This window comes from Choristoneura fumiferana, chromosome 3 (assembly GCF_025370935.1).
Source record: "Choristoneura fumiferana chromosome 3, NRCan_CFum_1, whole genome shotgun sequence".
Taxonomy (NCBI): Eukaryota; Metazoa; Arthropoda; class Insecta; order Lepidoptera; family Tortricidae; genus Choristoneura; species Choristoneura fumiferana.
Genome location: NC_133474.1, coordinates 19,425,699 through 19,497,787, shown reverse-complemented (window position 1 = coordinate 19,497,787; position 72,089 = coordinate 19,425,699). Strand labels below are relative to the sequence as shown.

The 72,089-nt window shown below is 35.3% G+C and overlaps 3 protein-coding genes across 3 annotated transcripts; all 3 read right to left on the bottom strand.

The window, feature by feature from the left end:
* Window positions 1-17,560: 17,560 nt before the first annotated feature.
* LOC141426269 (uncharacterized) lies at window positions 17,561-20,803 on the bottom strand. The gene is made up of 2 exons (XM_074085119.1): window positions 20,718-20,803; window positions 17,561-18,757 (listed from the first exon to the last, which is right to left on the bottom strand). The coding sequence occupies exons 1-2, from the start codon at window positions 20,741-20,743 to the stop codon at window positions 17,848-17,850; spliced, it is 936 nt and encodes a 311-aa protein (XP_073941220.1). The 5' UTR covers window positions 20,744-20,803; the 3' UTR covers window positions 17,561-17,847.
* Window positions 20,804-33,049: 12,246 nt separating this feature from the next.
* LOC141426268 (uncharacterized) lies at window positions 33,050-38,151 on the bottom strand. Its single transcript, XM_074085118.1, has 2 exons — window positions 38,082-38,151; window positions 33,050-36,206 (listed from the first exon to the last, which is right to left on the bottom strand). Exon 2 carries the CDS (start codon window positions 36,193-36,195, stop codon window positions 35,254-35,256), a length of 942 nt encoding a protein of 313 aa, XP_073941219.1. The 5' UTR covers window positions 36,196-36,206; window positions 38,082-38,151; the 3' UTR covers window positions 33,050-35,253.
* Window positions 38,152-41,531: 3,380 nt separating this feature from the next.
* Window positions 41,532-45,145, bottom strand: LOC141426267 (uncharacterized). The gene is made up of 2 exons (XM_074085117.1): window positions 45,082-45,145; window positions 41,532-43,150 (listed from the first exon to the last, which is right to left on the bottom strand). The coding sequence occupies exon 2, from the start codon at window positions 43,135-43,137 to the stop codon at window positions 42,238-42,240; it is 900 nt and encodes a 299-aa protein (XP_073941218.1). The 5' UTR covers window positions 43,138-43,150; window positions 45,082-45,145; the 3' UTR covers window positions 41,532-42,237.
* Window positions 45,146-72,089: the final 26,944 nt, after the last annotated feature.

The following is a 72,089-nucleotide window of genomic DNA, read 5'->3' as shown; positions in this document are numbered from 1 at the left end:
GGCGTTTTAGATGAGCGTCAGAAAAAAGATAAACACCAGATTTTCGAAAAACACATTAAATTCAACGTGATTCTCTTTCCCTTTTATCATTTAGAAAACGGCGACCATTTCTGAGAATTGCCGAAACTTTTCAACAATGATTCCTTAGCTTTGTGAAGTTGAAACTTTGTTGATGACGAAATTAAAAACAAATTCCGGAGGAGATTGGGACTCGGATTAGAGGATTAAATCTCTGGGAGCTTCGTTCATTTCCGCTTCCTTGGGCATTCATTTTTCTTTGCTAATTATTTTAAAATTCGAATGTTCGTGGGACAGAACTTGTGGAAGCGTTATCTTATCTAAAGGCTAGTTAAAGAAGAGTAAATTTTTTATTAACAAATCAAAATAACTAAACAACCCAAAATTTTACAAAACTAAAAATTACAAATAAATATACCCTGGCGATCTCCCACTTGGGGCATCGTCCCCAGGACGGAGGCCGCATTGCCCCTCTGCACCGTCAAACTTAGGAACTGGGCAAAGAAAGTACCAGCCCTATGGTCGCCTGAGACGCCGAAGAGCTTGTCCGACACTTCTTTTACAAACTTTTTTGTGTCGGACGACCATGAGCCCAAAGTTAATACTTAAAGTAAATACCTTCATAGACTGCTAAAATCATTAGTCTAATAACTTTGGCTTTGCCGTAGGTAGTCGAGTAAAAATATTGGCTTAAGGTACACTCTAAGAAAGTTAAAAGGAGAGCGAAGAGTTGATGTCAATTTTGTAATTTGAAGCCAGTCCTTCAAAATGATGAGATGTGAAGCAAGGAATCGGAATTTGGCAGTTAGTCGGGAAACCAAAAAAACCTTTTTGGAGTGGGGGATTTAGATTTGAATGAAATTGGATCAGTTTAAAGTTCTAAAGTTAAAAATACATACTAAATTAATAACTATACATGAGCGGCAAAAAATCTTGCCCTCGAATGTATGCAGTGATAGGAAATTTTGTATGTAGAGTGGGTCAAATTTAGTGCCGCTGAGCATACTTAAAGTAGATGCTCACGACATAAATTAGAACTGGTAAAGCACTTTCATCTACTTGACTCATCATCATCATATCACACAGGACGTCCACTGCTGGACTACTTGCTAGACTACGAAATAAAATAACCTAACCTAACCAACAAAACGTCAATATCTCAAAAACGGCTGAACCGATTTTTATAAAACATATCTAAGAATCTTCGCTAGATAACCTGCTTTCAAATAAAAAAACGCATACAAATCGGTCCACATGTTTAAGAGCTACAGCTAGACAGACAGACAGACATACACACAATAGCGGTCAAACTTATAAAATCCCTCTTTTTGCGTCGGGGGTTAAAAATACGCTGCTCTCACTCTCCGGGTTGCCTATCGAAAATGTTTACACCACGCCATTGGTCCCTAGTCAATGAAACAATTAAGCTACCGATCGATTAAAGCATAAAAAAAAACCGGCCAAGAGCGTGTCAGACGCGCCCAAAATAGAGTTCCGTAGCCATTACGAAAAAAAAGCAATATTTTCACGGGACGATGACGACGCTCGATTTTAATGAAAGTTGAATATTTTGCAAACAAATCACTGAATCAAAAATCGTTTTAGCAACCCCCTAACGATTTTAATCTTGTTTGAAATTTTTATTGTACCATTTTGTCGGCATAGTTTTCTAGCATTGATTGGACAGACAGACAGACAGACATCGCGAAACTATAAGGGTTCCGTTTTTGCCATTTTGGCTCCGGGTCCCTAAAAAGCTCTAAAGAAGAAAGAAAGAAAGAAAAATGATTTATTAACGGCCCCAACAGTACCACCACCAAACACAAAAAAAACAATAATATATTGCTATACAAGCATAATTTACAACTGACACCAATTGTCACCGAAAAAGGGTCTTCACTCAGCATGTGTTGCTAAACAGTGGGTGCAGCAACGCTGATTTTCTGCAGAACCCAATCTATATGTTTGCAAACACACATTTCTCTATTAATGAAAAGGTTCTAAGTTTTGGGTCAAATTCTCGACTAATTCCGCGAAAGGTGTTTCCACTTAATATTCCGGCGGAGTACCGGTATGATGGCTCATTTGCCAGAGCCTCACCGTTTCATGATATTGCCTTTTTTCCGACCTACCTGCCACTAATGCACCAGCCAAGAGCTCGGTAAACACCAATGGGGGACATGGTAACGAAATCTTTCGTTGATATTCCGTAGTGGGTGGGGGTTAGTGGAAATACAAGCCACTATACGCAAAATCGCGGAAAAACAGACTTCGATATGAGGGTAAGATGGTGAAGGTATTGACTGAAGTTACGAATTGGAAATTGACAGTAAACCTTATACAAAAGGTTTTCGTATGTTGTAGTTTTATAGGGCTGGGAAAGTAATAAGTAGGTACAATATTTGCGCAACAAAACAACTGAACATCAGATTGCTGTGTGTGTGATGTGGATTTAAAATAAGAACTAAACTTTCAACGATAATAAGAAGGCTTTTCACTTATCATGCTCTTAAAATGTTACTTTAGTCTCTGCATATCGGGACAGACAGACATGGCGAAACTATAAGGGTTCCGTTTTTCCATTTTGGCTACGGAAACCTAAAAACCACGATTTAGTTTCGTGAAACATAATTAATGATTACGAATATGAATCTATTCAATTATATTAAGGATTAATCCATTTTATTACATAGTCCAATAGTTTTAAATCTTTAAACTGTTGGCTATATATACAAGCAACGTCACTTCATAAACAATAAAAGAAAATAAAAAACCGGGCCACAATTTTTTATCATATTTGAATTTTGAACAGACTCGCTCTGCTCGAGTGGCTAAACATCTGTCATTATGGCTTGTTTTAGTCCCTTGCTGAAAAATCTGCTATTAAGCCTTTGACACACACTTTAGTAATTAGGATTGTCTAAAATAAATACCAATGTTTTTAATTATTATTTTGCACTGAAAAGTCAATTATTTGAAACAAATCTCGATATTTTTTCGTATTCAGCTATTAAAATAAAACTATTGTTATTATAATATTATTTCATAAATCTGATCTATATGCGTATGTTGACCACCCGCGTTTTTTTATATCTGTGGTGAAATCGTAAACTGTCAACAATAACACTTACTGCCACTGTCAGAGTGACATAAGTCAGATTGAGGATCCAAATCGAATTTCGTAGTGTAATCCACGTGTACATTGTGAAGAATTCTAACAACTTGGACCATCTACGACGTAGAAACTGTGACGTAGATTCCACGTCACAGTTTTCAAAGTTAAATGGAAGTCATTCAATACATTATAATATTAAATTAAATAGCTACCTACAGGAAACGATTTAAAAAGTATTTATCTCGAAATTATTTTCGATTTACTAAACATTGTATAAAAATAGACAGTTTCTTAGGTTAAGTAATGAAAAAACCTTTTTTTTAAAGAAATAACAGATAAAGCTAAAAGCGGGGATTAAAATTACAGCCAATTAAAACTTTGAACTGAACTTATGACATTTGACGTGGAAAAATTTCGGCTATTCTAATGATACGCCAACTTTCATCGAAACTGCCATTAATTTTGCTTTTTTTGCTTGATAAAAATAATTATATCTGTTCAAAGTAAGATTTTAATTGTAAGGGGTATGTTAAAATTAATTCAAAATGTCGCGTTGGGTTGGATTGACTTTAAATTTGGTATTCATAATGTAACTTGAATGACAGTGAATGTAAAATCAATAAAAAAATTCAGTCTTCATAAAGCTTGTATTAAAATATATTTTTTTTACCGGAAACTTATTTTAATTGCGATTGTCAATTTGTTCCAAAATATATTCTTTCGAATTGTAACGCGTCGAAGGTATGACCATATTTTGAATCGATAATTTGATAAAAAACATATTTATACATGAGTGTCTTCAACGAAGCAAAACCATTTGCTGTAAAAAATTGGTTAATTTTACCTATAGCTATAAATAATAAAATTGGGTCATAGTATCCATACTTAATTATAATAATAATAATATTAATAAATGCGAAAGTAACTCTGTCTGTCTGTTACGCTTTCACGCCTAAACCGCTAAACCGATTTTGATGAAATTTGGTACATAGATAGAATAAACCTTGAGAAAGAACATAAGCTATCTTTTGTTGCGAAAAAGAGGCTTTAAGGAGTTGAAATAGGGGATGAAAGTTTATATGGTGGAAGATCGTCGCCGTCGAAGATAAAACCATGAAACTTGGCATTTAGGCACTTAATAAGAAATAAATCGCTATTTGTTTGAGCTTTTTTGAAAATTCGATCTGTGAGGGCTTTGTGAGGGAATGAAATAGGGGATGAAAGTTTATATGGAAGGTCGTCATTATCGAAGATATATTGATGAATCTTTACTAAACTTGCCATTTCGGCACGTGATAAGAGATAAATAAATAGATAAATATCTAATGTTCGCGCATTTTTTTTAATTCTTCCTATATTTAAAATCTATTTATTTCTTATCACGTGCCCAAATGCCAACTTTCATAAAGAACCATCAATTTATCTTCGACAATGATGTTCTTCCATATAAATTTTCATCCCCTATTTCACCCCCTCACAGGAAGAATTTAAACAAACGCACTAACAAATATCTATTTATCTCTTATCACGTGCCGAAATGGCAAGTTTAGTAGTTAAATAGATATTTTATATCTATTTATTTCTTTTGAGTGCCCAAATGCCAACTTTCATAAAGAACCATCGATTTATCTTGTTCTATCTATGTTCAAGCGTTTTTGAAAAATGTACCTTTTTTTTTTTTTTATTCGACTGGATGGCAAACGAGCAAGTGGGAGATGAAATAGGGGCAGATGCGTTGCAAAGAGGGCTGAGATGGATATTGAAGGCTCGTGCATGCTATCGAAAGATAGCAATCGATGCACAAGGTCTTGTGTTTGAGGTATTTGAAGGTCGATTATCGAGCTAAAATTCGATAAGAGCCGGTTATATTGGACTCAGACTCGCGCATCAAGGGTTCCATATAAATTTTTACTTGTAGGTATTTATAAATATCCAGTGTAAGCAGAGCCTTCTAAGCTCATAAGCAAAATGTACGCAATGTGGGGTCATTTTAGATGGCCATTTTAAATAAATAAATAAAATAAATAAATAAATATCATGGGACACTTGACACCAATTGACCTAGTCCCAAACTCAGCAAAGCTTGTACTATGGACACTAGGCAACGGATAAACATACTTATATAGATAAATAGATACTTAAATACATATTAAACATCCAAGACCCGAGAACAAACATTTTACATAGACAGTCAGACATGAAAAATTATGATTTTCAGATTCTTCTTATTTATTGTGCTATATACCTAAGAGCTACCTTTATGAAAAAAAACAAGTTTCTAGGACAGCCGGAAGTACTCTAATTTTTTCTATTAAGGCGATTTGTATGGAAATGCCTGTTTAATGACTGTAGCTTTTGATTGCCTTGACTTAGAACTTCGATTTTTTCGCAGCTTTCGGGACTATTGTCCTGGGTTTAGGGTTTTAATTTCAACTCGATACCGATACTCCGCGCGTTTACGAGATAAAAGGATAGACAGACGGACGAATGGACAGCAAAGTGATCCTTTAAGGGTTGCATTTTTTCCTTATGAGGTACGGAACCCTAAAAACATTTGTTCCGGCGCTTTTCAAATTTCGACCTACATATTTACTTGAAAATGTGGGATGAAAGTTCGTAAGGAATTCCAATCAAATTTACTGTAAGTATATTTATCGGAAATATGTGTAGCGCTATGCTTAGTAAAATTTCCGTCTTAATTATAATCCTACCCTCCTTACTTACAAAAAAGGACGTAAGGTGTCAAGAGTTCACTACGAAGAATTAGTCTTTTTGTGTTGGCAGGGTAGAATTGGTACACGTCGTGTTGCTAAAATGTGCGCTACCCGCAAAATATGTTTTACCAAAGAATGGACGAACAAAAAAAAATTTGATTATATTTATAGCAACGTATTAAAATACATTATTTTCAGTAAACCGTATAAGTTTCTATGTGCTATTACTGGCAGAATAGGATATCCTAAATAAATTAAATACTTCCCAAAGTTACTATTCCACGCGGACAAATTTGTGGGCAAAAGCTAGTGTGCCTATAATAATGTAATAATACTCTGTAAAGTTTGCTTGCTTTCAAAAAACGTTAAACAGGAAAAATTCGTTATGATTTTTCGCAATTTTATTCGCTTTTATATTTATTAAGTGCTTTAGTTTGGATAGTTACTTCTGCGATAGTAACCGAAACAATAAAGTTTCTAAGGCCACATTTACCAGTCTTCACTTGATATTGATCTCGAACCAATAATAGAATGTCTTTGAGCTCCAAATATAGTTGCCCGAATTTATGTATCTAGACGATATTATAATTTTACCAGTATTGACCTGCAAAAGAGGGAAAAGTACATTAATTTTTAAAGAATAGTACATTTTAATTTTAATGGTTGGGGCACGCATCTGCACTGGTTTTTGGTCCGTCCATCCGATGGATCTGAATTTATGACCTATGCCTCGAGTGCATATAGTTGTGGCCCGTGTAAGACATAATGATTCTAGATCTAAGCCAGCCCAATACGACAATTAGGGTTTTACTAAATTCAAATTTACCTGCAAAATATGTTAGCTGTTAAAGAAGGTAATGCATTAAAAAAAATTAAAAATAAGCATTAGGTACCTACACCAAACCAACCAGGTGGTAGGACCTTGTGCAAGGTCCGCCCGGATTGCTACCACCATCTTGCTCGCGAATCCTGCCGTGAAGCAGCAGTGGTGGCACTGTTGTGTTTCGGCGTGGAGAGTAAGACAGCCGGTGAAATTACTGGCACTTGAGGTATCCCATCTTAGGCCTCTAGGTTGGCAACGCATCTGCAATACCCTTGGTGTTGCAGATGTTTATGGGCAGTGGTGATCTCTTACCATCAGGATACCCACTTGCTCATTTACCATCCAGTCGAATAAAAAAAACTCATATGAGTATAGAAAAGTAGTAAATAACAATTAAATTGAAATTAAAGTATCAAAACGCTGCTTAAATAATTATTTGTTTTAGTTCTATTTTTGTTTTATGTAAGCTTGTTGAGTTTAAGATGGTTTTATTTTAATTTGAATGATGCATAAACTCAATAATATAACGTTCAGTCTGGAATTTACTTTTAATGATCTCGTATTTTTTAATAATAATTAATTTTATAAAAAGGTAGAGCAGTTTTGAGTCTGGTTTTCGTCACACTTGCTCACTAACTTGATTGTAACTTGTTTTTTCAAAGAACTTTGAATTCGGTTTAAATTGTTTTTAAAATCAAAATATTTGAGATAATTTCACTCCGTGTGGCATAGCCTTGGGACACCATGCATATAATATTATACATCTACTCACAAATATGGTGACAGTCCAATAGTGAGCCGTGACATGCAATGTGATAATAATAGTAATAGGTACTTAATAATTACAAAAATGTTTTATTTATTTTATTTTTTTATTCGACTGGATGGCAAACGAGCAAGTGGGTCTCCTGATGGTAACAGATCACCACCGCCCATAAGCATCTGCAACACCAGGGGTATTGCAGATGCGTTGCCAACCTAGAGGCCTAAGATGGGATACCTCAAGTGCCAGTAATTTCACCGGCTGTCTTACTCTCCATGCCGAAACACAACAGTGCAAGCACTGCTGCTTCACGGCAGGATTAGCGAACAAGATGGTGGTAGCAATTCGGATCCGGATCCGGATGTGTAACAATATAGTTAAGCATAATTCCTTTTGACCGAAATACCCTAAGTTACCCCGAAGTACCCTAGTGTTAAACACCCTAAGCATTATTACGCAAGAAATTCGAAGGCATGATACATTGAAAAACATAATGCCTTGAAAATTCCAATCCAAGAGCATAAATATAAAAGTACATAATTATAAATTTGCATCATTACAAAAAATTAACTACCGCGTGAAAATATCTAGCATCGGGCAGTTACAAAAAATGCCTAACATCGAAGGCTAAGGTGGGAGGGAAGCCCTCTGAAATTAATCTAACTGAATCGGTTATTCTCTGACCTATCTATTTAATTCGCTCGCTTGATAAAATTATGCGAATTGATTGTGTGACAATTAAAGTTATAGTCAATAATGCTACACATTATTCATAATTCATTATTCAATATTTATTGCGTTTCATGTTGTACATATATAAGATTTTACATTATTTTATAAGACCAGGAACATGAACCCTGCAAGGGCACAGCAATCTTATAGATATACAGTACAATTAAATTATTAGGTATAATAGGTTAAGACTAAAATTATCAAATTTAATATGTATAGTTTATATGTCAAATTTACATAAAAATAACTTTCTAAAATAATACAGTCAGCGATAATTATTTCTATTGATACATTAATTTATATAAAATTATTGAGGTAGAATTACAGGATAACAAAATTTACAATTTATGCATACAATAATCAGAATACATATTTAATAAGAGGTGTTTAGGTTTCAGATAGAAATTCTTGTGTGGTGTAGTAACATTTCCGAACCAGGAGGGCCCTCAAGTCCTGTTTGAATTTTTGGAAATTAAGTTCGAGCTCAATGGATTCTGGCAGTTTATTGAAAATTTTCACACATATCGCAAATGGGCCAGAGTGCACCATTTGTAATTTTGACACAGGTCTTTTCAGTTTATCATGAGTTCTCAAGTTTTCTGCTCGCGTATATCTAGGAAATAAGTTAATGTGTTTTTTTACAAAAACGCTAACCTCCATGATATATATTGAAGGTAGGGTGAGAATGTCTTGTATCTATTTATGTATGTATATCCGTTGTCTAGCACCCATAGCACAAAACACAGATAGTTCAGAAGTCAATCTCCTGTTTGTTTCACTTTTCATACCTACGCTCGGCGGTCGCTCTAAGGTTGTCAACTATGTACCAAAAAACTATCGTGGTAGTGGCACTCGTATCTAGTTGCTTGATTTATTGTTGAGAATGAAACGGGAAGAATGGAAATATTAAGTTAGTAACTAAAATATTTTAATTTTAATGTCATTGTCATATTATAAATTTGTCGCAGAAAATATCTTGCTTCGATTTCGTTATTGGCGAAATTCACGATTCTTTAATTTAAACAACCGTCCACTGAACAGTTATGTATAAAACCTTTATTTTTGTTGCTCCATTAGTGCACAAAAAAGTTCACAGACGCGTGTCTCAAGCGGATGACACTCGCGCTCGCACTGGTCCCAACCGGCCCGAGATATCGTGTACGTGAGCAGTGTCTATGTGTGCGTTGCTCGAGCGCAGTCGTATGGAGATTAATTTCTGAACTATCTGTGTTTTGTGCCCATAGCTTTTCTTGGTTTGGGGTTAGGTCAGTTGGTGTTATTTGTCCCAATATTATTACTTATTACATGTGTATTTCTACTTAGACTACATACGTGGCCTTATTGCCGTTAGTACTTACTCAGATATTCTAGCTAGGTTATGAAGAAGAGGTCAGAGACTTGCATAGAGTACAAGCCTGATATAGGATCCCTGCATATGTTACTGACACAAGGGCGAGGGGTCAGAGTGCAATAAATTATATCCGCTGAAGTGATGCATGTGCAGTATTGTGCATTGTGCAGCGAGATCTTTTTTTAAACGCTTGTTAAGCTTGTTAACTTAATATTTGTCTGTCTACATCTGTCACTTTATACAAAAAAAGTCGTTTTTACTAAAAATTTCATTTTTATTAAAAGTTTTTTTCCTGTCTGTATTTTTTGTTAACAGTACAGTAGTTAGTCATCCAATGATCCAACCCACACATGTACATTAAACTTCAAGTTGATCCGACCACACGAAATGGATCAAAATGAACTTGCAAGATTTGAAACAAACAGGCAGAAGTTAAAAAACGCTTGTAAAGATTAAAAAAATAGGAAAGCTACTACTACCTTATTTTTAAAATTAGGTAAACTAAAAAAAATCGAATGTACTTAGTATAGAACTATGTAACAAAAACTTTAATAGTCCCCTTCAAAACCGTAACCAACTTCAAAATTCCCAGTAATTGAGTCCCGGCTGTTGAAGTTTTAAGTTACCACAGTTTTTTTAGTACTAGACTTGACAGTTACTAGACTTGTTTTTCCTTTTTTAGTTTTTATTTAGAGTTTTTTTCCAGCAGTCAGTATTTTGTTTTTTTTATACATTTTTTAATTCATACATTTTTGGCGTTCCTGTGAAAATGACAGCTTAAAAGTATTATAAAAATAGACAGGGCCGGATTCAGGGGAGGGCAGCCGGGGCTACAGATATGATACGAAATCCTTAGAAAAAATTAGGTACTTGATTTTTTCGTAATGGCTACGAAACCCTATCTTGGGCGTGTTCGACACGCTCTTGGCCGGTTTTTTATTTTAATTTATTTAAATGCATATTATGTACCTACTAACTAGTACCATAATTATTTCAAACAATACCGTAAACTGCTTCAACTTTGCCCTCTGGCCCCAACATTGCCTGATTCGATTTAGAGTCGATAAATAAGCACCTTTTAGGTTTTTAAACTTTAATCCCCCCGTAATAATAATTCCCGTGTCGATAAAAGTATAAAACCTATAAGAGTGCCAAGTTATCGACTCTAAATCAAATCAGGCAATGTTGGGGCCAAAGGGCTAAGTTAAAGCAGTTTACGGTACATGGAATTCTACCTGGCTTAAAGTGTTATTTAACCTCCCTTCGATTCTGAACAAATTACTTTCAGTTTTTTAGTTTTGTATACTTTAATATTTTATGTACCTACCTAAAATTTGAACGTGCCTCAACAGTTTTCTAAAACGTTTATTCGTGTCACTGAAGTAAATAAAGTTAGATGTACGACTCAAATTTGTCTTTATAAACTTAGTACGTGACTTGAAATCGGAACGCTGTTCGTACAAAATTATTTTCGCTTATTCCTTGATTCGGTTTATCAGTGAACAAAATGTTTGTTCAGTTCTTCTTTGAATCGTTTTTGATTTAAATTATTTTGAAATTTTTGTTATCATTTGCTGATTTAAGATTATTCTACATCAATTTACGGTTGATAGTAAATTTGCATCATGGGAAAAACTTGTATTATAGGTACTAAGCGATGTACTGTAAGGTCGGGATAATTTGACCCAATGCGGGTTTAACTTTGGCGCATATGGAATCCACACATAGACATACCATATTACATTAAGGTTTAATTAAAACACTAAATCGTTGATAATCAGCTAAAATTAACCATATCAATAATAGTCATAATTTCAATACAGTAATAACCTAATCAAAATCTAAATTAATAAAAATCGTATCGTATGGTCATCCTTATTCTACATGACAGTTTTGTAGATTAAAGTACTCCAATTTGACATTGTAAATGTAATCTTTATGAGCTTAAAGGGTCGTACCTACTGAAAATCAGAGCTGCGGCTTGCCGTGGCAATACGCTTAGTATGGACCTTTTTGCTTCTTTTGGTACAATATTTATTTTGTTTTTCCTGTTTACTATAAGGTTACGTACCTAAGGTTGTCTTGTTTTTTAAGTTTATTTTATTTTTCTTGTTGTGCCAAATTTTGATAAATAAAATGAATTATTGCTTTCTTTCTTTTTTTAATGTAAATACAAATATTTAAATAGGTTGATTAAAATCGTGCTGTGTCTATGACCGTTTAACGAAAAACCAGGGTAATCACGAGATCAGGTAAATTTAAAACTAATTCACAAATTACTTATAACAAGAATGTTTACAGATTTTTGCATATTCTTACGCACAAGTGCTTAAGCCAGAGGTACCTAAGATAAAAACATATCTGTCCAGCACTTAGGAATAACTTTTTAAGAACATTGCGATATATCTATGTATATGACATCTTTTATCAAAAATGACAAGGCTTTTAAGACCTTGAATAGGTCTGGTATCCGTTACCGCCTCCTGGTGAAGATGTCAAACAAATAAAATATCAAATTTCCTAAAGTACTCGCGTAAGTGCTGGGTGAAGGAAATACCGGGCAAGTGCGTAATGAATCGCGCTAAACAAAGGGCTTCGTCTTCGTCTAGATGATTTTAAATTTAGAGTTGACCGCCCAAAAGGCATTATGGCTTTTTAGGATTTCGGAGCCAAAATGGCAAAACCGGAACCCTCATAGTTTCGCCATGTCTGTTTGTGTCTGTCTGTCTGTCCGTCCGCGGCTTTGCTCAGGGAGCTAATCTGAAGATTGTATAATTTAATTAATTAAATTACTTTACTTTGACATTCTGAGACTCTATACATCTCTGAATTATTTAGATTAGGAATTTTATTTATTAACTCAGGGACTTTATACATCCCCTTGCTATATTTAAGGCTGTATATTGTTAAGCTTATGGATTTTAAACTTGTATATTTTTAGTTTAATTTCTAGTCACAGGCTCGTGACGTCGAAGTTCCCAAGACGATCCCATGGAGCTTATGGGAACGGAAGCAATACCATGCCCTTGGTACCGCTCTGCTTTCAGAGCATGACATGAGTTCGTGTGAGCTAACTTTGGGGGCGGCAGATGTGAGCTTGCCTTCGGAATCCAAAAGCTTAATGATTAGGTACTTGACCTGAAATGTAAATTTCAGAATTTAATTGTTATTTTTTTTTAATTTGTGACGGTGGAAGCAGTCTACACTTCCACTGAACGTGGATAATATTTAGTGTTTAGTTTTGTAACTAAGGGACCCCATACATCCCTGTATTATTATTATTATTTTTGTGTTTTTTTTTTTTTATTTAATTGTATACTGTAGTTTTTAAGTATTTTATTTGTAATTATTTTGTTGAAAAAATGACTTTCTGCCACTTTCTGCCAAGTTTCTTGCGGCGCATTCTTCTTGGCAATGATGGTATTTCCGAAAGCGCTGGTAGTTTAAAAAAAAACGTGTAAAATTGCCCATTAAGGCCTATTTACTGAATAAATGATTTGAATTTTGAATTTTTACTAAAGTCAATAAAAACCACTAGCACATGCTTTCTATCATTCAGAGGTCCATTGATTTCATTCGAAAAATGACAGAGAAGTTGTTATGTATTTTTTTACATACATACATATTTAATAATAATAATACTATCGAATAATCTAACCCTCTTTAGGCAGTTGGGTAATAAATAGTTACAGTCACCATCACGCCCTAGGTGACCAAAAATATGGAAACACGAACTCTTATAAATCTAACCTTAATAATAGAGTGCATGTACCGATATTTTTGACCACCTTGGCCGCTCCGAAATATTTGATGGCGACTGTACGTACGCGTAAGGTCTCTAATACCTTAAGTTCACCTAAAGGTCGAAGTTATTAGGGAAAAAGTAAAACAACTTGCGAAAAATATTGCGAATCGAAAAGGGTACCTTCTTATGACGGAGTCGTAAAGCCTTTTGACATGCTTTATTTGATATGGAAAAGGGATTTTTATAATTTTTTAGCATATGGGTTTTACATTATTTACAGGATAATTTGATTTTACGGGGTAAAACCGGCCAAGAGCGTGTCAGACAAGCCCAAGATAGGGTTCCGTAGCCATTACGAAAAAAATAATTAATATTTTCTAAGGATTTCGTATTTTATACGGAATCTTCCAAGTTTAGGTATATTTTATACCATAGACTGCTATTTACTCTTAAACTACTAATGATTCTCAAGCAAACTTAGCTGTTATAGTTTTTCTTGAGTTTGATATACTTGCTACCATCCTGAATTTTTTCAAATTTTTCCACCCACCGGCTTAGATTTTAGAAGGGGGGGACGCTCGATTTTCACGAAAGTTTGCACTTTAAAGTTGAATATTTCGCAAACATAATCACTGAATCGAAAAATTGTCTTAGCAATTCGGATAGTTGATTATGGGGTAATAAGTTAAGATTGTAGCTTACGCACAACGGATGCGCTTTTATAATAATGATAAATCCGTTTATTACCACAGAACACGATTACTTACCTTCACTAAAGAGCCAATAAGGTAAATGTATTGTACGAGTGCTTGTCACTATCCTAATATTAGTTACCATCTCTAATTTTATGTTATTAGGAATAGAGATGATAACAGGTGTCATCTATCGGACGTTTACCTTGCAGAAATAATTATATGCTGTACCTACATAACACAACATACCAAAGTGCATACATACACATAATTATAAACATATGGTGCAATGGGCTCAGGCTCAGTACAAGCTGTAGGCCAACCATTATGTTTTCCCAGAACAATCATGTCCTATCATGTGTCAAGCCATCTGTGTGTGTGTATTTTTGGAGTACCTGCTCTGGGACGTCTTGAGATTATGAAGCGTCCTGTGTTTTGAAAACACTCTGTCCTTTAATTGTATTTTTAAATTAGCGCGCCATTTATTTTATCTATAATCATCATCATCTGAACCTATATAAGGTCTCAATGCTGGGATCAGGCCTCCTCTCATAATGAGAAGGCTTGGAACGTAGTTCCCACGCGGGTCCAGTGCGGATTACTTCGCAGGTTTCCTCACGATGTTGTCCTTCACAGCTATAGCTGGTGGTAAATTTCATATGTGATTTCGCAAAGTGCCTTTAAAAAGTGTCTTTTGTGAAAGTTGTCTTTAAATCGGTTCTTCAGTTCTGAAGATTACCTCCTAGGCTCCAAACCAACAAAGTTTGCCTCATTATGCATTTAATAGTTTTTTTGTTATTTAAAATTATAATTCTTAGACTTATTAATTGTTTAGAAACTATCTCACTTATATCATAATTGCGAAAGAATGTAAGTCTGTTTGTTTGTATGTTACTTTATCACGTCCAAACCACTACACCGATTCAGATTAAATTCGGTATACAGATAGTTTAGATTGAAAATACAAACTGAAATATAGATGCACAGAGAAACCAGAAAAAAAAGACCATCACTGGGAATCGAACCCAGGTCCTCGGTATTCCGTACCGCGTGCTATTGTACACCACTGATGGTGGATAGTTTAGGTCCCGGAAAAGGGCATAGGATAGTTTTTATCCCGAAAAATTGCATAGCTCCCGCGGGATAGCCATAAACAAATTCTGCATGGATGTAGCCGCGAGTAACGGCTAGTAATTAAATAAAGCAGACATATCTTATGCAATAAAGTAGCCAAGACATGAAACAAACTACCTGAACATGTAGGGGCTGTTTCACCATCCATTGATTAGTGGTAACTGACGATTAAGTGTGATGCCGTCTCTATTTGTTTTGTTCGAATAGACGGAGACGGCATCACATTTAACCGTCAGTTAACACTAATCAATGGATGGTGAAACAGCCCCGTAGTCTCAGCACTGAATGTGAATCAATTTAAGAACCGGCTGGACCAACACATTAACAGCACAAAGAATACTTGACCAAGGAACAGCTAGATACAGACACGTATCAGTTGCTTGCAACTGCCAGTCTGATAATTAAAATAATAATAATAATAAATGTTTAAAAAAACCATAGTAACAGTAAATAAAGATCGGAAGGCGTGGTGGCCGAGTGGTTTGACCTATGGCCTCTCAGATGGCCTCTCAAGCAGAGAATCGTGGGTTCAAACCCCGGCTCGCACGTCTGAGTTTTTCGAAATTCATGTGCGGAATTACATTTGAAATTTACCACGAGCTTTACGGTAAAGGAAAACATAGTGAGGAAACCTGCACAAACCTGCGAAGCAATTCAATGGTGTGTGTGAAGTTCCCAATCTGCGCTGGGCCCGCGTGGGAACTACTGCCCAAGCCCTCTCATTCTGAGGGGAGGCCTGTGCCCTGCAGTGGGACGTATATAGGCTGGGATGATGATGATGATGATGAAATAAAGATCGATATTTTCGATGTTGATAGATCAACCGATTATTATAAAAGAAATGTGGGAGATATTTTGAGTTCTCTGTTGAAAAATAAATCATTGAAGTTGATTCACAGACCACAATGGTATCGACAAACGCTATGTCTAAGGTGTCATCTACATACATACAAAAATAAAAACATGTAGTCAAATTAAGAATGTCCTTACTTTGAAGTCCGTGGAAACTGAAATTAATATGTCCAAAGAGGAATGCGAGGGTTGCTTTGTAAAAAAAATATGTTAAGTACTTACTTCATTGGTATTCCTGGACAAAAGCCCATTTTGCTGGTACTGCGCAACTGGCTTTTAACCGATAGCTTATGCTCTATTTATAGAGCTCGGTTATAATTCTAGGGATCCCCAACTTTGTAAACCATTAGGGTACGTGATAATTGTTTTATGTGTTAGTACGATAACTTTATAACATAATTTATTTAAATAATTAATTAGTTTCCTACTCCACAACTAGAGTCAGCTTAGTACCTACTGAATTTCAGAAAATGAAAATATTTATCAGGTATTCATTTATTTATTTATAAACCAACTTTACTACTAAACTAACTTAGCTACTTAACTTAACTCATTACATACTTACTTAACTTAACTTTATTACTTTTAAGTGATTTTACTTCGCTACCTACGTATTTTTTTGTACTTATTTTTTAATTATTATTATTTTTGTCGTGATTTGTGGTATGCAATAAAGAATTGCATTTTTAGGTAGGTACAAATCTTTCTACTGCTATGTACCATCAGCCAAATATGTGGTCTACCACCCTAAAGTTGATAATCGTTTGTATGTTATAAAACAATAATGCCAATGGACGTGCCTGTCAACTTGAAAGTTCGACTTTCGCGACATATTTATTCGACAGGAATTTGTTTAAAAATTGATAGACCACTTATTTGGTTGATGGTACAATTTAATTGCCATCTTATTACGAAATGCCTCAATGGTCTTCTTGCTATTAACTAACGAGCGGTTTACTCGAAGAATCTAAGATTCGTGTGTGTTAACGTGATAAGTCCTGTGCGTGGTATTTTGAGTTTGAATCTAAGATTGCTTAAAAACGAAAAAAAATATTTTGGTGCGCCGGACCACGAAACGCTGAAACTGGAGAATCTGCGGAAATGCAGCCCAAGTCCGTTTTATGGTAAGTATTTGATAAGTTTGTATTTAATCGCTCTCTCAATTAGCTTCAGTATAGGTAGTCCACAAGAGTTGAAGTCAATGATTGATTACACACACAGCTACAAAATCCTCTGAATGCGCAAAAGGAGAATGAATGAACTGCATGACTAAAGGCCAATATCCTGCTGTATTACACGACATGTTGTAGCTGTGTGTGTAATTATTCACTTCAACTCTCGTGATACTATCTTTACCCATCGTAAAGCCATACATAGATTTTTTTTTCAGATTTGACACAAAATAAATGTTCCATCCAATTGATATGAAAATGTCACTATATGATGAGATAATTCGTATGTAGACGAAAAGAAAAACAAACAGGCCGCCAGCGTGCAACAAAGTAGGTACCTACTTATCACTCTGTTTTTCATTTCGAGGTACGGAATCCTAAATAATAATAATAATAATAATAATCCCGTAATTGCAATAACTGTTCAGCTAATACCTAGTATAGTTCACGCAAACGAAGCCGCGCCTTAAGGCTAGTTTGAAATAAAATAAAGATTCGTTATTGTCGTTTCCAGAAAATGATGATCATTGAGATCATTCTCATTTTCTTTCCGTCCATATAAAATCCTAAATATAAATACCAATTTTAGCACAGACAACTATTTACTTCATACTTCACAAATTAACAATTATTATCATTATAATTTTCTATCTACAATGACACAATATGCAAGGTTATAATACATTGTACACTACGAGTAAGATAGACAAACGGTACTTTATTTACAATATATAGGCTAGCGGATAAAGCCATTTTGCTCAAGAACAGATTTGTTGATTCTGTATTTAGAGTGAGGCGCTTCTATAGTACAGGCAGCACTATCAAACAAATCCGGTTTCCAAAGACTGAAACTACCATCACTGGAGTCGTAGAAAACTATGTTATTGTTATTGTCAAATACGAATTTGTCCACTGAGCCGGACTCGTAGGCTGCATATTCTAATAATTGATTCGTTTCGTTGTCCATCTTATAGATAACATTTACTGTTGCGTCTCCAAAATACACATTATTATATTTATCTGCAGACAGCACAAAGCTCTTTGTGGCCAAAACATTAGTAACAATTTTATCACCGTTGTAGGTGTATGTCGTGTCATTAGCCACAAAATAAACTTTGGCTGGGTCACATCCAACCTGAACTACGAAATCGGAAATCTTGTATTTTTTTAAACTATTGTATTGCCGTACTTCATCCTTTATAATAGAATATAGACCAGTGTTAGATTTTTCAGTGTACATTAAGCAATCTTTGTAAAATAACAAATTTGGTAAGTAATATTTATCTTGGTTAGAAAATGATAATTTGGTAGAGATGTTCGTATTATCTTGTGAATATTTATGTACATTTTTGCTATCACCTGTGTACAAAATCTGTGTATCCTGGTCAACTGTGAGTCCGGAAAAATTTTGTCTACGGACTAGCTGTATCGTCAGATCTTCGTGAAAGAAGGCAGTGTTCATTTCTGAGTCGGTGTGGACGTAGAGAATACTGTTTTTCCTGTCGATGGCCATTTGGTCGGGGATGTACAGTTCTCGGGCCAGCGTCTTCCTTGTGTAGCAGCGGCCCTCGACGCAGGCGTCGCAGTCCGCTCTGATGGCGGCCATCACCGATGCCAGAACTAATAGCAGCATGACTGATCGATTACTGGAAATTTAAGACATGAAAGGGTAGTATTTAAAGCATTATTCAATATATTGTAAAATCTAGTACCTTAATAGTACCTACAGTGTGTCTTAAGCGCGGTAAATGAGGAACTAAGATGAGGACTTCAATAAGTTGATGTTCATAATTCTACTACCGCCCGTGACATACATTTCCGTCACATTTGTAAATAAATATTAAATTATTTAATAATAGGTTTTTCACCTCACGGCAGCGAGAACAATGTTAGATGAAAAAAAACCGACCAAGAGCGTGTCGTACACGCCCAGGATAGGGTTCCGTAGCCATTACGAAAAATCAAATAATATTTTTCTAAGGATTTCGTATTGTGTACTGAATCTTCCAAGTTTAGGTATATTTTATACCTTAGGCTGCTATTTACTCTTAAACTACTAATAATTCTCAAGGAATTTTAGCCGCTATTATTTTCCTTGTAAATTTGATATATTTACTACCATAAACACCCCCACTTTACGTCTATGGGAGGTAACCTAAAATTTTTTTTTACTTTTTTCATTGACATCTTTGTCGGCGTGACTGATATGTATATTCATGTCAAATTACATATTATATCGTTGAAATTGTGCAACACAGTTATAAACAATTTCAACGATATAATATATGCACTCATCCAAAGTGCCTAAGGATATTTTTTTCCACAAGACAGTTTTTAACATTTAAATAATACGCATTATTACTATTGCTTACAAATTTTGAAACCACGGTGACTCACAAACCTATAAACGTTGCAAACTCTTGTGAAAAGCGTTGACTCTTTACAAAAATTACGCATATCAAAGCCAGTCTAATTATTGAATACGCATTCTTTAGTTCAAAATATTGTAATATCTAAATGGTAATTTAAGAAACGAATTTTTGATGAAATGAGTAATCTATTGCTATTGGTGGCCTAGTGGTTTGACCTATCGCCTCTCAAGCAGAGGGTCGTGGGTTCGAACCCCGGCTAGCACCTCTGAGTTTTTCGAAATTCATACGAGCTTTGCGGTGAAGGAAAACATCGTGAGGAAACCTGCACAAATCTGCGAAGCGATTCAATGGTGCGTGCGAAGTTCCCAATCCGCACTGGGCCCGCGTGGGAACTATGGCCCAAGCCCTCTTGTTCTGAGAGGAGGCCTGTGCCCAGCAGTGGGACGTATATAGGCTGGGAGGAAGTAATCTATTTGGTATAATTGCAAAGTCATAATATAACGACTGACCTTCATAACACAGGTTATCCTAGCATGAAGGGCAGAGGTCTTGTCTTACCCGATGGCTCCTGACATGCCTATTTAACTTACTTTTACATATTGTAAAATAGTAATAAGTGGCTTATTAAATAAATATTATTATTATTAACGATAAGCATAAAATTAATAGAACTATCTGTTCACGGAATATTTAGTTTATTTAAAATCCGATAGATGTCACTGGGATCGAATTAGATGGCGCTATCGTTTGGTTGCCTCAGATCCTATAAAAGGAAGAAGTTGTTTTTTGTTCAATATACTTTGCTACGAATGTAAGCTGTGTGGAGTTTCATTTCATGAACCCTATAGTGGACCTCTTCTTTTTGGATTGTACGGGCATTGTACACTATCCTACACTTAAAATCCTAGTTAATATTATAAATGTGAAAGTTTGTGAAGTTGTTTGGATGTTTGTTACTCAATCACGCAATAACAGCTGAACCGATTTAAATGAAATTTGGTGTACAGATAGTTTTATTTAATTAATCGTATGGCGTAAAAAATTAAACAATTACACTAAAGAAAGAAACTTTAAACAGATAGTTTGAATTTCGGGGAAGGACATAGGATAGTTTTTATCCCGGAAAATTGCAAAGTTCCTCCGGGATATATAAACGATTTCTACGCGGACGGAGTCGCGGGCAACAGCTAGTGCTTGGGTACATAAAATAAAAACTAAAATAACAAATACTCACTTCAGTGCGACTGGACAGAGCCCCATTGTATCGATGAAGCAAGGAAGCGATACTGGCTTCCTGTGGATAACTTACACACCATTTATAGTCCATGATTATAAGTTTAGGGATCCTCTACTATAATAATCGTATATAAAGAGTTTCAAACTGTTTTGTATGTTAACAAAAAGCATTTTTAAAAAATCCGGCCATGTGCGAGTCGGATTTGCGCACGAAAGGTTCCGTACCATTATCTATACAACATTTGACATTAGCAAAAACGGCTAATAATCACGTTTGTTGTATAGGAACCCCCTTAAATTTTAATTTTAATTTAATTGTTTATTTTTAAAGTCAATATCAATTTAATATTCTCTGAATATTTCAAGCGTGCACCTGTTGCCGTTATTAATAACGAGCCCCCCTTAAATATTTTATTTTATTCTGTTTTTAGTATTTGTTGTTATAGCAGCATTAGAAATAGGTACATCATCTGTGAAAATTTCAACTGTCTAGCTATCACGGTTCGTGAGATACAGTCTGGTGATAGACAGACAGACGCACAGTGGAGTCTTAGTAATAACCTCCCATTTTTATTCTTTGGGTACGGAACCCTCAAAATAAAATATGAAATGAAGTTCTGCCAAATAAACTAGAAATTAAAAATCGTTCATTTAAAAATACTTATTTTAATCATTCAAAATAGGAAACATTGACTCTTAACTGATATTCGACTAAAAGTTTGTCGACATTTCAAAGGCAAACTCACAGTTAACTAGATTGACTGCAAGTATTATGGTGTAAATATAAAAAAAAATTTGAAGAACCTGTCATCTTTGTGTTAAGTTTACATGAACAAAAATACAAGCCGACCATTTCTTTTCGGCTTTTTATTAATTGTTTGCATTTATAGTTTCGCTTCGCTTATAGTTTCGCAATGTCTGTCCGTCTGTCTGTCTGTCTGTCCGCGGCTATGCTCAGGGACCGTTGGTACTACAAAGTTGTAATTTGGCATGAATATGCATATCAGTCACGCCGACGAAGGAGTAAAAAAACAAAAATAATTTTTTTCGGTGCCTCCCATAGACGTAAAGTAGGGGTGTTTTTTTTCTATAGTGTGGGTATCGTTGGATTGGTCTTTTAAAACCATTGGGGGTTGCCTTAACGATTTTTCGATACAGTTATCTTTTTGCAAAATATTCAACTTTAAATTGCGAATTTTCATTAAAGTCGAGCGTCCCCCTCCTCTAAAATCTAAACTGTTGAGTGAAAATTTTTGAAAAAATTCAGTTTGGTAGTAAGTCAAATCAAATTTACAAGGAAAATTATAACGGCTAAGATTGCTTGAAACTTAGTAGTAGTTTAAGAGTAAATAGCATCTAGACATAAGTTTTAAATATTCTTGATGAAAAACCTCTCGGTATAACTATCTCGTTCTTGGTATCGCACATTTTCTTTAGGTCATTTTATTTAACCTTAGTTTTAGAGAGAGATGTTTTATACTTTGCATTATTAAGCAATTTCGGTTTAGAAATAATAGGGATAAATTCTTCTACATTATTTCCTGTCATTGTGTATTTAACCGTCATGACATGAAGTTAGGGTAAGTGAAGTTAAGTTTTATGCTTTAACCTACACAACGTATTTTTATCCATATTGATTTGTATAGGTTTAAATAACTTTAGTAAAATATTTCAACGCTTGCAATGACTAGCTAGGATTAAAAATGTCGGATATAAAATGCTGAAGCAACATCGTTTTCTAAATTTGACATCGTTAAAAAATGGTTCAAGCGATATGTGGTATAAAAATTAGGTGAGAACAAAATGGTTCAAGTGACATGCTTTATTTGTTTTAGATGCAGGCTAAATGTATTAAGCGACATGTTGGTTGATTTTTTGTGGAAAGCTAAATGCTTTAACCGACGTTGTTAGTAAACTTTAAATATAGGAAAAATGTTTTAAGCTACTTTGCGTATTAGATTAAGGAAGATAAGAACAGTTTAAGCGGAAAACCATCACAGCCTCATATAGCTTAAATCAAATGTTACTTGAAACTGGCAAATTTAATGGCACTTCATACTTCGATGTTCTGAATTAGTCCCCAAATTATGACCGGTTTAAGCGCCAAAAAAGGGCTCAGATCTTTACCAAACCCAGCTCAATCGACGCAGAAAAATCTGCTGATTGCAATGATATATATAACTTAATATCGCCCAAAGTGTCGCTTGATACAAATAGCCTTTCACCCGCCGATATACATAAAAAACGTGATTTTTTTATCTAAATTTTAATGTAATCAAAATTTTTGTGAGTCAATTTATGCCTAAGATACAGGTGTTTTAAATTTTGAAAAGTTTTTGCCGTTTTTCTCGAAAGTTACTTTTGTCACTTTGCCGCCTTCTTCGGTAGGACGGCAGCCACTACACTGACGCGTTTCGAACTCAACCAGAGCTCATCTTCAGAGTGACACAACCGTACACCATGCTACCAGTTGTTAGACTTTTTAACTTGTCACTGTAACTCCCCAAGTACCTACCCACATACGTTTTATGAACTGTCCTTCAAAACTACCTTGATTTATATTTATTTACTGTCAAGGCATGTTTCTACCATTAAATACCAAGGTATGAAACTAAATTTACCTGATTAATAATAGCCGTAGCAACTATCTCATTTAAAATCTAGACAATTACAATAAAACATCGAATCGAGCCGATAAAGAATGATTGAACAACAAAATACTTACTTGCTCATTCTATATGCCGAAACATGCTCTTTAAATCTAGCATTAAAACTGCGACCTGTCTGACCAACATATACTTTACTGCAGTCACTACAAGTGAGCTTGTATCTACCTTCTCTTTGTGGTTACAAAGTTTAGAGTACAAAGAGTTGTTAGTCTTAAAGGCTACCTTAACATTGTTTGATTTTAAAATACCACAAATTCTATCAGACAAACGACCAACGTATGAAATGCTACACCTATATTTGTTAGAAGACTGCGATGGTAACACGGCATAAAGCATGCTATTCACTATCCGTGCCTGCTTCTTCTGAACCAAACTATTGACCATTGATTTAGTATAACCATTCGACAACGCTATCTGATAAATAGTATTTAACTCTAAATCAAAATCTTCCCTAGAAAGAGGTACAGTTAACAATCTATGTACATAACAATGAAAAGCTGCTAATTTATGCTGCCACGGGTGATTAGATGATGCTGGTATCACGGCATCTGTGTACGTGGGCTTTCGGTAAATTTTGAATTGGTGTTTATTATTAAATCTATTAATTGTCAAATCCAAAAAGTTTAACGAAAAATTTATTAATAATTTTTGGGTAGTTTTGTTTTGTTTCATAAAACGTATGTGGGTACTTGGGGAGTTACAGTCGGGTTTCATAACGGCTATGGGACCCTATTTTAGGCGTGTCCGATACTTTTTTGACTGGTTTTGTTCTTGGTGGGATTTAAAACTACTCGGTACGGAACCTTGGATAAATGAGACCTGACTCGGGCTTGGACCGTGGCATATTATTTTATACCTACCTAACCGTTACAGGGAAAAACCCCTAAAAGTTATACTAAGTTTAAGGATAACATTATCTATGTACCTACTCAGGAGAAATCTGTTGTGGTTATTTTATGAAATTGATCTCGTGCAAATAAAAACTCGTAGCCAAAATGGCAGAAACGGAACCCTTAATAATTTGCCATGTCTGTCTATCGGTCTGTCCGTCCGTCTTCTGCTTAACTCAGAGGATAATTATTAGTGCTAGAACGCTGTAATTTTGCGTAGACATGTGTGACAATTATGCCGATAAAGTGCTAAAATAAAATATTATTTAGAGTACCTCCCATAGATGTAAAGCGGGGATGATTTTTTTCTCGTCTAACATTAAGTTAAAAGCGAATGTCAATTTTGAACATGAAACTACCGTGAGACTCACTCATATTAAATATAATGACCCGGATAACTCACGTCTTAAATCGAGTTTAGCTCGACATGTTTCGGGCTAATCCGTAGCCCTTCGTCTTCGGAGCAACGCGACTCAGCGGCTGCTGCAACCGCGCGCAAACTCGATTTAAGACGTGAGTTATCCGGGTCATTATATTTAATACGAATGTCAATTCATTATGAGAGTACAAATATCAAATTAACAAGGAAAACTATTACGGCTGAGTTTGCTTGAGATGAGATCTCAATACTCAATAAATTATATTAGTAATAGCAGACTTAACTTATGAAATATACCTACCTACCTATTTGGCAAACTCCATGCAAAATACAAAATCCTTAAAAAAACCGGGCAAGTGCGAGTCGGACTCGCGCACCGAGGGTTCCGTACACATTTATAGGTATGTAAGTGAACGGGAATCGTGTCTTGAAGATATTTCTCGCTTTTTCCGAGTGATTTAAGACACCCAGTGTATGCAGAGCCCTACTCTTTAGCAAAATGTACGCAGTGTGGGGTCAGATTATATTGGTCATTGATATTTACAGACAGACATAAAAAATCAAGATTTTTCAGACTTTCTAGTTGGTTGTGTTATAATAGCTACCTTCATACCAAATTTTAAGATTCTGAGTTCACGGAAAGTACCTGGTAGGGTTTGATTCCCTTGCGTGTTTCGAAAATTTGCGGAAATTTGCAGCATAAACAGCTGCATCTTTTGATTGCGTTGGCTTAGAAGTTTGATATTTTCACAGCAGACCAGTAGACCTGAGTATTTGATATAAATTTCAGCTTGATACCTCAACGCATTCCCGAGAAAAAGGGTCTTGACAGACAGACAGAAAGTCAGACAGACACAGAGGTACCGCTTTGCTTTCAGAGCATGACATGAGTGCGTGTGAGCTAACTTTGGGGGCGGCAGACGTGAGCTTGCCTTCGGAATCCAAAGCTTAATACCCATGGCCCATACATCCCTGTATTTTTTTTTTATTTGTATACTGTAGTTTTTAAGTATTTTATTTGTAATTATTTTATTTTTATTTTGAAAAAATGACTTTCTGCCATTATTCTTGCGGCGCATTCTTCTTGGCAATGATGGTCTTTCCGAAAGCGCTGGTAGTTTAAAAAATGACGTGTAAAAGTGACGTGTAAAAGTGCCCATTGCGGCCTATTTACTGAATAAATGATTAGAATTAGAATTTAAATTTGACAGTCAGACAGACGTCTGTCAAAAAATGATCATATAAGGGTTCCATTTTTTCCTTTTGAGGCACGGAACCCTAAAAACTAAGTTAGGTACAGTCAACGTCATAAATAAGTGAGCGCTTTGGTACCTTGTCACTTTAACGTCATGTTTGAAAAGCCATATGTGTAACGACTGAATGCGACAAAGTACAGAAATGATCACTTATTTATATCTCTCGAGATAAATTATAGGGATCCTCAAATTGGCGATTAAGTTCCTTAAAGTCGCTAAAAATCTAAAAATGGTATAATTAAAGCAAAACGCCTCTGTTTATGCGTTCGAAAAAGAATATTAAGTATTTTAATCTTCAAGTCTACGTACCTATTTTGGAAGATTGAACAAACTTTTTTTTACTGTATAGAAATTCCAGAAATTTTATTTACAAGAATATGCATCATTCTAAAATCAATTAATATAACAATTTCTTATTTCTTGATATTATCACAATGTTAGATAGGTACTTATTGTATATACTTGTCTATTGACCAAGTTATAAAAAGACACAGATAGCAACGACCACAATGTTAAAATAAGGCATGCAAGATTTTTTTTCATAACTACTACGGGACCCTACCTTAGGCACGTCAGACACGTTTCTGACCGGTTTTGTTTTTGGTGGGATTTAAAACTACTTGGTACAGAACCTTGGATAAAATGAGACCTGACTCGGACTTGGACCGTATGATTTTATTTTATGCCTAACCGTTACTGGGACAAACTCCTAAAAGTCATAATTAAGGTTAACGATAACAATATAATCTATGTCATCTTCATCATCATCATGTCAGCCGAAAGACGTCCACTGCTGGACATAGGCCACCCCCAAGGCTCTCCACTCAGACCGGTCTTGTGCTTTCCGCATCCACCGCGATCCCGCGATCTTAACCAAGTCGTCGCTCCATCTTGTTGGAGGCCTACCGACAGCTCGTCTCCCGGTCCGCGGACGCCATTCGAGAATCTTCTGACCCCATCGGCCATCAGTCCTGCGAGCAATGTGCCCCGGCCACTACCACTTTAGTTTCGCAATTCTTCGGGCTAGTCGGTAACCTTAGTTCTACTGCGGATATCATCATTTCTAATTCTATCCCGCAGAGAAACCCCGATCATAGCCCTCTCCATAGCCCTCTGAGTAACTTTGAGTTTTCTCATGAGGCCCATCGTTAGCGCCCACGTCTCAGATCCGTATGTCATCACTGGCAACACACACTGGTCAAAGACTTTTGACTTCAAGCACTGCGGTAATTTGGACGAAAAGACACTGCAAAGCATCCCGAACGCTGCCCAGCCGAGTCGGAATCGACGAGTGATCTCTTTCTCAAAGTTGGACCTACCTAACTGGACCGTTTGTCCCAGGTATAGATAGTCGTCAACAACTTCGAGCGCAGAGTCTCCGACTACTACGGGAGTTGGTACAACATGGATATTAGACATGACTTTCGTCTTGTCCATGTTCATTTTCAGGCCAACTCGGTCGGAAACTCTACTGAGGTCAGCGAGCATAGCACCGAGGCCCTCCATGGTCTCAGCCATGACTACAATGTCGTCGGCGAATCGAAGATGAGTGAAGTACTCGCCATTAATGTTATTGCATCGTCTTTCCAGTCAGGCCTTAAAAGCATCCCCCAATGCAGCGGTGAACAGTTTCGGAGAGATCACATCTCCTTGTCTGACTCCCCGCTGCAGAGGAATAGGCTTCGTGCTCTGATCCTGTAGTTGGACGGACATAATGGCGTTTTTGTACAGATACTTCAATACTTCGATATACCGATAGTCAACTTGCACCTCTGGAGAGCTGCAGCACAGCCCAAGTTTTCGATCGAATCGAAGGTTTTCTCGTAGTCCACAAATGCAGGCAAAGGGGGAGGTTATACTCTTCAGTCTTCTGTATAACCTGCCGCAACGCATGTATGTGGTCTACGGTACTAAGCCTTTCGGAAACCGCTTGTTCGGGAGGCTGGAAGTCGTCAAGCCTGCGTGTGAGACGGTTTGTGATGACCCTGGAAAACAGCTTGTAAACATGGGTCAGAAGTGAGATAGTTCTATAGTTCTTCAGCAGGTGTTATCACCTTTTTTGAAGAAGAGCACCACCACACTTCTGTTCCATGCTTTCGGCGTTCTCCCTTGGTGAAGGACGGAACTAAACAGCGTCTGAAGGCCCTTAAGGACTGGTCCACCACCCGCCTTCAGAAGTTCGGCTGTAATTCCGTCGTCACCCGGGGCTTTGCCATTCTTTAGCTGTTTGAGGGCCATACTAATCTCGTACAGGCTGACGTCCGGGATGTCTTCGGTATAGTGTCGGGTTAATCTAGCCCTCGGGTCTTTAGCTAGATTTTTGACGGGTGTTCGGGTTGTCGTGTATATTTGTCCATAAAATTTTTCAACTTCCTCCAACAGCTCAGGTTTGGATGAAACGATTCTGTCGTCGTCGGTCTTGAGCTTCATCAACCGGCTTTGACCAACAGACAGATCCCTGGTAAACACCTTAGAGCCCCTGTTACGCTCAATAGCATATAATTATGTACTCAGGGGAAATCCGTTATGGTTATCTTATGAAATTGAACTCGTTCAAAAAATACAAATACAAATAGAATATAATTTATAAATTTATAAATTCCATAGCCAAAATGACAGAAACGGAACCCTTTTAGTTTACCATGTCTGTCTATCGGTCTGTCCATCCGTCAGCTGCTTAGTTCAGAGGATAATAAGTGCTAGAAATTGCTAGCAATTTTGCGTAGATATGTGTGGCAATTATGCCGATAAGTGCTAAAATAAAATATTATTTAGGGTACTTCCCATAGATGTAAAGGGGGGTGTTTTTTTACACGCTTTTATTAAGTTTCACCTGTCCCATTGTCTGTCTGTCTGTCTGCAATCAAATCTTGCAAGTTAAATTCGACTAACTTCCAGTAGTTGGATTGACTTGAAATTTACTTATGTGAATGGCGTGACAATACAATAATCCGTTAATGACATCCTGGTAATCCGGCCAAGATTGTCTCCACAGGACAGAACTCAAAGTCAAATATATATCTTTATTCAATTTAGGCTATAACAAGCACTTATGAATGTCAAAAAAAAATCTACCACCGGTTCGGAAAAAACCTCTGCTGAGAAGAATCCGGCAAGAAGCTCAACGAGGTATATATTTTTTTTTAAAACAGATTTACATTATTATTAAATGATATGTATACATCACAAGTATTTAACACAACTTTATTTTTAACACAGTAGGTTCGCTATTTGAAGGGATCGCTAATGCGGATCGGAATTATTTCCAAATATCCCTGTCCATGATATAATCATTAACTTTATAATACGCTTTTGATATTAATGTCTTCTTGACAATAGATCTGAATTTTGTATCCGTTTCATTTATAATATTTTTTGGAATTTTATTATAAAAACGTATGCAATTTCCCAGAAAAGATTTTTTGGTTTTAGCCAGTCTGTAAGATGGAACTTTAAGCTTCCCTGTGCTTCTAGTAGCCTTTGGCTTATCGACGTTAGTGGGAAAATCACATATGTTCTTCCTAACATACATGATTATTTCAAAAACATAAAGCGACGGCAGGGTTAGGATATCTGTTTCCTTAAAAAAAGATCTTAAAGATTCACGCGTCTTCAAATTATAAACTGCTCTAATTGCTCTCTTTTGTAAGATAAAAATTGACTCAATGTCTGCAGCAGATCCCCATAAAATAAGGCCGTACGAAATAATGCTATTAAAGTAAGCAAAATACACCAACCGTGCCGTCGCCACATCGGTTAGCTGCCGTATTTTCCAAACTGCAAAAGCAGCAGAGCTCAATCTACCCGCGATTGCTGTGACGTGAGGTCCCCACTGTAGTTTAGAATCGAGCGTTATTCCTAAAAATACTGTTGATTTTACAAATTCAATAGTTTGACCATTTAACTTTATATTAGAAGCTGAATTCGAGCTAGATGAATTTATCAACGAGAATTTAATACATTTAGTTTTCTTAGGATTTAGTAACAAATTATTGGCAGCAAACCATGCGGATATCACGGACAGGGTTTCATTGGGCTCAATGAAGTCGGTATCTTTTCTACTAACCTTGAGCAGTAAAGACGTGTCGTCAGCAAACATAACTATACCCGACTTTTGGCTTACCATATAAGTAAGGTCATTTACATAAATAAGATACAGGAATGGGGCAAGAATGGATCCTTGAGGCACTCCCATTTCGACCACAGATCCCTCCGATACCGTTCCGTTAATCGCTACCTTTTGCTTTCTTTGTGTGAGGTAAGATTTAATGAGTTCTAAAGCGAGGCCACGAATGCCATAAAAATTTAACTTACAAATTAAAGTATCATGATCCACACAACCAAAAGCTTTCGAAAGGTCGCAGAATACACCTATAGCGTCATGCGATTCCTCCCAAGCTTGCAATATGAATTTAACTAAACTATGACCCGCGTCTGTAGTAGACCTGCCTTTTGTGAATCCGAACTGCTGTGGATGCATGATTTTATGGGTATTAAAATGCGAGATCATTTGCGTCAGCATTATTTTTTCGAATATTTTGCTAAACGCTGATAGGATGGACACAGGACGATAATCAGAGGGATTATCTTTATCACCTGATTTAAAAATAGGAACTACTTTACTATATTTCATCAAATCTGGAAACACGCCTTCATCTATACAGCTATTAAAAATAAATGCTAAAGTTGGAGCAACGACATCTAAAATGGAATGTAGAACCTTAACTGAGACGCCCCACAAGTCTTCCGTTTTTTTTTACTTTCAATAATCTAAAAGTCTTAATGATGTCACAGGGAGAGACATGCGTGAATTTAAAATTACTTAAGTTTGGAATAGATACGTTTTGTTTTAAGAGCGATTCAGCTAACTTCGAGGAAGACGCGAGACATTTTGTCGTTTCGATGGGGATTTTAGAGAAGTAGGTATTAAACTCGTTAGCTACTTTAACCGCGTCCGTTTCTAATACGTTGTTAATCTTTAATGATATAGAGGACTCCGCGTTCTTACGTCGACCGGTTTCAGTATTTATAATTTTCCAAACTGTTTTAATTTTATCATCAGAGGACTTAATTTTATTAGTTACATGGGCTGCTTTTGCTTTATTACATATAATTTTGAACAATTTTGAATAATCCCTGACATACTGGTGGAAACGTTCATCAGTGGTACACGATTTCTTATCATAAAGATCATATAAGACGTCCCTACTCCTACGTATTCCGGGTGTAGCCCATTCATTGAATGATAGTTTGTTTCCTATTTTAATACGTTTTTTACTACACGTTTTATCGTATTCCTCGCATACAGTATTTAACAATATTTTGAAATTTTCGTTTGGATTTTTAGTATTTACTTTTAAATTGTTTACTTTTTGCGCGATGTTTGTTTTGAGACGATCAAGTCTTTGTTTGTTCAACGGCTTAATTTCTATGGTTTGATTAACACCGCCCCTAGCCCGAGGTAACTTCACTGTTTGAGCTTTGTGATCCGACGGAACTCTTCAATGGTTAATGGCATCGAATTGAAATTTGCTATGCAAATGTAGTTTGGGTGACAATAGAAGTACCGACAGTCAACAAAAAGTACAGTCAGCAAAAAAAACATTTATTAAAAATGAAATTTTTACCAAAAACTTATTTCTCGTCAAACATTAAGTTAAAAGTGAATGTCAATTCATTATGAGAGTATAAATGTCAACTTAACAAGAAAAACTATTACGGCTGAGTTTGCTTGAGATGATATCTCAACACTCAATACATTGTATGCTTGCAGCAGATCCGCATAAAATGAGTAAATTTTTATTGTGCAAAAGAGGGCAACTAGATCAATCTATAATTTGAAGACGCGAGAATGTTTAAGATCTTTTTTTATGGAAACAGGTATCCTTACCCTAGCATCGTTTTATGTATTTGAAAATAAATATGTATCTTAGGAAAAATATATGTGATTTCCCCACAAACATCGATAAGCCAAACTCTACGAGAAACAGAGGGAAGTTCAGAGTTCCAGCTTAAAGACTGGCTAAAACCAAAAAGTCGTTTCTGGGAAATTGCATACGTTTTTACAATAAAATTCCAAAAAATATTACTGATCAAACAGATACCAAATTTATATCTGTTATCAAGAAAACATTAATATCTAAGGCTCACACACACACAAACATTACTCCTGTATTCCCAAATGGGGTAGGCAGAGCACACGAAACGTTACCGCTTCAGAGCCGCTTTTAGCAGTTTTAGGTTTTAAGTTCTAAGGCGTATTATAAAATTAATGATTATATCATGAACAGGGATATTTGGAAATAATCCGATTCGTATTGATAATTCATTACTTCAAATAGCGAATCTACTGTGTTAAAAAAATGTAGTTGTGCTAAATACTTGTAATCTGTAAACTAAATGTAAATCTGTTTAAAAAAATACAGTTTCAATACAATACAATACAATAACTCTTTATTGCACACCAATACAGTAAACAGTACAGAGAACACAAGTATATACATAGAGATTTTCTAAGGTAAGCAATAGGCGGCCTTATCGCTTCAGAGCGACCTCTTCCAGGCAACCTTTATAATGGACAGAAATAAGGAATACATTTTAGCAGGTGGTGCAATTTACAGTAGATTAGAGCTGTATCAAGAATACATAAAACTAACACATACAATACACATACACAACAAATCTAAACAGATAGATAGGTAGATAGATACCATAACAACACATAAATAAGCTAACTAGTTTCTTGCGGGATTCTTCTCAATATAGAGGTTTTTCCAAACCGGTAGTAGATTTTTTTGACATTCATAAGAGCTTGTCATAGCCTAAATTGAATAAAGATATATTGAATTGACTTTGACTGAGACACGGGAAGTAAAACATGACAGATTACTTTTACTAACAGAAAGTTCGAATATACTTAGTTATACTTAGTTCGAGATTTATAAAAAAGAAACAAAATTTTAAATACAAGGATATTATTTATTTTAAATGTAACACCATAACGCAAATAATAAAACAAGATAGTACAAACACTCATACCTAGCCCAGAATTAATTCTTTACAAGGTCTTGATGTACGACTTTTAATAATTATTATTAATTGAGTAGAGTGAAGGTCATCTGAAGGTCATCTATCAAGGATTATCTTTACACTTTAGTACCTTCAAGGTACTACCTTGTCACCGTAAACCTCTTGTAAATTTTATAGAAAAAGGCAAACACATGTGATCGGGATTACTAATGTATGGGCAAAAAACTTTTCCCAAAGTATCACATCCCAAAATATTTTACTCAAATTATCATTTGGCAAAAAATCATTGGCAAAAAAAACTTATCGCAATTTTACAGTTAATGATTTTTTTTAGGCAAATTATTGTTTCACAATTCATCATTTACTCATGTTTCATATTACCAAGTATTATTTAGTAAAATGTATCATTTGGCATAACGTAATCTTCCCAAAATATCGCATGACATAATAACCTCCTTTTCTGGGAGCAGTTCATTTCTGTGGGGGGCGCAGTTCTAACCTAACCTAACCTACACTTTTCTGATAGCAGTTCGTTTTTGCGGGGGACGCAGTTTTACCCTAACCTAACCTACTTTTCTGGTAGCAGTTCGTTTATGTGGGGGGCGCAGTTCTAACCTAACCTAACCTACTTTTCTGATAGCAGTTCGTTTCTGTTTGAGACGCAGTCTAACCTCATCTACTTTTCTGATAGCAATTCGTTTCTGTGGAAGACGCAGTTCTAACCTAACCTTGTCACGCAGTAGTGACCGGGGAAGTTGGTAGAGGAATGAAGAAGGCGGGAGAAGGCAGACTAGTAATATTTATTAAAGATAATTATAAAAGGGCACCTGCGGACAAACAGACGCGGTCTTAAGTATTTAAATAGGTATGCTTTGACATTGTATCGACAATTATAAAAATACATAGTTAATCAACATACGTTTCCGTAACCAGTTCTTTATTTTATACAAATCAATAATACTGAAGTGCAGCAGTATCACAAGCTAATGAACTTCACTAACGCACTGCACAATAATTTGAAACTGTGGAAGGAAATAAACCTTCCTTCGTATATATATGTGTTGTAAATGAGCTAGTTAAGGAGTTTTAGGAAATTTATAGAATCTAGGATAAAAGACAGGTATCTGTTCAGCTTGGAGGCTCTGAATAGAATGGCTACCTTGACGTAAATCGAACAGGTGTAGAATTTAGAAAAGGAAAATTGAATTTAAGTGTCATTTTCTTAAAATGTGTGTTAGACCAGACAGCCCAAAGAGTAAGGAAGAAACGAGTTGTGACACACCTCGTTACAACCTAACCTACTTTTCTGGTAGCAGTTGGCTTCTGTGGTTGGTTTGTGCGAAATGTCATTTTGAACAATCATTTTTTTGGAATACAATATTAGCCAAAATAAAACGTTTGCTTAATAAACGTTTGTCGTAATAAAAATTGACAAAGTGAAATTATGCCAAATGATAATTTGACCAACTGAGTAAAATGCGAAATGTAAATATGGTAAAGATTCGTTTGGGAAATGAAACTACTGCGATAAGTTTTTTGGGAAGTGAAATTTGGCGAAAAATATTTTAAATAATTTATTGAATCAGGCGTTACTTTTTTTAGTTCATTGAAAAATATTTTGGCGAAACGGCAGTACACCGACAGGCCATAAGGTCGTAAAGTGTAAACACAATGTTTGACCTGATAATGAAACTTTGATTATCTTATTGCTATCTAATAAGATTAAATGCATGCAAATTAGGTATAACAATTATCATTGGCTTCATGTATGAAATACATAGCTTTTCAGTAAGACACACTTTTTAGTGAAAACCACTCAGAAGTGTTCCAACCTCCATAATATGTATGCGTTAGCAACGTCAAAGAATATGTCCAACGACAACTATGAGTGGACATCTTTATAACAAAGTAATGAAAAATCTTGGCTTATCGCTGAAATACTTGGTAATTCAGTGGTTCTGCTATTATAATATTATGCTGATCTCGCAATGGTGAAATGTAAGCAATTAAACCGCTGGCAAACCATTGCAAGCTTCAAAACAGTGAGAGATGCCATCGATTTTAGAGCTATAGCTTACATTTCTTCATAGTGAGGTCTATGTAAAATAATAACGTAGTATCACAGAATTACTAATATAACCGATAACTTAAGGAGAATGTATAAGCTCCTTCGCCGGCTTTGGTATCACAAATAAACAAAAATACATCGGCTGAAACGCTTCTGAGCCTTTCTCGGCATTGACATCGTATTGAAATGTAATGCAAATTTAATATAAATACAAAATCATCATCATGAAAATCTTTGCGTCTGCTAGTGGTTAAAGCAATTTTGATCAATATTAGGTTTCTTTGTAATTTGATATTTAGAGTGAGGTGCTGTTATAGTACAGCGGGCACTATCAGACAAATCAGGTTTCCAAAGATTAAAACTACCATCACTGGAGTCGTAGAAAACTATATTGTTGTTTTTATCAAATACGAATTTGTCTACTGAGCCGGACTCGTAGGCTGCATATTCTACTAATTTGTTTGTTTCGTCGTTCATCTTATAGATAACATTTAACGTTGCGTCTTTAAAAAATACATTATTATATTTATCAGTAGATAGTACAAAGTTTTTTCTAGCTACAAGCAACGAATCATCTGGTACGAATTTAGTGGTTCCATTAATTGTTTTTTCACTATGTCCTAAAAAGTATGTTGTGTCATTAGCCACGAAATAAAGTTTAGTTGGGATACATCCAACCTGGACTACGAAATCTGAAATCGTAAATTTTTTTGAAGACCCGTATATCCATTCCTCAGTACCATCTTTATTAAGAAAAAACAGACCCGTTTTGGATTTTTTAGTGTACGTTATGCAATCTTTGTGAATTAACATTATTGGCTGTTCGTTGCCAAATTTTCTAGGCAATACTGTTTTATTATTACAGGTATTCAGACTATCCTTCGAATATTGTTGTATATTTTTGCTATCGGCTGTGTATAAAATCTGTGTATCCTGGTCAACCGCCAGCCCTGTAAAATTTTGTCTACGGACTAGTTGTATCGTTAGATCTTCGTGGAAGAAGGCCGTGTTCATCTCTGAATCAGTGTGGACGTAGAGAATACCGTTTTTTCTGTCGATGGCCATTTGGTCGGGGATGTGCAGTTCTCGGGCGAGCGTCTTCCTTGTGTAGCAGCGGCCCTCAATGCAGGCGTCGCAGTCCGCTCTGGCAACCGCCAACACTGATGCCAGAACTAGTAGCAGCATGATTGATCGTACTGAAAATTTAAGACATTAATTTAAATAGTTTGAAATTTGATTCAAAACCCTAAACTGTTAAATTTGGCACAATAAAATTCTGTAGACCCTCATTTTAAGGTTACATAGCTCCATAAGGAATCGTTATCCTTTAGCTATACTATCTGCATCTTTTTGCCCGCCCATCTGTCCGTTCGCGGCTTATCTTAAAGTCGCGTTAGTGCTAGAAAGCTGTAATTTTGCATAAGTATGTATTTGTATGTAAACTATGCCAACAAATTTTCACAAAAAGGTTACTTGCTTGGTAAGGTTTTTTTTTTTTAATTATATTGTAACGGATAACTCACGTCTTAAACCGACTTTAGCTCGACATGTTTCGGGCTATTTTGTAGCCCTTCTTCTCAGGAGCACGCGACTCGGCGGCTGCCGCAACACGCACACACACACAGCGCCCACACACAGTGCTCCTGAGAAGAAGGGCTACGAAATAGCCCGAAACATGTCGAGCTAAACTCGGTTTAAGACGTGACTTTTCCGTTACAATATCATTTAATATGAGTGAGTCTCACGGTAGTTTCATGTTCAAAGATTTCTTTTCATCTAGGGATTCATTTGGAAAATATGAGGCTTCAAAATAATACTTTTTGTTACAGGCTAAACTGTTAGCTTTAAATATCTGAAAAAAATCATATTGGCAAAATCCAAGGTGTTAATTAAATAAATGAAAACCTCAGACATCTCAAAAATATTTTTTCATTTTAAGTCAGTTGATTGCATTTATTTTTGAATACCTTCATTATTTTAAAATATATATGTATGTGTGTTCTGCTTAGTTTATGGTACTCTTATAGTACTACTTCATTTCTAACTCTACACTCATAATTTGTATTTGTCAGCTGCGCTTTGACGTTTTTAGAAGACAATCACACATTGACAGTAGGACGACTATCTGGGGGCACGGTAGTGCCCCCGCCAAGTCGAGCAAAACAAAAACAAAGGCACGGCCGTACCATACTTTTCTCGAACCCATTCAGGCTTTTTTTTCAAGGCAATTACCAACACAATATTTGTTGCCTTCTTTAATTTTATCCGGTTTATAAAGGTTATTTAGTCAAAACATAAGGGTAATGCAGCCTGAAGAAATGGTTTGAAATTCATTTTTATTTAGTTATTAGTTTTAGTTTTTACTTTCCATAGTTTCTGAGGGAATGTTGAAACCGAATCCCATGCGGGTGAAGTTGCAGGCAAAAGCTAGTAGTTTATGAAATTTTGACAACCGAATTAGACTAATCTCTGCTTTTTTTCTGTTCATTTTTCTTTTTTAAGAAGTAGGACTTTTCTGAAATGGTGAATTGTCATTTAATTTATAAGTACAGAATTGTTGTAATAAGAGATTACGTTTACAATGTATTTTAATTTCGTAGTTTTCTACGAAGTAAAAAATAACCCCATTTGATAACCAAGTTAGCTAAGTAGTAAATGGTATTCGTCGTAGAAAACCAAATAAAATAACGGTTTTCTACGAGGAAAAATATAATCCCACTTGATAACCGAGTTAGCTAGGAAGAAAAGGTCTTCGTCGTAGAAAACAAAATTTTCTACGAGGAAAAAAATAATCCCGTTTGATAACCGAGTTAGCTAGAAGGAATTATTTTTCCTAGTCGAATACCAGTTATCAAACTTGGTTATCTACGAGGAACAAGGGAAGTTTTTAGCAGAAATGTTCTAGTAAGATCTCCAAAGTTCTACAAATTAGATATGAAGTATGAGAAGCTTGAGTATGATATAAATAGTTAAAATAATGTCCAGTTATGAGTTTCTAGAGTTGACACTGCGTTGGAATCGAGGCAAGTGGAAAAAACAGTACAAGAACCAACAGAATTGTTAATACTTACCACATTAATAGCTGGTATTCTGGGACAAAAATGTGTTGTACTGGTGCAGATCAAATGCAACTGAAGTACTGGGTCACTTACACGGTACTTTTATACCTCTCGAGATAAATTATAGGGATCCTCAAAATTGCGATTGAGTTTCTTAAAGTCGCTAAAAATCGAAAAAGGGTATAGGTATATAATAAAAGCAAAATGCCTCAGTTTATGCGTTAGAAAAAAAAATATTTTTCACTTCTCGGATCTAGGCGACATGAAATTACTTTTATGCTCTAGTGCATAAAGTAAAATCTTCGTCTAAGACCGAGGTAATCAGGTGTCAACAGCCACAAACAAAAAAGTCTATCCACCCTCGCCGTACCGGCTCAGGTAAAATGGTTCGTTTTATGCTCTTGTTGTACAATCTACTATATCTTCAAGTCTACGTATTTTGGGTGATTTAAAAAGACTTAAGATTCCAAGTACTGTATAGAAATTCCAGAAATTTTAGTTAAGTACAAGAACATGCATCCTTCTAAAATAATATAACAATTTCTTATTACTTGATACCACCAATGTTTGATAGGTACTTATAAGGTAATATAATTCTTACATATAATGCATTTTACTTCGCTTGGGATGTAATTCAAATTGGCATGGTTACTTATATAATCTGCTTGGAAATTTCCGTACAAAATGCAAAATAAAACCTTAAAAAAATATTACTACAGGTTAACAAGTAACACTTGTCCATTTACCAAGTTATAAAATAGACACAGATAGTAAAACGACCACATGTTTTAAAATAAGCAAGTTTTTTTTTCATAACGGCTACGGGACCCTATCTTAGGTGTATTCGACACGTTTTTGACAGTTTTGGATTTAAAACTATTATTACTTATAATAAATAGTCTTTATTTGGAACAATAGCACTGGTAATACATTAAAAAGTAAAAACGATGCTATCTGAAAAAGCTTAAGACTGATAAATAACTGATTCACAGATAGCAACGCCCCCTCTGTTAACGTACAATAATGATTAAGTTCCAAGATTTAGTGCGCGTATTTATATTTAAGTGTGCATGTGTGCATGTGTGTGTGTGTGTGTGTGTGTGTGTGTATGCGTGTGTGTGCGTGTGTGCGCGTGTGTGTGCGTGTGTGCGCGTGTGTGTGTGTGTGCGTGTGTTTGTATGTGTGTGTGTGTATTCGGTACGGAACCTTGGATAAAATGAGACCTGACTCGGGCTTGGACCGTGGAATATTATTTTATCTTAATTATAACTCCTAAAAGTTATAATTAAGTTTAACTTCATATCTATGTACTCAGGGAAAATCCGTTGTTGTTATTTTATGAAATTGATCTCGTGCAAAAAACACCAATAGAATATAATTTAAAACATTAAAATTACGCAGCCAAAATGGAAAAAAAACAGAACCTTTATACTTTGCCATGTCTATCTGTCGGTCTGTCCGTCCGTCGGCAGCTTAAATCAGAGACTATTAGTGCTAGAACGCTGTAATTTTGCGAAGATATATGTATTTCAATATTTTCAATTATGCAAATAAAGCGCTAAAATAAAATAATTCTAAAATAAAGTACTTGTCATAGACTTTAAAGTGGAGGTGTTTTTTTTCTCGTTTAACACTGAGTAAAAGGTTAGTCAAGCAATTGGCTTTAAAAATAATGAAAAAAATCGTGATGACAATTTAAATATCAAAATAACAAGGAAAACTATTATGGCTTGGTTTCTTTGAGAATTTTAGTAGTATAAGAGCAGCTTAACTTATAAATAAAATATACCTACTTGGCAAACTCCGTAGGTACTATTTATTTAAATACAACTTATTTGACAAAAAAATAATAAGTTTTTGGTAAAAAAAAACATTCTTAATAAACTCTTTTTTAGCTGACTGTACTTTTTGTCGACTTAACTTGCATTGTCATATTAAATGGAACCCAATAATAATATCATGATATTAAAAGCTTCATCCAAAATTTCCCCAAGAAAACCGGCCAATAACTTGTCTGACATGCCCACGATAAGGTTCCGTTGCCGTTACGAAAAAATCTTGCATACTTTATTTTGCATGTGCAATGTGAATGTACATTGCGGTATGTGACAAATTGATGGGTTTGGGTGACCTAAATTTATTTTCATCTTTTTACTTATACCGGGTGAGCAATGTAACAGGAGCAATGAAAAATCAACAAACCCTCAAAGACAAGCCTTAAAGACTAAAAGGAAGGAAATAAGTCTATCTAGTGATCTAGAACTCTGTTAAGTAGCTAATTTAAAGTTTAACAGTCGGGACCCATTAATTTTCACTGGTCACGATTTAAATGGGTCCCGATTGTTGAACTTTAAATTAGCTAGTTAACAGAGTTCTGGATCACTAGACTTAAATCTTTCCTTTTAGTTTTTAAGGCAGTCGGGTTTTTGATTTTTTAAATATACTTAATGTTTTATTTTATACTTTTTGATATTTCTGTGAAAATGGTATATTAAAAGTATTATAAATCAAATATATTTAGAATGGGCTAATTATGAGCTTTTATTTGATACCCACACATTGTTATATACGATTTTGATTCCTCCGACATATTTTTTTTTCGCAGACGCGATGTTGAAATATTATGTACTTACCTATCTAGCCTATGTCATTCCGACAGTTATGACCAATCCCATGATAGGTACCTCATATGTTAAAATCTGTCTAGCCGTTTAGGCTGCAGCGAGGACTAAAAAATGGACATACATACGAGTACATACATACATACATACATAAATTAAATACTTATACATACGCTCGAAAAACATAACCCTCCTTCGGGCAGTCGTTAAACCACAGCTTCCGGTCTGCATCCTGAGATAACTTAGTTCTACAACTTTTAAAAATAACTTGTACCTATTGTGATTTTTACTACCTAGGTATAGTTTAAAGTGTAATTGGATAAGCAATGTATTGCTCAATCCGTCATTTTGTTACGCGACAGGTGATGTCATTTATTTAGGCTATTCGTTACCGTGTACATTGAAAACACCATTTAATTTGTTTCGAATATACATAATGATAAAATTACTCAATTTTTGAAAGTTGCAGAACTAAAGTAGTTCCATTCGAGTGGCAGAACCTGTTTGTTAATTTTTTGCTCCTATTCCAGGGCCCACCCGGTATAGTAGGTACTTAAGTTTACCTGCGGCTTAGCCATTAATTAGATCCAGCCGTTGAATTAGAATTCAGGTTTTTTTGTAAATTTCCATAGAAATTTCCAAAATAATGTATTTCATTAAAGTTGCAAATAAAACAACCTCGCCAAATTTCCAGTCTAAGCCTAGCGGTTAACATTTAAAGATTTGGTCCCGATTCCATGATGATATAATGAAAAGAGGCTTTTGTGTTGTTCCAGATATCCCTCTATCTATTATATAAGAATACATCGAAAATAAAATGCATAAAATTTATAATAATCATCATTTTATTTATAAATTTTCGTAAAATCTAAAGTTTATTATTCACAATAACAAAAATAAAAATATAATATACCTACTGGACAGGGCTGTAGTGTCTCAATCGCTATATCGTTCCGGGACCAACTGTGACGTGGGCGTTAAAGAGCTGTTTAGGTTGAAATCTAGATTAATTCTAAATGCTTGTGACGATAAAATAAATATTTATCTACACCCATATAGTAAATCCTCAATTATGCGTTCAAAAACCATAGGTAATGATCAGCATTACGACATTGGATTCTATTATGAAGCACGTCGTCGCGCGCGCAGCGGGCGCAGCTCGTGGGGCAGACATACCTACCTAGTTCTCGTTAATGCAGGTCTTTCTCAATGGTTCTTGAACACATGATAGAGGATTTAATATATGAATATAGATTAAATAATGTCGTTTTTTAAGGACACTCGTGTTTTAAGGACCCCTATTACGATACAGTTGCATAAAATACTATTACCCACGAGTAGCTACTAGGGTAGAATAGGGCGTACAAGTGAGAGTGTGGTGTGGATAAGGCATAGCACACTACACAACCTCAAAGAATACGTTCAGCACCAACCATGCGTGGTTCGCTTTATAACAAGGAAGATTTTTATTAAATTCAAATAGGTAAAACTAAAAAAAAAACACTAATAAAATATATCCTTGACCATCATGCAAACTTGTGGTCCTGTTAGCGGATAAAGCCATTTTGCTCAATACTATTTATCTTATTAATACGGTATTTAGAGTGCGGTTCTTCAATAGTACAGCCATTACTATCAATCAAATCCGGTTTCCAAAGACCAAAGGTACCATCACTGGAGTCGTAGAAAACTATGTTGTTGTTATTGTCAAACACGAATTTATCCACTGAGCCGGACTCGTAGGCTGCATATTCTACTAATTTATTCGTTTCGTTGTCCATCTTATAGATAACATTTAATGTTGTGTCTCCAAAATACACATTATTATATTTATCTGTAGACAATACGAATCTTTTTGTATTAACAACACTAACAGCCGGTCCATCACCGTTATAAAAGTATGTTGTGTCATTGCCTATAAAATAAATTTTTGCTAAGTGACATCCAGCCTGGACTACGAAATCGGAAATCTCGTATGGTTCTAATCTTTCATAATATTTGATTATATTTTCCTGGACAGTTTTCATTCCACGTCTTGATTTTATAGTGTACGTCAAACAATCTTTGTAAACTAACGAAGTTGGTTGTTTGTAGGCATTTTGGTTCGTAAATGTAATTTTCGTAGTAGTATTTAGGCTATCCTTCGAATATTGATGTACATTTTTGCCATCGGCTGTGTATAAAACTTGTGTATCTTGGTCAATCGCCAGTCCTGAAAAATTTTGTCCACGGACTAGTTGTATCGTCAGATCTTCATGAAAGAAGGCCGTGTTCATCTCAGAGTCAGTGTGAACGTAGAGAATCCTGTTTTTCCTGTCGATAGCCATTTGGTCGGGGATGTACAGTTCTCGGGCCAGCGTCTTCCTTGTGTAGCAGCGGCCCTCGACGCAGGCATCGCAGTCCGCTCTGACGGCCGCCAGCACTGATGCCAAAACCAGCATCAGCATGATTGATTGATTACTGGAAATTTAAGACATGAAATAAGATAGGAAATTTTAAAAGGCTTGTGTGTTACATAAATATACTTTTACATTAGTGTGTTTCAGCCCCAATGTATTACAACATTAATTCTGTGTGTTTAGTAACAATAACAATATGGACACCAAAATTTCTGAAATAAATGTTTTTATTTCATTTCATTAAATTCCCAGTAAAGTTACTTATTATTATGCATCCTTATGAGGAAAGTAAGTACACGAATTGTATTAGTATTGTATGTAAGTAAGTATGTATATTATATATCTTAATATTATTGTTTGTGTTTTTCTTGTGTTTTTGTTTCCGCTACCTACTTTTGACATAATTATATCACCTAGTTCCCGTACCCAAAATGGTCGTCTGTCTATCCTGTATTTTGTGTCTGTATACAATTTTTGTACTGATTAATTATTTATCTATACATGTCACGATAAGGAGGTTAAATAGGTAATTGAATTCCTAAGTTAAATATTCTTTTACTCAGGCTAAGGCTGAACATTGGTTAGACAGAGATTGTTTGCTGGAATTTGGAGGCTGAGTACTGGGAAAACATGCCATTTTACTTTAAAACTAAATAAATGTAGAAATAAATACCAAAGACTATTTAAAGTTCCTACATACGTTGTTTTAAAAAATGATGTCAAAACATCTATCCGATTTAGGCTACTTAGTCCATATTTGATTTAATTAATATACTTCACATACTTTGGCCTCCAGTTTCTGGACCACTGCTTTTTTAAGGTGTTGTTATCAAGCAACGTATACATCCAACTGAGGGGACGGTAAAGCATGCAGCGATGCCCCAGATCTGCGGCCGTATTGTCTAAAGCCGAGTTCAGACTTGCAAGAAAAATCGTGCTAGTTGCATTACATTGCGAGGGCGTAAAGCCAACGAGTTTGTAGCGGTCAATCGAGCGCCGCAATGTAATGCAACTTGCACGATTTTTCTTGCAAGTATAAAGCTCGGCTTTACGCCCGCACGAAACACAACCCAACAAGCGAGAGTAGATGAGTTTATAAAGACTGTCGTCAGTCGGACAGAGCACGGCACGTCTCTCTAAGGGCTCGGACATAAAAACTTCTTTGTTGCATGCACTTGCATGTTGTCGCCATCAAGCGATAAAATACGAGCAACAAAATCCACCGAACCATATGTGGAGGCTAAAATGGCCACCGGACTGACATCCCGACATATCCTGAGACCACCTAAGTCAGTATGTCATCGAGTAATTACATCACTACTTAAAAAAAAACTCGTACCTCAAAATAAATATTTTGTCTGAGTGAACTTTATGAACATTACGTCAAGGTTCAATTTTGTTGACATATTGATTTTAGATACGAGATTTTTTCAAAGTAGTGACAATTAGCCATTGTTGGTTACACGGCATTGCAGTATTATCGATGATATGCCAATTATAGGAGACTCTTGGAAACGCTAACTAAACAATGATAGATCAGAATCTTTCGTCTAGAAACGTGCTAATAAAAACTCCGTGGTTAAAACAGCGTGTCACGTTACGAGCTTTAAGAGTGAATAGAGGGGCCTGTAATAGAGCCGTGGTGGCCGAGTGGTTTTACCTATGGCCTCTCAAGCAGAGGATCGTGGGTTCAAATCCCGGCTCGCACCTCTGAGTTTTTTGGTATTCATGTGCGAAATTACATTTGAAATTTACCACGAGCTTTACGGTGAAGGAAAACATAGTGAGGAAACCTGCACAAATCTGCGAATCAATTCAATGGTGTGTGTGAAGTTCCCAATTCCCAACTGGGCCCGCGTGGGAACTACGGCCCAAGCCCTCTCATTCTGAGAGGAGGCCTGTGCCCAGCAATGGGACGTATAGGCTGGGATGAGTGAATAGAATCGAAGAAAGTGAAAAATAAATAGTATCAGCAGAATTGTTAATACTTACCTCTTTAGGATTTGCGGACAGAAAATTATTGTACCCGTATTTATTAGTGTAGCCGTAATGCAGAACTAAGTTTCCGGCGGTAAATCACAAGCTATTTATATCTTTTGAACCAAATAACAGGGATCCTCAAGTTTGCGATTAAGGTGCTTACATCCTTTGAAAATTCGAAAAGGCTATATTAAAAAAAAACTGTAATGACAAGTTTGAGATTTTTTTAGGGGTCCGTACCTCGAAAGGAAAAAACGGAACCCTTATAGGATCACTTTGTTGTCTGTCCGGCCATCTGTCAAGACCCTTTTTCTCAGGAACTCGTAAAGGTATCAAGCTGAAATTTATATCAAATACTCAGGTCTACTGTCCCTTGGAGCTGTGAAAAAATCAAACTTCTAAGCTAACGCAATATAAAGATACAGCCGTTTATGCCGCAAATGTCCGGCAATTTTCGAAACTCGCAAGGGAATCAAAACCTACAGGGTACGTACTTCCCGTGAACTCAGAATCTTGAAATTTGGTACGTAGCAAAGTCTTATAATAGCAAATATAAAGGAAAAATTGCGAAAACCATAAGTTTTTAGTTACATCATTATAATAAAAACATTACTAATAATTTTAAAGTTACTACCTACTGGTTTGTACGGAACCCTCGGTGCGCGAGTCCGAGTCGCACTTGGCCGGTGTCTTTATTATTCATGTCAATCTTGAATGATGTATTGTGAAGTCATCAAGGATATTTTGGATGTTTGAAAAAGTTATATAATAATATAAAGTCTATTAGTGCTGTTTTGTTCATTTATTTGCCTAGTACTTATTAAATGTTAAAAATTAAATAAATAAATTAACATGAAGTTAAATGACTAATAAAATATTTACATTGAGCTAGGTAATTCACTGGGGTTTTACGACCAGATGCGGATCTTATTATCCTGAGTAAATAATCTCATTTAACATTGGGAAGTTTTACCTTAGTTAACCACAAACAAATATGTGAATCATAGGAATACAATGCGACTGATAATAATGCAATAGGGCTCTTAGATTATCGCTTATTTACACACTATTAAACTTAAAAGTAACCTCCGCCCATGCAATCCTTAAGAACTCTAATGCTTTCATTGACAAGGACTGGAGGTACTCCTGATAGGCCCTGGTATCCTGGTGATTCGTGCTGAACAATTTATTCAAATGTAGGTGATTTGGATTATAATGAATTACAAACAGATAATTGAACCCCCAAAAGGTATTGTTTTTTTTTTCTATTTTTGTGTGAAAATCTTAATGTGGTTCACAGAATACATCTACTTATTAAGTTTCAACAGAATAGTTTTTATAGTTTCGGAAAAAAGTGGCTGTGACATACGGACGGACAGACAGGGTCCGTTTTTTGCCATTTGGCTACGGAGAAAGACTGCTATAGAATTCGCGTCATAAACGATATTCGAAATTCGAATGGTATAGCTTTCCGTCAACGACAGTGTTAAGCTAATGGAGCGTTACGCTACGCCATTCGAGGTGAATATAATTTATTTGTGCAACAAGAGAGCAAAGTTGTTTGTTTGTTTATACTCTTTATTGTACAAAAAGTTTACAAAAAAAATAAAAGTGTAAGTTGTTTTTTGTTGCGAGTGTTGATTTTGAATCCCGAGTAAGCGAAGGATTCCAGGTTAGAATCCTGAAAGCAGCAAGGGATTCAAACACACGAGATGAAAAAAAACTTTGATCTCGTGTGACACGTACAATTTTTCACCTCAGCAGCGAGAACATAATTTAATTGTAACATAAGAATAAAACCACATGTTATATCTACAAAAAAACACATTTAAAAAAAAATCCGATTATTAAGAAACTAATATAATAATCACATTTAAAACCTTTACTCAAAAATGATACGTACAGTCGCGATTACATCTTTAAAAATTCACCAGAAAGTTAAGAATGCCAAACATTGATCAAAAGCTATAAGTAGAGAGGTTTTGAATTCGGAACGAAAAAGTGTTCAGTAGGTACAATACAAATCTCATACTCATAACCATAAATGCATTGTAATTTGAACTTAGAACTACTTGCATATAAAACATGTCATACTTATTTTTTAATACTGCAAAAAGCCTCATTTTTTGGGTAATTAAAAAGGTTGAACAATAAACGTATAATTTATTATAAATGTTATTAAGTATACCTTTAAATATGATTTTATTAAGATTTCTAATATATAAACGTAAATAGATTTGTTACAAATTCATTTAATTTGACATATATTTACTTCGATTGTAAGAGGTAGGTAGTTTACAGAATTATTTTATAAAAAAAAGCAAGAGAAGTGGCTTTCGTGCAACGAGGTTACATACTTTATTAAAAGAGCGGGAAAATTTACATTTTAGAAATACTTTTTTGTCATGTAATTTATCAGGTGTCGATATATTTTGAATACCAAAAATTTAATTTAAGATTGTAATGAACACATTTGATCCTTTCTCTCGCTTTTTTCGTGTTGAAGTGAAAGTGACAGATCAAAGTGAAGTTCAAAAACCTATTTGGAATTCAGTGAGTAGACCCAGCACTGTCGTCCTCAGCATTTAAAAATAAATAAACTAAAAAGTTTCTTTCATGCGACTTTGTTCACTGATTTCTCATAGCAAAACCTGCCTGTTTGAGGTGCTGAGGTGAAAAATATTTTGCTGCCGAGTAATACACTACTTCTTATCTCCAACATCAACGTCATAAATAAGTGATAATTTCTGTACCTTGTCGCTTTCAGTCGTTACACAATTTCGAACGGCTTTTCAAACATGACGTTAAAGTGACAAGGTACAAAAGTGATCACTTATTTACGACTTTGACTGTACATACCTAGGTAGCTAGGTAGGCTTTTGATTATCTAAAAAGGTTTTTGGTTGAGTTTGAAACGCGTCAGTGTAGTATGGTGATGTTGGTGATAGATGGCTTTGTGTGATTTGTGTGTGTTCTTACAGTGTGCAGGTTGAGGAACTGCATGAACAGCTATTTATTGCATAAATGTAGCTATCATAAGGTCGCGGGTTAGCAAAATAATATTTTTTAGAACATCAGCAAAGTAACGCCTGATTCAATAAATTATTCAAAGCTACACAAACTTTTTGAACCTAATTTGGCCTACATCTTTTGCACCTACAACGTGTTAAGTAAACTGAAAACCTCAGACACCTTTTCATTTTAAGTTAGTTGATTGCATTTATTTTCGGATATCTTAATTGTTTCAAAAAATATTCGTGGGTTTTGTTAAGTCAGTAATTCTGCTTGATTTTTAACTCTACAATCCAAAGAGGAAGGAGAGCTACAATCATAATTTGTATTGTCAAGGTATCGACAGTTGCGGCTTCGACGTTTTTAGAAGAATATCAAACTGACAGCAAAACGGCCAGTATTAAGTTATCTTAACGGTATGCAACCTCGCTAAAACATTTAATTGGAGCATGTTGCATTCGTAATTTTAGACTGGGCATAAAACCTGATTCAAAACATTGTGTAATCGATTATACTCTCGATTATGAGCAAACTACTTTCTGGTTTTCAGTTATTTTTTTAACACCATGTTTATGATAAATTATACAATAAAACGGCAGTTAGCGCCTTCAGCTCCTATGTCAACTTTAGTACGAATTTCGTATTCCTAAAATTACTCCCATAGAAGTTAATGTTCACTGGCAAAGTAAACGAGAAGACATACGATCTCACGGCAGTAAATATACGGAAGTTAATGTTTCCATAATTGATAATGTTTTTGTTTTGTTATCATTCTAACGAGCTGTTCCGTTGTTATTTAATTAATAAATTATGGTTGCAATCGTTTACCAGACGAAATTATTAATTATGTTCGTAGTGAATACAAATATTTAAATACATAAATTTAACAGCTTTCAAATAATATTTATGACTATGAATTAGGTATGCTAAATTAAAATTTCACAAAAAAGCTAAAACTAAAGCAATTTTTCTGTCAATTTTATTCTCTTTTCAAAACGGCGTAGCGCAACTGACAAGTACACATTACGAAATGACTTAGAAATTAACTAGACTTTTAGGAACTGATTTAGCAAATTATACGATTAAAAAAAAACAGATATTTTAAAATCAATGCAATTACTGAACTAACTTAAAACAGAAAAGGCTTTTGAGGTGTCTGTGGTTTTCAGTTATTTAGATAAAACCTTGTAAATGGCTTTTTAGCCATAATTACGAATATGTGCGGTCACCCTTTTAGCTAGCGTGACATTTATTATTATATTCTTCTTGTTATGGGTCTGTAGCCGTGACCCTATTATTTTCTTTTATAAGTCACGGGGCTAACTATTTTTATCTTTTATGTTTTGGGCGCATACGCAATTGCCAGGAGCTAAGCGATTTAGAGAACCTGTCTTAAGTGTTTTACCGGTCCCTTATAATTTCCTGGAAATTAATGTAAGAGATATATCTGATGTTTTTTTGTTTCTGCGAACAAAGTAAAAAAAAAAATGTTTTACAGATATATTGTATTGATCTCGGTCTATATGCGTATTACGCGTCCCACTATAGGGTACAGGCCTCTTTTGAGAATGAGGGGGCCAGGGCCGAAAAGCGAAAATGAGAGGGCTACGACCATGTAATTCCCATGCGGTCCCAGTGCGGATTGGGAATTTCAAATCTATTCAATTTCATAACCTTCGTTCCTGTAGCAACATGTTCTGTGAATATTGCAGACTAGGCACTTTTTTTTAGTTGCATATTTTTTATAATTAGATAATCTCATAATAGGTAACATATATACCTACGTAACAGTAACATGGTGGTGATTAATTTTTTTGTCGTTATATTAAATTTTGGAATTAAACACATTGATTTCAGCTCCATGGTTCACTTTCATCTTCAACCGTCAACCGGAAGACGTTCACTGATGAACAAAGGCCTGCCCCTTAGAACGCTACAATGAATGACAACTCGCCATTTGCATCTTACCGGTTACCTGCCACTCTCTAGATTTCTCTCTAGATTTCTCGTGGGAGGCCAAAACGCTTCGTCTTCTGGTTCGCAATCGCCACTCGAGGACTTTCGCTTTCACTGTCATCTTACTATGCCAAGAAAATTTCGGAACCGATTGACGTAGGTGATCAAAATACTCCCATTGACGGACGTAAGCTATCATCAGTACGGCATCAATGATATTTCTCAGCTCCGTCATCATCATGTCAGCCGTAGGACATCTACTTTTAGACAGGCCTTCCGATTTCTACCAAATACGCTTTCCTTTTCTTCCTTGGGCACCCGCAAAAGATATAAAAGCTTTACAGTTCCGCTGATGAGCTGTTGGTTAATTGCTTAGTGCGCTTCCGAGATTATTACCACATTGGGAAGAGCCTCTTTGTCGTTTTCCTGGTAACTAAATAACTCCTTTATTTCACTCAAAGGTTGACTGGAAGGGATGTTTAATGAGTACTTGGGCGACCGAGCTTTAGGAGAATAAGAATATTTATATGACATCTTATAACTTACATTTGAAATTTACCACGAGCTTTACGGTGAAGAAAAACATCGTGAGGAAACCTGCACACACCTGCGAATTAATTCAATGGTGTGTGTGAAGTTCCCAATCCGCACTGGGCCCGCGTGGGAACTACGGCCCAAGCCCTCGCATTCTGAGAGGAGGCCTGTGCCCAGCAGTGGGACGTATATAGGCTGGGATTTTTTATGTTTTTATTTTTATCTTTTAACTTTAAACATGTAATTCATGTATTGTATGTATGTATATTTATTTATTTTGGGGGTCTGGGAAACGGCTGTACTTTTTCAAGATTCCCGTTACAACTAAATAAATATACAAAACTTTTTTTTATAATAATAATATCTGGGTCAAGGGCCAGATACAGCAGAAGGCGGTACTTCTGGACACGTAACGCATTGTCCGAAGGTTCCTCACTCTGCGGCCCTGACCACCGGTAGCTTGGGCCCTGTCCCGTTACGGGCAGCAAACTAGGTTAGGTTTTTATATTGTTTGTACTTTTTGTATTTTACTTTTTATAACTATTATAAAAACCTAATCTAAAAATAAAAATAAATAAAGGGAATAATAAATAATAAATTCATTTATATAATATAGTTTTACATTTGCACATAAGTAAAGTATTTCTGTGTTAACATAAAATATCTTTGTTATGTTGTAAAAAGCAAACCAGTGTCTACAAAAGATAACTACGAGTACCTACTTGTAAACCTTTGAGTGGATTAAATCATCAAGTTGGGTAATTAGGAACCGAGTAAATGTAGAAAATGTTTCATTAAATAACCTGTTTTATTTAGGACTAGCTGTTGCCCGCGACTCCGTCCGCGTAGAAGTATACAAAATTGTTTACGTCCTATTTTTAGACCTACCGAATATACACAAAAAAAAACATAAAAATCGGTCAAGCCGTTTCGGAGGAGTTTAGTTACAAACACTGTGACACGGGAACAAACGTAATATTTTGATTTGTGAAGCGTGTATTTTCAGTGGCGTAGCTTTGGTTTCATATAGAAGTACTCAAAATGAGTTGTACAAGTAGGTACAGCTCATTTTGAGTCGCCGTGTGGCACAAACTGGACTTTTGTAAAAAAACGAATGCAGCAAAAATAACGCGATCGAAATTACGCGACTCATAATTAAAAAAATTACGCTCATCTGCATTATTAGTGCACTGCAGCATTAGTGTCCAAATGTTGGACAATGGGTTTACTAATGTTTCGGCGAAAAACGTTTGGCAACCTGATTCATTTCGCAACTTTTCATTTATTTTCAAATGTTTAATATTTCTGAAACTGTAAATATTTCACGATTTTTACAAAACTAACCTAACCCAACTTATAGGGTAGAGATGACCCTGAAATAAATCCTACAATATTTACAGTTTGCGAAATGAAACAGGTTGCCAAACGTTAGTTGCGAAATGAACGGATAACAGCACAAATTTTCTCCTCCTCTTTCTGCCATTCACATCTGTAAACAATTATGATACTGTCTCTCGGTTACGTTCCGCCATCTACTTTTCGGTCTGCCACTGCTTCGATGACCATTACACGGAATTCAATAGGTAGTGATTTAGACCCGTCTATGGTTGCAATCGTCAGATATGAGCCCACTCCCGTTCAAAATGTGAAAACCTTGGTTTATCGGCGATGAAGAATTCAAGCTATCAAATCGATAGCAGCTGTCAGTTTTGATGCTTGCAATAGGATTGTCAGAGATTTAATTGCTTGACTTTCACCATTGAGAGCTCGGCGTAAGGCTAAAACGCAGTATCACCAAATCATTAAGCACCTATCTCCGAGGCCATGGTTAGCCCTAAATAAGCATTTTTGCTGTAACTAAATCACTAAAAGCCAAAGCAATTACATCATAACACGGTTAGATTGATTAGTTTCCAAGTTATCTGGTTTGTTGAAGATTAACAAAATCTATCCCGTCCGTCTCTGGGGCCCGCTCCGGCTCCCGGAGAATTGATGGATTGTGTTTCGACGTCCGATATAATTGTACTGATGAATAAAAATCTGGTAAGTCATGGAGGAAATAGCGATAAAGATGAATTCCACAACATACTTATTTTTATTTCCTTATTGTTGCGGAATATCTGGACATTTTTGGTTAATTAATATTGAAAAAGATTTTCAATTATAATAATTACCTAGTTAATTATTATTTATTTACACTTTTTTGTGTATCGCATATTATTGTGGTGTACAATAAATAATAATTGTATTGTATTTTACGGTATTATTTTTAAATTACAATGGTCGTATAAATTGTAATATAAAATTTGCAAACCATGTTTTGACCGTTTTCCTGTTCCTCAAAGCTGTTCTTAGCTTAAATTTGGTATATTTAGTTATGTATTTAAATACAGTAAATATCTAATACCTTTAAACGAGCAAACTTATTTGTTTTATTGACAATAGAAAAAATACGTGTCTAATATTTTGTTATAATTTAACTGACATACTTAGGGGCCGTTTCACCACCCATTAATTAATTTTATTTGACGGATAAATTTAATTAATGGATGATGAAACAAGGGGTAAAGAGAATATAATATTTTTACCCAGAACTCAACCCAATTCTGATGGTCTGACCAGGATCGTCTCCGTAGGACGAAACTCTTCAATGGTTAATGGAATCGACTTGAAACTTGTCAAGGTACAGTCAGTAAAATAGCTTCTATTAAGTTTATTTATTTATTAAGCCACAATTTACAAAATAACAACTTAAAAATATTTTCGCCAAACTGCTAAGCAGTTTGTTGGTGAAGACAGCACTCTCAAGTAAAAGTCTCAAATGAAAGTCTTAATAAAAACTTATCCACTTGATTTCGATTTTGTTGTGACAATTCCTGTTGGAGATCCTACTAAAATGTTGCTCCGAAAACTCCTTCCCAAGGATGAGATTTTTTTTTGCCATTTAATCTGTGTAATGCAACCCTATTTATATTTATAAGTTAGTGTAAGCACTAACCACAAGACAAATTACAAACTTATTGTTTACTCAGATAGAAACTATAAACTAGGTCGGCGCACAATGACTTTCGTGTAGGTAGGTACTTTAAGTAAATGCTTAAGTAAACTTATTAAATAACAACAAACATTTGTCGAAACCAGTTTTAGTCGATGATCAAAATAGAAAGCCATTGCGCCATTAGAACAAGTCACTCTAAATATATATTTTTTGCTGAACAACAATGTGAAATGACTTTTCTAGACACGCGGCAGCGGGTCAAGCCAAGTTCAAAAGAAAAGAAATGGCGACGCAGCGGCCGTGTGTTATTTTACATGAACCGTTTGGAGTCACTTTTGATCCCTACATAACTCAACATTTATCAAACATGCAGTTACCCGCGACTCCGTCCGCGTAGAATTCGGTTATGGCTATCCCGCGGGAACTGCCTAACTGCCTATGCAATTCTCTGGGATAAAAACAATTCTAAGTCCTTCCCCAGGACTCAAACTATTTATCTGCATACCGAATTTTATCTAAATCGGTTCAGCGGTTTAGACGTGATGAAGTAACAAACAAAGAGACTGACAAACTTTTGTATTTATAATATTAGTTGGATAAACATGAAATTTTGTTCATTTAAGGGCAACACACACAGAGAGCGGGCGCGGGTCGTGCGCGGGCCCGCGACGGGCGTATTTGCATGGCGGTATATGGACGCCTTCACACAGAACGCGGCGCGGGCGCGGGTCGTGCGCGGGCCGCGCCCGTCGCCCGTCGTCACAAACAGCGCGTGGGCCGAGCGCAGAGTTACCAGCTCTCAAAAATATTTATCCCTGAAACTTAAGTTAAAAAGCCCCAAAACTCGATTTTAATGAAAATTTGTAAGTACTTTAAAGTCGAATATTCGCAAATAATCGAAAATCGTCTTACTAACCCCCTAATGGTTTTAATTTAAAAGACCCCACACTATAGGGTTGGATGAAAAAAAACCCCTACTTTACGTGTATCCAAAAAAAAAAATTATTTTTATTTTTCATTGTACCATTTTGTCGGGATAGTTATCATATATATCCGTGCAAAATTACGGCTTTCTAGCATTGATAGTCCCTGAGCAAAGCCGCGGACGGACAGACAGACAGACAGACATGGCGAAACTATAAGGGTTCCGTTTTTGCCATTTTGGCTACGGAACCCTTAAACCGTATTCATGCGCAGTAGCTAGTTAATTTGGCGTAAATAAAATCTAAGTATTTTATTTTTCAATTAATTGGTACTACAGAAAAATCTGATATATTTTTCCATTGACTAGTAAAGCTTATTCCTGTCGATAAAAAAAAAAACAGCCACTTTTAAAAATTTCATCCATCACCCATCATTACATAAATTGGATTTAATTAAGTAAGTAAATAAGTTTGACCTTGGTGCGCAAGCGCGTTTGTCGTTTTCCACATATATCTCGCGGCACTGTAGTATAATTCTGTGTCGAGTTGACAAAATTGTCGTATCTATTATTGGTTCTAGAACTGTTTTAATTTGTACTCCAAAAGTCGCCAGATAAACCATTTTTGTCGTCAAATCAAAACTTTTTTGCGGTCGCTAAGATTTAAGCAAAAGTCCTCACTTTTAAGGACTAAGTCACTAAACTGGCAACATTGATAGCCGCTGCGGGCCCGCGCCCGCTCTCTGTGTGAATACAACGAACCGCGCGGCTCACGCGGCGGACACGACCCGACCCGCGCACGCTTTCTGTGTGTGTTGCCCTTTATTAAGGCTAACTAAGACTTCTGGTGTTCTATAAAAGTCCACTGAGAGCTAGTTAGACGTGTAGACTCGCAGGTTCATTACAAATTGGAGAGCAAGCAAATAATAAGCCTGTATAGTATTTGTATGAAAAAAAAAAACAATAGAGATTTTCGGATTTTTTTATCTTTTGTTTTTGGACTGTGTTCTTAAAGCTTTACTTTCTGTGAAATTTTATAGTTTTGTATCCGTGGGAAGTACCTCTAAAGTAACTTCGTTTCCCACAATAGGTTTAACTGAAAATTGACCGTTATATTCTTCATTCATTTAAAACCCTTTTGACATGCATATATTTTAATTTTTTATTCTTATCCATTCTTACCATGTTGTCACAAATCACCGAAAAACTGAAAGCAACATACTTGAAATGAAATTCCGATCTGTCGCTAGCACCTATATGTTAATCATCGACCACAAATAAAAAAAATAGCTTATTGATGGTTGCCAGGTAATCGCACAGGTGTAATGCGTAAATTTTATCAATGTAATGTAATACATCAAACTTGCATACTAATATGTGCCTTTCTGTATTTCACAGGTAATTTAGTCTAAATAAAAGTGAGGAGGAAGCAGAAGTAACAGGTAAAGAATATTTAATGCTTACCATCATAAAGTTATTTAATCAACATTTCAAATTTCGCATAAATCCAACAAACTATCAGACTAACACATCAAGTAGAGGGCATAAATGTCTATACAGCCATAGTGTTAAATACACGCTCGACTTTGCGGGGGCACTAAACAGTGTCCTTACCCAAAAACGATACATCGACCTTAAGGGTAGCATAAAGATGTATGGGTATTGTGATATTCTTGACATCTATCTGCGGTAAGGTAACGGTGTAAAAATCTGTAAAAAAATACCAATTAATTATGAAATTCGTTCACAGAATTTTTCGTTTACAATTGCTCTTGATCTTAATACAAAGTCTCTAAGTGCACCTCAGGATGTGTCAACGAAGCCATAAAAAACCTAATTTGACAGACGCATAAGCACTTCACGCCTTGATGAACTGGAGATTTAAAAATAATATAATGGTACGCCGTCAGCAAAAACTGAATCAAATCGTTCTACGCAGACTTTCGAGCCTTAATGAGGAAAACTTTTCTCTTTCCAGTCTCAGTTATTCATAGCGCTTTTCTATGGAATTGGCAGTGTTTAAATGCATCTAGATTTTTTAATATGACAAGTACCTGCCTAACAGACGCTGCGAAAAATCCTAACGATCAGATTGCACGGTTCGGCCGGTACCGTTTATATTTTCAACCGACTTCAAAAAAGGAGGAAGTTCTCAATTCTGGTGTATATTTTTTTTAGTATGTTTGTTACGCGATAACTCCGCCAATTGTGGGCCGAATTTTAAAATTATTTTTTAGTTCTAAAGGACATACTTCTGAGGTGGTCCCATTGACACTAAATCAGGATCTGATGATGGAATCCTAGAGAAATCGAGCGCAACCCTCTAATTTTTAAAGCACACCTATAGCGATTTTGGCATTTTTAACACCAAGTCAAGTATTTACTTTCATAAAGTATCATTTGGTGAACTGGACCTGATGATGAAGACCGTGTAAGTACCGCTATTCTGTTATAAAATAATATTACTATGCCGTGTTTAAGCTTAATGGAATCTTTGTGAGATGCACTTTGGCTACAAATCACTAAAAGCTATGAAAAAAAATAACAAAAAATGGAACCGACTTCAAAAACCTTGAAAATAATTTTCTACTAGTTTGAAGTCGCCAAATTCATAATAATATGTAGGTGAGGTAGACGACTATATAGTTCCACTCCTGCTGGGTCGTACCTTTAAAAACGAGCAACTCTTGTGTATAATATAGATCCCCGAAATATATCTGCATCGATTTCGATGAAATTTGGTAGTTATCTGGGGGTTTTAGGGGATGACAAATCGATCTAGCTTGGTTTTATCTCTGGGAAAACGCTTATTATCGAGTTTTAGCCCGAGCAAAGCTCGGTCGCCCAGGTACTACTAATGGTAAAATAGAAAGATAGTAAAACAAACACGTACAATACAAGGTATGCAAGGATTTTTTCGAAACGGCTACGGAACCTTATCCTGGGCGCGTCTGACACTCTCTTTCCCGGTTTTTTACAGTCTGTGTATAATGTAAGAGATTTATCTAGACGTAATAAGTCTGCGAAGTTATTATTTAATCGTTTTTTAATGTCGTCAGCACGGCCACTTTCCGACACCCCCAGCGCCGGTAATTAAAATCAGATAATTATTCTCTTGGCTACTTTATCCTATGGCTTGCAGATATAATTCATACTCATACCCACTTTGAACAGGATAGTATAGTTAAGGGAGTACCGAGTTTCTACTTGTAGCGCTAATAATTTTAGATGTTCTATTGCACTTGTGGATAGGAATATGGAGAAAGCGCGGTTGCTTAAGATAGGTTGGTCAGAAAGAGGACTCTTGTTATCGCTTACAATTTTTTTTTCTCAAAAATGTCAGTAGAAGTTGACATTATTCTTCACATGTTTGCAGACAGCAAATATTTGTATGATAAATACGAATGTTTGTTCTCGGGTCTTGGATGTTTAATATGTATTTAAGTATGTATTTATCTGTATAAGTGGTTACGTAGCGTAACATCTAAAATCAAATTACATAAGCTTGATACACATACGTCTAGAATGTCGAAAGCCTAAATAAATAATATTTTTTATTAAGGTTATTATATTCACTCGAAATCGTTATTCTAACATATGGTTACCCCTGTGTATCCACATTATTACACATTAATAGGTAGTAGGTTAGGTTCGTTTGGTATCTTCAGATGCCCGAATGGCAGACCGCCCAAAATAGGAGCCCTTCGACATCAGGCGTGGGTTGCCTGCTGCTGAAAATATATTATGCAACTGATAAAATAATCTACTGGTAAAATATGCGAAAAAAATAAACGCGAACATTAAAAAACGCTTCCTGAAAAATCGCTACAGGAAAAAAGACAAATAAATAATAATTAAATTTGACTTTATGTATTTTGAACGTTATGCAAAGTGAGCAGTATAGATTACAAACGTTATGAATTTTAATTTAATGTATTTTCTAATTAAAAACATATCTTGCAGTTAGTCATTAAATGTCGCACATAAAAACGAGGAAGCGTTTTATTAACTTCCAAATGGATATGTCTAGGTTGTTGGGTGAATATATACCAAAACTATTGCAACATGCAGAAAAATAGAGCCAAGTTCTATAACACCTACCTACCTATACTTAATTAACTAGATTTATTTTTAACCCCCCATAAAAAGGGGTGTTATAAGTTTGATGCCAATGTCAGTCGGTCTATCTGTCTGTGACATCGTAGCTCTCAAACGGATGGGCCGATCTCGATGCAGTTTCTCTTACGTGAAAGCGTGTTTACTTGCCATGGTTCTTGTCCAAGTGTCATTGAAATGAATTCAGCCGTTTTTGAGATATTGAACTTAGAAATTACAGAGTCAGGGGTTTTTTAAGTTGGTTAGGTTATAGTTATTGTTTTCTTGACTTTGATACTGGATTCATACCATTTTCTAGTTTATAGTTAAATTTCTCCTGAGCAAAGTTCAACCAAAATCATAATTAAGCATTGCATTGATATGGATTTTTTGATTAAGGAAACACATATCTACCTATTTACTAGTTTTCCTCTGTTATAATTCAAATTTTAATTCAGAACTTAGCCCTCTTTGGCCGAAACTCAAAACAGGATAAATTCGTAAAGACTGATAAACATGTACTTACCTATTCTGTGGTTGTTTATTTGAACGCAATTTACCTATACCACAAGTTTTGATAAACAGAGGAAAATAATATTCATGACCACTTCCTGTTTTATTATAAAAAACCGGCCAAGAGCGTGTCGGACACGCGACATGCGTTATAACACATTTAAAACACTTACTACAGTCTTAAAATCTATTACCAGAAAAAGAGCGTATCTTCATGGCACTTGTTCTTATGTTGAGAAGCGCAGTTTTTCGGCAATAATTCAAAAACGGTATATCCGATCATATTGAAACCAATTTTCGTTGAAAGTATTTATTAAGCGTTACCTTTCCATATTTTTTTTCATATTTTTTGGACAAACGGTTTACAAGATAGAGTGGGGGGACACAATTTTTGCTACTTTGGGAGCGATTATTTCTGGAAATCTTCACTTAATCAAAAAAAGTTTTTGAGAAACCTTACTATCTTTTCGAAAGAGCTGTCGAACTATGTGCCACACGTTGATGCGGGTTATTTTTTTTTTTTCAATTTCTGTTACATGTATGGACTGCCACCCAGCCACCAGCGGTTTTGACAAGACATATGTACACACTCCAAATTTCATTGATATACATCTTGTAGTTTTCGAGTAAAATGCCTGTGACATACGGACGGACGGACAGACAGACAGACAGACAGACGGACTTAACGAAACTAAGAGGGTTCCGTTTTTGGTATTTTGACTCCGGAATCCTAAAAAAAAAAAAAAAAACGACTCCAGGACTCGTTCCTGGACTCACACCTGCGCTTCTATGTTTCGTTTTGTGACGTTCTAAGTATTGTCACGTTGTCTTATGGCCGGTATTTGGAGTAGGCTCTAGGCGCAGCGTTTTTTTTTAATATTATTACCTAGTACTAGTAACCTAAGTTTGTCGGGGAGTGATTGTCTTTTGTCATTCGTGTCCGGTTATACCTCGGAAGCATTAGTTGTAGTGGTCTTTAGGTAGTTTGTTGGGCTGTAATTGCTTGATCTGTGAGATCTTTCCACTGAATCACCACTTTCGATTTATTTATTTACCTAATTGTTTCGTAAATCACATTGTTCTGTTTTGCATACCTATACTCGATAGGTAACACATTATACAAAAACAAACCAAGAGCGTATCGGACATGCCCAGGATAGGTTTATATTTTCAACCGAGGAAAAAAAACGGAGGAGATTCTCAAGTCGACGCGCATATTTTTTTTTATGTATGACCACGCATAACTTTTTACATAGTAGTCCGATTTTGATAATTCTTTTCTTATTGGAAAGCGTACCCCGAGGGTGGTCCCATTAAATATTTGGAAAAAATATTCGTACCCTAAGGGTAGGAAAACAGGGGATGATTTATTGTTCAGTCACTGATTGTACTGTATGACCAGGCATAACTTTTTACAGAGTATTCCGATTTTCATATTTATTTTTTTATTGGATAGGGTATACCTTGAAGTTGGTATTATATAAATTTGGAAAAAAATACCTCAATGGTGGGCCAAAGGTATGAAATAAAAACTTTTTAACAAAAAAAATTAAACCGCTGAAAAAACTGAAAAGCAAAAAATAATTAAGTTAAATACTATATACTGTTAGACTACCAAGAATTCTCAAAAAAACTTAGCCGTAATACTTTTCTTTGTTAGTTTGATAATTTTAGTATCATAGGAATTTTCTGAAAAATTTTAAACAAACAGTTTCGCTTTTAGAGGGGGAGGGACGCTAGATTTCAACAAAAATTTGTTCTTCAAAATTGGATATTTTTAAAACGAATCACTATATCGAAAAATCGTCTTCTCAACTCCGTAATGCTTTTAAAAGACCTATTCAACGATACCCCACACCATAATGTTAGTTGAGAAAAAAATATCACTCACACTTTACGTTTGTGGAACTAAAAAAAAAGTGTCTATATTTTATTTTACCGCTTTGTTGGCGTAATTTGATAAATTACCCACTGCCGGCACAGGCCTCCTCTCAGAACGAGACGGCTTGGGCCATAGTTCCCACGCGTGCCCAGTGCGGTTTGTGCAGGTTTCCTCACGCTGTTTTTCTTCACCGCACAGCTCGTGGTAAATTTCAAATCTAATTCCGCACATGAATTTCGAAAAACTCAGAGGTGCAAGCCGGGGTTTGCTAAAAATTTGCCAAATATATCTATGCAAAATTACAGCTTTCTAACACTAATGAGCATTTCTAAAAAAGTTTGTACATTTGTCATTTCTCATTGTCCTCTGCCGATTTATTGTTTTCTTTAATCACGAGGCCACTGCATATTATATTTGAACTATTAAACATAAAATTCGTTTCATTATCTTAAATAACAATTAACTATCTTAAATACATATGTATTTGATTATTAAAAAAACATATTTTTAAAATAATCGTCCAGTACAATTTGTATGAAAAGTTAAATGTCCCATTGTAAATTTCGAACATTAAATATCGATTTTTTTAATCAGTTTTAAGGTCTCGATTCAGTGGTCTGTTTTATTACCTTCTTATAGTCTCAAGCAATCATTTTCCATATGTTTTTCATATGATTGTCTAAGAAATATATTTAAAAATTAAAAAATTAAGTTTGTCCTACAAAAAGTTCCTATTTCGATTCCAGTTTTTGTTACCGCATTTTCGTCCTTAAAAGGTATTTCTACAAAATTTAGTAGATTCTTCATAGGAAGCTGGCAACACCAGCATCATTTTGCCATCTTTAATCAGTACAGTTTGACGGCACATTTCAAAAATCGAACTGCTGGTTGAAACAAGTGCGTGGTTGGTCATAACTGAAATAAAAGTCCACTTTTGTTACTGGAAAACTTGGGTAAGTTTTGAGTTTTTATTACTTTGACATGTATTATATTTATTAACACTTTATCAAGATTTATATGTTTAAATTATTTGCTCAAATTGTACGTTACATTTGGTTTGACGAATTTTTTAAATGTGTCGGGTACCATATCGTTACTTCCTTTTTTGTTACTTTTGAATGGTAACGTATGGCTAGGAAATGGGAGTAACAAAAAAGGATCCCTAAGGCAGTGTGTAGACTATTAAATTTGAGAATGTCTTTTGTTTATTTATATGAGAGATCATCATCATCATTGCACATCTATTTCTCTTGTTAACTGTTAATTTCAAGTTTTTATGTACAATATTAAAGACTTTATATACATACATCAAAAGTTAATGTTTTTAAATGTTTTTTCTGTGATCTCTTCATAATAAAAATGTATGAATAAATAATTTAACACAACATTTTGTATCAACATTTTGATTTCACTCTGTATTATGTGATTTAATTACATAATTATTATTTTTTATTTAATATGAAGAAAAACTATTTTTGTGTTTCATTTATATTATAATTATAATATTGCAATCGACTAATGCACACTGTGCCTAAGAGTTCCTAATTTGTTACCAATGTTCCTATTATTGTTACTGTTCCGTAAAAAAATATGAAGTTTTTGATATTTTTTGTTTATATTTTGTTAAAATATCATATATTTTAAATATTTCAGACGAATATTTACCAATTTCATTATGATAATTTCCAAATAATATTAATGCAACTTTAGAAATGTGCATTATATTGTAATTTTTCAGGGTACGTTTGACCAAATGGTAACGTAAAGGAGTGATTATCTTCATTATTTTTGTAATTACCTTAAAACAGTAAGAATTAGCATTAAAAACGTCAACAATGTTATTATTGCTACCTTATTTCTTCAATAAAAGCAACTAAATAATGTGTGTGGTTTTTATTATACTTAATTGAATCTTAGTCACAAAATAGGAATTATCGACTGCCTCGACTCAGTTGATAAAACTTTACAGCTTATTTTATAGTTACAATCTCTAAGAAATATATTATTTAGAATCTTTAAGAACTAGGTAATAATATGCAATTAAAATAATAAGCAAAATGATTACTTTAAAATTAGCCTATGCTGTCCGCAAAATGTACAAAAACTTTTTTAGAAATGCTCTAATAGTCTTCTTTTCAGTTTTTAATATTTTGTAGTAACATTATAACGTATATTATTTACTAGATAACAGTCATGAAATAGTTTTTTTAAATTTTTAAGATGAGCTCTTGATTTTGAAACCCATATTAGTCAAAATTGAAAATACAAACTGAAACATAGATAGACAGAAAAAACAGAAAAATAAGACCATCACTGGGAATCGAACCCAGGTCCTCGGTAATCCGTACCGCGTGCTATACCGCTACACCACTGATGGTCAACGGTACCGACACGAATTTCCCTATGCACCTAATATCTCAGCTTGTGTTTCTTACTTAGTCACTTAAGCAGCGACGCTAGCGACATCTATGCCGTAAGCCCTCAAACTTGGTGCATAGGGAAATTCGTGTCGGTACCGTTGACCATCAGTGGTGTAGCGGTATAGCACGCGGTACGGATTACCGAGGACCTGGGTTCGATTCCCAGTGATGGTCTTATTTTTCTGTTTTTTCTGTGCATCTATGTTTCAGTCTGATTTTCAATTTCGGTTTTACGGGATGACCGTAAAAGTAAAAATTTGGAATTGAAATAAAAAATACAAAAAGATTCCAAAAAACCAATCCATATTAGTCATGTTGGAAAAAATATATTTTTTGTTGTAGGCTTGCGTTTGGCCACAATCACGCCTGATGGAAAGCGAGGATGACGCCTACGATGGAGCAAGCTTGCCTAGTAAATGCTCATTCACCCTAGACTTCATCATCATACATCCTACGGCAGTCCACTGCTGGACATAGGCCTCTTCCATGGCGCGCCACAACACTCTGTCTTCAGCCCCTCGCATCCATCCGCCGCCAGCGATCCTCTTAAGGTCATCCGTCCACCGTGCCTCAGGACGCCCTACACTACGTTTTCCCGTCCGTGGTCTCCATTTGAGGACTCGTCTGCTCCACCGTTCATCGGTCCTGCGACAGACGTGGCCAGCCCAGCGCCACTTCAACGAACTAATTCTCTGAGCAATGTCAGTGACTACCCTAGACTTGAAGCGGCCAAATTGTAGTGTTCAGGAAACACAGTCGCAGGCAGGGAAATCCACTCTTTTGATACGCGTGAAAAACAATACCACTTCTTGCAGTCGGGTAAAAAGAATCGAGGAAGACATTACTAGCAGGTACACGATTGTTATTATTCAGCTGTACCTATGCCCATACCTTTTATCCCTTCGCTTGAAGCCACATCAGTTCCTGCGACTTACCTAACCCTGTCCCTGTGGATAATTTTCAGCCCTTCCTCGTTGTATGGGACAAAGTTTATTCGCTAGGGATAAGCATTAAAAGTATAAATTTTTACGCGTGAAAAAAGTTGTAATTTTGATTTATTTTACAAGGTATTTTCTAAATAATGTTTAGGGTTCCGTGGTCAAGATGGATGAAAATTATAATTTGGTAGATACGAGTAACAAAGTAATCTATAGGATAAAATTTTGAACATATACAGGGTTATTTGTAATTCAATAGCATCCTTTTAACCCTAAACTCCTACCACTTAAACAAATATTTTTTTCATCACACTTGCTCGTAAACAGTGTCATAACTTGTTTGTTTCTTACTTAGTCACTTAAGCAGTGACGCTAGCGACATCTATGCCGTAGCCCTCATCGAGAAACTCAGTATTTCAGTTTGTATTTTCAATTTAGGTTTTACGGGATGACCGTAAAAGTATAAATTTGGAATTGAAATAAAAAAATACAAAAAGATTCCAAAAAACCAATCTTAATTTGATTGCTTAGTAACGGGTGAGCGGTTAGTTCCAATGGAGTGCCGAAAAAAGTTTCTCGATGAGGGCTACGGCATAGATGTCGCTAGCGTCACTGCTTAAGTGACTAAGTAAGAAACAAACAAGCTGAGATATGAGGTGCATAGGGGAAATTCGTGTCGGTACCGTTGACCATCAGTGGTGTAGCGGTATAGCACGCGGTACGGATTACCGAGGACCTGGGTTCGATTCCCAGTGATGGTCTTATTTTTCTGTTTTTCTGTGCATCTATATTTCAGTTTGTATTTTCAATTTAGGTTTTACGGGATGACCGTAAAAGTAAAAATTTGGAATTGTAATTATAAAATACAAAAAGATTCCAAAAACACAATCTTAATTATATTTTTTCTTTAAGATATAAAAAAATTACTCGCAAATGTGATGAAAAACATTGTATGTCGCACGGGCGGTACTAGAATTACGCTTAAGTGACAGTGGAAGGTTGCTCTTTTAAAAGCAATTTTAAAATTAATTACTACTGGATTATTTTCCAACTCTGACATTTGACTACCTGGTTATTAAAAGTTCAATCAGTTTCTAAAAATAAAATCGAAGTCTTATAATAATCAATCTCGGTGACACACTCGTTTAAAAATTAGTAATTCTGTTCTTTGACATCCAACTTGATTCGATCACATCGGGGTACAAACGGGGATTTTGAACAAAAGAAAAACTCCCAGCAGACCTATGCAGGTTTACGGCCAATCTGGCAATATTGCGTCCTCCAATTCGTAACCATAATATAAAAGTTTTTCCACGGATTCACGCAATTTCTTTGTCGGGATTCCGACGACATGACAACACTGAAAGGTTCCAAATAATATTATTCACGTTAGCAAAAAAAATTTCTTATGTGAAAAAAGTGATATTAGTTTTAGTTTTCTAGCATGTTTTGGTTTCGTGCACTTTACATCTTTTGTAGGTTTTAAGGATACCTTTATAGGACTTATAAGTTTTTATATTTATTCATAGATATAAGTAGATACTAGATGTAAACACAGTTATGTTACAAGAATGAAGTAAGCATTAATTATAATAATTATTGGACAAGCGCAGCGTTAGACGTCCACCAACGAGATGGACGGATGACCTGGTTAAAGCGTCGGGTTCAGGTGGGATGCAGGCCGCTTCCAACCGTAGCAACTGGAGGTCTATGGGGTAGGCCTACGTCCAACAGTGGGCATAGGCTAATATGATGATAATCATAAATTATAATTATTACAATAAACGATAATTTGGAACGTAAATAACTTTTAGCTGTTTTTTTTAAACTAAATCACACCTCTTATAACAAGGATTACGTATTTGCAACTTTTTCCAAAAATTACTCACGATTATGGTCAGTGTTGTTTTAAAAGTGCGAAATTATTTCTAGTTTAAAAAAATGTAATCAACACAGCAAAGAAAGAACATAGAAACTCCTCCTTGTTTTGAAGTCAAAATACGACACATGTCGTTTTTTTTATGAATGGGCTGTAGAATTTGATGATATTTCGATAATATATTGGACGTCCTGTACTTCTACTAGATAATCTGGAAACTGTAACAGAATCTTCTTCCATGTCAACAAAAATGTGCCCAATGTGTTGATTTATTTATCAAACGAAATATGTTAACGCTCGAATAATGAAATGACCCAATGCGCGCAGCTGGTGCTTTTTAAAAGCGCTAAATAACTAGAGATTGGAAAATAACATCGCAAACTCATAGAACATAATACAATCTGGTCTTGTAAACCTCTTGATTCAATACAATCTCTTCGAGTAGTCGGCAGGCATCCAATATCTCTGCTCTCGACTCCCATTCTGTTGACTCCGCTGCCGTCCTAACGAAGAAGGCGGCAAAGTGACAAAAGTAACTTTCGAGAAAAACGGCAAAAACTTTTCAAAATTTAAAACACCTGTATCTTAGGCATAAATTGACTCACAAAAATTTTGATGACATTAAAATTTAGATAAAAAATCACGTTTTTTATGTATATATTTTCATTATACAAAAATTATAAATAGTATTAATTGTGGAGGCTTTTATGTTATAGCTTAGGATTTGTGAATATTATTCGACGAATAATACTAAGTTAAAAGGCCGTTAGCAGTACCTTAGCGACTTTTAAGCTTAGTATTCTACATAACTTTTAAAGTATTGTTATTTTAAATGAAAGTTATGTGCGATTAATACCTAGAAGGTCGTTACTACAGATAGCCGCGGTATTGTCTATTATTGCTAGTAGAAGATGCACGTTGCGTTGTAAATAAAAATGAAGTTAAAGCACCTTAACTGTTTTAAAGCTTAGATATTTTATTAACTTTTCAATCAAAATTATTAAGCAACAGAAATATTTACTTTCAATACATTAAAAAGCCGTAATATGTGAGTCACTCTGTAGATAACGGCATTTTAGGTTATGATGGGACTACGATTATTAAGTGTTATGCTGTTTAAAAAGAGGTAATGACAAAAAATGAAAAGGCATACTATACTGGGTGGTTCCGGGTCATGTGCAGGAGTGAAAGGGGTGATGGGGAGATTCACACTGAGCAACTATTACTATGGGACCAGCCCCGAAATCGCGAAAAAAAAACATCTAATCAAGAGATCGTTGAGATGAATTCTTGATCTCTTACTATCCGAAATGTATGGAATAGCTGATTTTTGCACGATTTCATGGCTGGCCCCATAGTAAAAGTTGCTCAGTGTGAATCTCCCCATGACCCCTTTCACTCCTGCTCATGACCCCGGAACCATCATCTGTATAAAAAAAACAACGATTTATTCTTCAAAACATAAAAACTTCTAAATTGGTACTTTTTAATTAATACATTATTATTGAACTGTGTTCATTATTTACTTCTAGAAAAAGTTTTAGATGAGAAATATACTCATAAAAGGGTGAATTTTCAGAGCAACTTTTTTGGCTCTCCCAGGTCAATTAAAAATAAACTTCTTAATAAAATAATACCACACAATTTTGTATACAATACAATAGAGGAGGTTTAACATAATAAACATTGTTGACTTCAATTAAAGCAGCATTAAAAATATCACAAACTTAGAAACACTAACTGCAGTAAGTCTGTGAGGCCTGTCCCACACGCGGTTTTGTTGAATCAATTGACCATAACTTTGTGTCTAGGAGTCATTTTCCTACTAAACATACATCAAAATGAAGTTAATTAAATAATGCATTCAATTTTACTTTTTCATACTAAATACATTTTTATTGAAAAACAAGGTTGACCATTTTGTAATTCTTCCACGTCTAGCTACCAATATCACTTTGCGCAAATACTTGCCAATATCGTAATGGTGAGAAATCATAACACTATGTTCGCATTTTTATGGAAAATTACATTAATTGTGCTTTAGTTATGACGCAGAGTGAACCTCCACCTAGCGAATTTTGTGTACAAGTCTTTCGCGCGATGTGTTTTGGTCATCTGAAAAGTAATTTCCGTGGATTCCTGTTGATATACAATTATTTTAATTGAATGTGTCTACTTTTGTTTATTAGTTGACTTGGTTCTTATTTCACCAAAATATTTCGCTGTCGTAATCTTCGGTGCCGTAATTCCGGTGGCATTTTTGTTCACCATCTTTATGATTGAATCTAACGGTAGTTTCATGTGAAATTATGCTCATTACTAGCACAAAAGCATGCTATTAATGATCAATTACTATCTACTAGTATCACTACTAGGCGTGCTTTTTAGTGGCATGCTGGCTATATGGATCACCCTGCCATCTTTGAGCGTACTACGTGAGGCGGGGGTTGGAAGGACGAATGATAATAATAAGTATGAACGCGTCTGCTAATGAGCATGCTAGTATAATATGTCTGTCGTTTACAGTAGGTGCAAGTACGACTTCGCAAATTATGAATTTTGAAAGGTCAAGCGAACCGATTTCGCATTGATTTATTTTGATCAAACCTACATTCAATTATTGAGAATTAAGAATAACTTTAATCAATAATTTAAAACTTTAATTCTTTACTTTATTAATATATTTATACACATGATATGTAAATGTATATAAAATAAATTATAGTTACGTACATAAATCATAGTAATAGTTCGTAATTTCAAACTCCTTACAAATTCCTATGTTATTTTATAAAAACGTAATTTCGCTGTCAATATCGTAATTTCAGTGGCGATTTTTTTTTCAATATCGCATAGCTACTTAGTTATTGAATTTAAATAGGTGCCTCTTGTACATTGAAATCCTAATCCAAAAGAGTATCTCAACAAGTGATTATTTTCACAAAATTAAAAAAAATTGCCTGCCGAAATTACGTAAAAAAATGATTTCAAAAATTCACCCAAAAGTCAAAACCTCAATTTTACTTAAATCTAGGTACAAAACTACTTAGGTAACATTATTGACGTTAACCAAAGAACTACGTAAGATTTTTTTAATATATATTAAAATTAAGCATTTTAATATTAGGTATTTAACATTGACAAAAATCTAGCCGCTTTTTAACTTATTATTGCTATTTAACCGCTTCAAAAATATTATTGAACAAAAATCAACTCTATGTCACTGAAGTAAAAAGGCGGTCACCGCTTTACTGACACCGAAATGTATTACGTAATGTATTTAAGTGTTATAGGCAAAAAGGCGGCTAAGGTCCCATAACGTAATTATAGAGTATAATTTAAAGAATACTGCTTTTAAGACTATAAACAAGTATTTAACTTCAGCAATGACAATTCGTTAAAACCTCGTTAAACGAACTTAGCCGCTTTTTAAAGTATGAATAGTCGATAAGCGCTTTTTAGCTTAGAAAAGTGTTATATTTTAAGCATGATATAAAGCAGCTAATGAGACATAACGTCTTTTTAGCTTATTTAATACCAATCATGGCTTTTTAGATTATAAAACCCTAACAAAAATCAAAATACGTGTCGTTTAACTGCTGTGTATCTCGAGAACTAACTGTCATAGAAAAAAAAAGTCAATACCGTTCGACGCAGAATTTTTTCCTGAGTATGCATGTATCAAAAAGTTAAAAAGCCGCTAAAGTCACTTTGCCGCCTTCTTCGGTAGGACGGCAGTCCGGTTTTGTAATATTCCGCCGATACAACTTGCACTATGTTTGCCACCCTGTACTATGTTTTATATACTGTTTTTTTTACGTACACTTAAATCTTGAAAAAAAAATTTGCTTGCCTTAGGTACTACATAAATCTTTCCTCTTTATAATATAAGTACATAATAATGTAATTAAATGTCATAAATTTAATCACTGCGGGCTTACAATGCATGTGTGAATAACTTCATAGACGACTAGTTTCAAACGTTCACCGAAGTTGGCAAAGTAAAGTTACCACAAACTTTTGCTTTTAGTCGCTGAAGCTCATTTATTAATCATGGCAAGTTGAGCAAATGACAAGTTTTAAGACAGAGTATTTCTTTACTCAACCAAGGGACTTCTGAGACTGCCATGCAAACGGTTATCGTGAATTGAATAGCAACTTTTTTTTTATCATGGGACACTTGACACCAATTGACCTAGTCTCAAACTAAGCAAAGCTTATATAGATAAGTACATACCTACTTAAATACAGATTAAATATCCAAGACCCGAGAACAAACATTGGTATTATTCATACAATTCTCTGCCCCGGCCGGGAATAGAACCCGGGACCTCAAGCTTCGTAGTCAGGTTCTCTAACCACTTGGCCATCCGGTCGTCAAACATTGTGTGAATAGAAATACCTACGTGATATCACAAAATAGCTTACGCTCATAAAAAACTTTTGTGAAATGTTCCCTATCTATAAAAGTAGACTTCTTTCTCACTTTAATGAATAATGATGGTCCATCTCTTCTCTTCTGTTTCCGTGAGTGTCGTAAAAAACGAAAGGACCTGAAGTAAATGTGGGCAGTAGCGCTCGCTATTGCCAGCTGTCAAGTTGACATCTCTTTATTAATATGAAATTCATTTATCAATTTGAATGTCAATTTAGTATTGTATTGTGTACATTGCAAATTATATTTAATATGTATGAAACAAATAAAATTAACACTGGTCATGTTTTTATAAGGTTACAGAACAAATTAAAAGTAGGTAACTCTGTTGTGCAAGTAGAATTGAGCCTTGCATTTACCGCTACATGGTCAAAGACACTCTGTATGGTGTACTTATTATAAATATTATAAGACGTCCATGGTTTTCTCATATTGTGCGCAGGAACCGTTTGATTCACATACAAAGAATGGAGTTGATGTTCAAAAGCTTCTTTTGCACTTCTATTTTGAATTCAATCACTATTTTCGGTTCAAAGATCATTTTGTTGTGACGCCGACATTTTTCACGCGGTAAACAAACACGGCCGGTCAGCTGGTCACGGCCGCCATTGCATACGCAGCGCCACCAGTGGCCAAGAAAGAAACTATTTTACGATGTGCCCGGTATAGAGCTAGGAATATCGACGAATGCGTTGCTCTAATCAATCTGCCGTATTATTTCTCAGGAACATCGTGATATGCCTATCCAACTTTTAGGCATATCATGAAATGGCGGCGTTTCATAATATGCCTATGAATTTCATGATCTGGCGGATTTTACGATCGGCCGCCGACATATACAAACAGAATATATAATAGTTGAAAGAAATAACAATTAAAATTCCTATAGTGCGTTTTTCATAATGGTCAAAATACATACGATAAAATGCCCATGTTCATCATCATCTCCAGTCGATTTACGTTGTCTTTGCATGTGAAATTCTGAAAAATTAAGGACTATAAAACAATGTTGACGGAGCTCTGCTTCGCGGAGCTCCTATTCAGCGTGGTTAAGGCGCTTTGCTACCTAACCTATCCTAACCTTTAAGATACCGACTGATCGGAGGCCGTATTGTCTAACAAGCTGGCGCTTGCCATCGCTTTCACCATTTTATACCACAGACAGAAAGAAATACCTAGTCAATGCGATAGCAGGGCCTCTGGCCTTGAATTTTTGTTTAAATAATTTAGTAAGTATCTTGCATTTTAAACTAAAATCTGATCATTAATTGAAAAGAAATTTTAAGTGCGACGACGAGCGTAGCGAGGAGGAGCGTGTTAGGTTCAACAATGACCAAAACCAGAATTGTATTCTATGCATTTTTGCTATGTGAAATTTCAGTGTCGATTATGTATTTCAAACATCATACAAAACATACTGTATAGATGTAGATTGA

Excerpts from the sequence above, each read along its gene's own strand:
- LOC141426269 (XM_074085119.1), bottom strand. The coding sequence starts at position 20,743 with ATGGGGCTCTGTCCAGTCGCACTGAA. Across the intron at positions 18,758-20,717 it reads CTCTGTCCAGTCGCACTGAA|TAATCGATCAGTCATGCTGC; the intron begins GTGAGTATTTGT and ends TTAAATTTCCAG.
- LOC141426268 (XM_074085118.1), bottom strand. The coding sequence starts at position 36,195 with ATGCTGCTACTAGTTCTGGCATCAGTGTTGGCGGTTGCCAGAGCGGAC.
- LOC141426267 (XM_074085117.1), bottom strand. The coding sequence starts at position 43,137 with ATGCTGATGCTGGTTTTGGCATCAGTGCTGGCGGCCGTCAGAGCGGAC.